The sequence below is a fragment of the Hyperoodon ampullatus genome (genome assembly GCF_949752795.1).
Source record: "Hyperoodon ampullatus genome assembly, chromosome: 10".
Taxonomy (NCBI): Eukaryota; Metazoa; Chordata; class Mammalia; order Artiodactyla; family Ziphiidae; genus Hyperoodon; species Hyperoodon ampullatus.
In genome coordinates, this window is record NC_136923.1 from 41,960,211 (window position 1) to 42,031,615 (window position 71,405).

The 71,405-nt window shown below is 47.3% G+C and overlaps 2 protein-coding genes across 2 annotated transcripts; one reads left to right on the top strand and one right to left on the bottom strand.

Annotated features, from left to right (window-relative positions):
- Window positions 1-23,645: 23,645 nt before the first annotated feature.
- On the top strand, window positions 23,646-53,292 carry LTF (lactotransferrin; the record flags this gene model as incomplete). Its single annotated transcript, XM_079713475.1, has 17 exons — window positions 23,646-23,688; window positions 27,350-27,513; window positions 29,887-29,995; window positions 30,295-30,477; window positions 30,816-30,963; window positions 31,893-31,948; window positions 35,203-35,381; window positions 35,837-36,011; window positions 36,969-37,123; window positions 38,240-38,330; window positions 40,475-40,522; window positions 41,710-41,865; window positions 43,593-43,734; window positions 47,869-47,936; window positions 50,193-50,377; window positions 51,496-51,685; window positions 53,081-53,292. The coding sequence occupies 17 exons, from the start codon at window positions 23,646-23,648 to the stop codon at window positions 53,113-53,115; spliced, it is 2,127 nt and encodes a 708-aa protein (XP_079569601.1). The 3' UTR covers window positions 53,116-53,292.
- A 10,482-nt stretch (window positions 53,293-63,774) lies between these two features.
- Window positions 63,775-65,533, bottom strand: CCRL2 (C-C motif chemokine receptor like 2; the record flags this gene model as incomplete). Its single annotated transcript, XM_079712604.1, has 2 exons — window positions 65,260-65,533; window positions 63,775-64,833 (listed from the first exon to the last, which is right to left on the bottom strand). Exons 1-2 carry the CDS (start codon window positions 65,365-65,367, stop codon window positions 63,775-63,777), a joined length of 1,167 nt encoding a protein of 388 aa, XP_079568730.1. The 5' UTR covers window positions 65,368-65,533.
- Window positions 65,534-71,405: the final 5,872 nt, after the last annotated feature.

The following is a 71,405-nucleotide window of genomic DNA, read 5'->3' on the forward strand; positions in this document are numbered from 1 at the left end:
CCCTGCCCTCGGCGAGTCCTCCAGCCTGGCAGCTCCTACCTCAGCTCAGGCCCGCAGAACAGCCTCTGTCCTGGCCTGCCGGCGCCTCCAGGGCTGCTTGAGCCACTTTCCACACTGCAGCTGCGGGTCTTTCCAGAGGCGGAAACCCCCACCTACATGGGGCTATAGCATGGCATTCAGACCCCTCACAGGCCAGCCCTGCCTTTCCACCAGCCTTAGCCCTGCCAGGCTCATGCTCCCCCAAGGCCATATCCGCGCCTCCACCCTAAACCCCAGCCCCGCACTCCGGGCCATCCTCTGAACACTCCTGCCCTCCCTGCCCTCCTGCCTTGTGTGCAGATCCACCCCACCCAGAGCACCCACCTTCCCTCCCTCCTAGGGCTCCTGCTCACCTTCAGGTTGTAGGGCCCGCTCAGTACATGTTCCACTGTCCACTCCCTGGTCCTGCCTGGTGTTAACTAAAGAAATTCCTGTGCCCGCCTCCTAACTGCTGCTGAAGAAAGAGATCTCCTGAAGGGGAGAATGGCCTCCTCCGTTTCCCCTGCAGTTGAACAAATGCAAATACCCTTCTGCAGCGTAAAGCTCATTCAGATAACAAGGGGGTGACCAGAGAATATTTCAACAAAAGATCCATCTGACTTTGTAGCTGGTGTGAAATATTGTGTGAAAATGTCATATCCTGGGCTTCCCTGGTGGCGCAGTGGTTGAGAGTCCGCCTGCCGATGCAGGGGACAAGGGTTTGTGCCCCGGTCTGGGAAGATCCCACATGCCGCGGAGCGGCTGGGCCCGTGAGCCATGGCCGCTGAGCCTGCGCACCCGGAGCCTGTGCTCCGCAACGGGAGAGGCCACAACAGTGAGAGGCCTGCGTACTGCAAAAAAAAAAAAAAAAAAAAAGTCATATCCTGCTCTGTTTCATTAAAACCACCTTTGAAAATAATTATGTTAAAGAGATCTTGAAAGATACCCAGAGAGTGTTTCTGGGTCACGTAAAGATTACCTTTAGCCGCTTGCTCTGGTGAGAATATTCTAATTTGAAAACTGTGTGCTTAAATGATATAAATATTTGAACACAAGTATTAAAGAGTGTGAGAGTGTTTGTCGCAATTAAATTAACATAGGCTGAATGGCTTCTTCTCTCTAACTACCATGAGTAACATCACTTACCTGTTTTTCCAGAGAATTCTGGGTTTCTGGGGTAGGGGTGGGGTATGCCTAGGCCTGGGAAAGCTCCGTGGGGCTGAAGAGAAGATAGCGGGATATTCATATTCGTGTCTCACAGGGACACTACTAGTCCCAGCCCCAGAAGTTCTCATTGAGTTGATCTGGGCATCAGCGTTTCTAAACAGCTCCCCAAGTGCTTCTGATGCTCGGTTACGGTGGAGACCACACGAGGAAGCGGAAGGGAAGGGAAACCTGGAGAGATCCTGGTAGCAATCACACGAGAGGGAGACGGAGGTGTCCCTCCTTCCCGCAAGGTTTACAGAGCCTGCTTTTGGGGGAACCAGTCCTAGGACTGCGTGATGGCATCTACCAGCTGGGTCAGGCACTGGCAGTCTGAGCAGTGGGCTGTAGACGGAAAAGGAAGGTACAGAAGCGGGAGGGAGGGAGGCAGTGGGAGTGGGTGAGGAGGAAAAGGAAGATGGGGGAGGAGGAGGGGGAGGGGCTGGCCATGGCAGCATTTGGCAACCTCACGGGCACCTCTTTCCCGCCCTCTGCTGCCGCACCAGAGTTCAGGTCCTTCAACAGCAGGCCCACCCTGGGCCATCTGAGTCTGCCCTCCTCACCCTCCAGTTTCGTTTCTCTATATTACTTGGCTCGGGTCACAAATTAACCAGATTTGGGGAGCCCGCTTAATCAATTTCTCTCTTTCAAATTCTTTTTCTGTACTCCTCCCACGTACTCTCAACCTCAGGGCAGATTAGGAGAAGATTTAGGAAGAGGGTGAGGGTACAGGGGAGAGTCTGGACTGGAAGTCAGGGGTCTTTGGTCTGTGTGGCAGTGAACAAGTGGCTTCAGGCTTTTGGAGGATGAAATGTGCCTTTTATGTGGAAGGATTCTAGGTGTGCCTGGTACAGAGAAGAGCCCTTAGATGCTGGTCTCATTTAAAAAAAATTTTTTTTTGCGGTACGCGGGCCTCTCACTGTTGTGGCCTCTCCTGTTGCGGAGCACAGGCTCCGGACGCGCAGGCTCACCATTCTGTATTTATCTTTTTGGGGATTTGTTTTTAAATCACGTCCTGACATAGCCTTAGTTTCTAGGAAACAACCAATTTGAAATAGGAGAGCAGGGAATTTTTATCCACCCAGACAGTGCTTGGGTGCTCAAGAATTACTTGAATAAATGTTAAATGAATTCTGTCCAAATTCTGTTGCTGCTCTGTAGAACAATCCCAATCCGGGGCCTGGGGGTGAGGTGAGGGAGGAATGGGCATGGTCCTGCAATTGCTCCTGTCGGTTTTTCCAGGGCAACGGTCCACAGCTTCCCAATCTGCGGCATCATTTCCATTTTCTCTCTAATAATTTGCCTCTTTTTCTGTTGGGTCTTGCTGGGACGTTTAATCATCCCTGATCTATCCATTCCAAAATAATGCCCTCTTTCAGAGTCCCAGCTTTAAGAGCCTTTGGGACAGGACAGGACTCTTTTTCAAATCTGGCCACCTTAGCCTCTAGGATCTTATTCCCCAAGGAAATTGCTCTTTAAGTCAACTTTAACACGAATGTCTTCCACGGTTTTTCTTTCATTTTGCTCCGTCCCTGTCCTGTGCTGAGTGCAAGAAGAAGAAGAAGAAGAAGAAGAAGAAAAAAAGCTTTGTAAACCAATTTAGTTCCTCCTTCAGACTGATAAAACCCTAACCAGTCTCCTAATCAGTAATTAATTCCTAAGAACAGAATTTTCCATCTTTGGGACTTTTAAAAGTTCCATTTGAACTTCCGTTTTTATTATCATTCAACTGAGAATTTTTTTACTTCCCATTAAGACAACTTGCTCTCTATATTATAAAAGTTCTCATTACTGATTGTCTGTTTATTGACTGAAATTCACCATCCCTGTGAGTTAAAATTCAGAGCCTGGGCCAGGGCTAATGTAATGAACAATCCAGAATGAATGTGAGACCAAGTGACTGGCCACACGAATGCCTTCCTGAGCACAGCAGTTGAGGCAGCTCAGTGGGACCTACTGACATCTGGATGAGATGTACAGACCAGTGCGGTACTCAGGAGTGCTCTGAGCCCCGAGGTACCTGACTGCAGAGCTCCCAGCCTGCTCTGGCCGTGAAAATGGAGACCCCCGTAGTGGGCAGGGACCCTCACTGCTCAGCCCCTTTGTCTTCTCTTGGAGCATCTTTATTTGTGTTTTGAGTTTTAGTTTTTCATAATTCTGTTGTTAATGGTGCAAAAAAAAGTGAAAACTTAAATGACCATTTTTAAAAAAATAAAAATTATTATTAAAATGTTTAACACAGCCCTCTGTTTCTGTTAAGGTAATTAAACAAGGAGTCCGTTAGACTGAGGTGGTTTTTCTGCCTTGGTAGTCTTTGTAAGCAAACTGAAACCTCAGCCAGAATCAATGCACTGGAATCTGAGAAAACGAAACTTAAGAACAACCTATCACAAGTAGCCAACTAGGCTTTCCCAAATTAGGCAACCACGTAAGCTATAGCCAATCAAATAGTCTCCTTGTTTAGCTTCTGTGTCTTCTCTAAAAAAGCCTCCCCCAGCCCCTGTCGGTGGAGCATAGCCAGCCAACCTTCAGTTTGGTGCTGCCTGATTCCAGTTGATATATGCTCAATCTCTTGAAAATTTTAATGTGCCTCAGTTTATCTTTTAACATTTCTTTTCCCCAATAGTATGTATGTGAGATTTATCCATGTTGTGCCATGCCGCCATAATTTATTGATTCCTAATCGTGTATATTCCATTGAATGAAAATCGCAATGTATTTATCCACACCAATGTTTGCTTATTACAAATAACGGGACTATGCATATTCTTAAGACATGTCTTCTTATGCACCTTTATATGCCTTTTTTTTGGTGTATGGTCAGGCCACTCAAGATGGCTCTCTGTACCTCCTCTGCCCTACCAGTGTCTGCTTCACCTATATCTTACACACAACTGACCTTCCTAAACTCCTGCCCCCGCCCCAGCTGGTGACTGTTCTTATCAAAGCGGCGGTGAGGGGCGTGCCCCTCTGCTGGTTTCCCTGGTAACTAATGAGCCCACCTGACATCAATTCCCCTGTAACTGGTAATCTCCCCTTCCCCTCCGCCCCCGGAGCGAAGACTGCCACCATGTTCCTTTCCCCCCAGTCCACCGCACACAGTGGGGTGTCGCTCCAGGACCTTGCTTCAGATGTGTAAGCTCCCCCATCCATGACACCACTGACGTCTCTGTTGCTGACTCCGGGCTCTTTCTTTGGTCTTGAAGTGGGGCAGGCACAGGCCTTGTAGGTCTGTGGGGTGCAGTCCAACAGTTGGGTAGATAAGCCAGTTTTTTAAAAGTTTATGAGTGTTTCAATTGCTCTAATCCTCACCAGCACTTGGAATTGTCCTGCCACTAGCCCAGAGGTAGGGCCACCAACCTGAGTCTGCATTTCTCATCCCACTGACCTTGGTCCCAAGGTGTCATAATTGGGCTGCTTTATTAATTTAGGACACATTCCTCTGGGGCCGAGGCTAACCTTCTCTCCCAGAGGGAGTGCTCCTAGGGCAGCAGAAGAGTCAATAAAAAACTAAAATAATCTAAGAGTAACTCTAAGGTATAAGGAAACTTAGGGCTGAGGGAGAATCCTTGAGGGAGGACAAACTTGGAAGGGCTTCGGGTCTCCTTGGAGAAGGTGCGGTCAGCCCAGGGATAGCAGAGACGTTCACTGGGGGCCATGGGGCCAGGAGGCCTTCTGAGTGCCTGAGCCACGTGGAGGCTTGCACAGGGCCTGCAGCTCAACGTGTGTCCCTGGGCTTGGAGAGGAAGTCCGGGTGCCAGCGCACAGGATGCCACGCAGGCTGCGCGGGGCTCCCGGCTCTGTATGGAGAAGGCTCTGGAAAAGGTCATCACCAGACCCAGGCTGCAAATGGGCAGCCCAGACTGCCTGTCCTTACGCCCACCCTGCCCTCCCCTGGCCCTCACTGGAACTGGCAGGAGGACGCCTTTCTCCTGCAATGTCCTTCCGGCGCCCTCTACTGAGAAAGCTCACCATCACGCTCACTCTGGAATTCCAGCTCAGTGCACATGCTGAAGGGTGCATTCAGAGCTGGGAGGTGGTAAGTTGATGATTGACACAAACTTTATACAAATGCATGATATGACCTCATTGAAGCGGCTGGCGGGAAAAGGGGCTGATCTGAGTCACTTTAGAAAACAGTGTTTTGCCTGGAAATTGTAAGGCTAAAGATGAAAGGAGCTGTAAAGAGCATACTCTAATTGGTAAATTTGTTTTCCAGAGGGCTGCAATTCCGAAATTGCTTCACAGGTGTGCTGGGGTAGAACAAAGAAGTAAATGGATGATAGAAGGTTGTGTATACCGCAGGGGAGGGAAGTTACAGACACACAAGGAAGGAAGGCTGGAGTGAATCCTGAGGACGGGATAGACTGGAGACATCAGTATGCAGCTCAGTACGTGCACAGCTGGCTAGATACAGAAAAAATGTGAGTACATCTGTGTACTTTACATGTATGACTTTTACTTATATTACCTCACTCTGCTGAGACAGCCCAGTAGCAACAAGTATACCCGGTGTTAAGGCTTTGATTTCTGACTATCATTGTCCAGTAAAAGGAAGGAAGGCAGGCTTGGTAAAATGGCTGATTCTAGGCCAGGGTCGGGGAACATATAAGATGAGCCTGTAGCATCTTGTGGTGTCAGAAAATAAGGAGGTTCTCAAAAAAACAAAAGGATGGGAGCATGCCAAAAGGTTGCGGGAACCAACCTGAAACAGATCCCAACAGCCAAAGCTGTAACCAACATTTTCCTAATGGGCCAGGCACAGTGCCAAGGTTTTTAAAAAATATAAATATTGAATCCTTGCTACAGCCCTGTGAGATTTTTACTCCCATTTTAGAGATGAGAAAACTGAGGTTCGAAGAGGTGAATTAGAAATGCCTCTCCTGTAGCCCAGGTGCACTGTTGGAAGCTGAAGGCTGCCATTCATCTTGTGGCTGGTCTATGTCGTCCCCACGTTCCAGGTGCCTGGCCTGTCTGAGGCCATCCCTTTCCAACCTTGGCATCATTTCTCCCTCGGGCCTTTCCTCCCCCCACAGCGTGAAAGGGCACTGCTGTGGGTAAGAAAGCAGGAAACCAGGCTGCTTCCTCGTTCCTGCCCAGCCTGAGAGTGGGGATGGGGGTCTGTCAGAGGGGCCACAGGAGGGTGGGCTTTCCCTGCAGAGGACCTCCCCCGAGGTGGAGCACAGCTGCTCCTTGTAGCAGCAGGCTCTCTTCACTTCACAGAACCCAAACACCTGTGCTCACTCCTTCTCTCACTTCTAGAGGACAGGCCAGCCCTCTTCCTTGGCTGTGACAGGCCTTAAAAGATTCCGAGGAAGGTTCCCCAGGACATTTTCTCTTCTAAGTTCCTTCCTGAGCCCTTTGCATGGCGGGTGGCAGTTCTGGTTGTATCTCACTGAAGTCCTCCCAGCTTCAATTCAGACCGCTGCCTCAGCCCCAACCTCCCTGGGGAAGAGAGCCCGGGATACCTTGGTTCCCACCTAGCCAATGGTAGCGACAATTAATGCACCACAAATGGCCAGCATCACAGCAATGAACCCTGACCCAAAAGTTTGAGGGAGATGACGTAGGAAGAACCACTTCACAGGTGTGACGGCCAACACCCATGGGAGCAAAGGAGCCAGTCGGCATAAGTGGGTTCTCTAAAGAAGGAGGCGCTGGGCACAGAAAGGGTGTGGCTTGAGGGCTTCCTAGGGGGCAGGTACCTCCTGCAGTCTCTTTCCTCTGAGGAGGACCCCTACTCTCCTTAGGAGCCGCATGGGTCCTCAGAACCCCACCCCACTCCCACCAGCCTCAGCCTGTGACCTTGGCATCCCTGCTTGGTGATTGACATTAAGCAAGTGGGTGGTCCTCCATTGCCACCAGCAGCTGTCACAGGAACTGTGGGGACATTCTGCCCTGCAGGGCTCCCTGCTTGCCACCAGTTCTCCTTCTTTGCCCCACACCCCATTCCCGCTCTCTCTTTTTCCCCAGCAGAAAGCTCTACTTCCCGCCCCAGTGGACAGTGTCTTGCAGGCCTCATGGCTGGTCTGGGCCCAGAGCACAACCGGAACCCAGGAGAACAAAGCCTGGAGCCCAGCCAGCAGACCTGTCATCACCTTCCAGGCTGCCTGCCTCTGGCTCAGCCAGCTTGCACCCCTGAGCTTTCTTTTCCCAGCTTCCCTGGTCCCCGATCCAGCTGAGCGCTGGACTGAGGTCTGACTTGATCCAGAATTTAATCCACAAAAGGAAAGGAAGAAGGCTTGCTCCTCCTGGGGCTGGCAGGGGCTTGGGAGAGCAGGAGGCTGGCTAGGGAGGAAGCACGGCCTTGGAGCCAGACCCAGAGGTCATGGACACTCTTTCCAGTCTGGAGCTAGCTCAGCAGCCCCCAAGGGCATGGAAAAGTTGGCCTCTCTGCCCCAAGGCGGCAGGTTCTTGCCCTGCTTGACTCGAGGTGGGTGGGGCTGGGGGCGAGAGATGAGACAGATTGTGGAACTCGAGGTGTCAGCATTTGCTGGGAACATTTGACTCGATTTTTCATTTGTTTCCTTATTCCTCCTGTGGGCCCCTTTGATGTCCCTGCTTCATCAGCCACAGCTAATTTTGATTAACAGCAATATGCTGGGGGCCCCAGATTACGAAGGCTCAGTGCCAGTGTGGGAGGGAGGTGAACATTGGCAGAACATTCAGGCCCTTCTTGCCACTGCCTTCGCAGCAGAGACACAAAGTTTCCTAGGGGAGTAATGGGGGTGGGGCGGGGTGAGGAGAGCACAGCTCCTGGTGCCTGAGGCTGCCTAGAGGGCGCTTTGGTGTCACCTCGCCCCTGAGCCTTGGTGTCCTCATCTGTGAGATGGGCAGAGTGATGGCAGGACCTACCTTGCAGGGGTGGCTCAGGATCCAATGTGTTGTGCACACACAGCGTCCAGAGCAGCACCTGTCACTGTGCTCAGGTGTTGGGCAGAGTCTGCCAGACCTGCTCGTTTCTTTTCCTCTCCCTCCCTCCCTCCTTCTCTCCCTTCCGTCCTTCTCCTGAGCCCAGGCCCAGCTCAAACACCATCCCACTGTGACTTGGGTAACCACAACTTTTGTCCATTTACAAATATCCATCCCCTTCCTCTCCCCTCCCCTTTCTCTCTTCAGCCACCGTCAAGGGTTGACTTTTGAGGGAGGAGGTTGTTTATCAAGGAAAGATTTGCCCTGCAGGTTCCAGAGGGCCTCCCAGTGCAGCATTTTTGACACATCCCCTCTGGGAGATGCAGTTGTTTGCCTTCATGCTGGTGGCATTTAAAAATAAACATTTAATTGATGTACAACCTACGTGTAGAAAAGTGCATGGTTAATACATGTACAGCTAGGTGAGTTATCACAAGATGAACACCCTCATGTAATCACCACTCAAATCAAGAAAAAACCCTAGGGGGCTTCCCTGGTGGCGCAGTGGTTGAGAGTCCGCCTGCCGATGCAGGGGACACGGGTTCGTGCCCCGGTCCGGGAAGATCCCACATGCCGCGGAGCGGCTGGGCCCGTGCACCATGGCCGCTGAGCCTGCGCGTCCGGAGCCTGTGCTCCGCAACAGGAGAGGCCACAACAGTGAGAGGCCCGCGTATCGCAAAAAAAAAAAGAAAAAAAAAGAAAAAACCCTATATTACCAGCACCCTGAAGCCCCACTCCTGCCCCACCGATCACTTTCCCACCCCTTCTGCCTGAAGTTTCCACTCTCCTATCTTGTGACATCATAGGCTCATCTGACCTGTTCTTGAGCTTTATATAAACACAGTCAGAGCTATGCACAAAGGTAGACACAACTTTGTGTCCGAACTCTTTCACTCAGCATTGTATTTTTGAGATTCAGCCCTGTTATAGTGGGTAGCAGCCATTCTTGTTGCTTTATAGTTTATTTTTCCTGTCTACCACTAAGAGACATTTTGAATGTTAGGGGTAATGCTCCTGTGAACATTCCTGTTTGTGCTTTTGGTGCCCGCGTGCACACAGTTCTATTAGGTGTACACTTAGGCAGTGCTGCACAGGAGCTGGCTCATCTGGGTTCATGAAAACCAGCTGTTAGATTGCCAGGAGCTTGCAGAATTCTGCCCCACTCTGACCTTCTTCCCTTGCATTCCTGTCGTTCTCGATGTTATTTATGTCTATTGTTACCTGTTTGGCAGGAACACTGTATAACATGATATTACTCATCTCTTCCCGACTCCAGATTCAGTGATGTCCATTCACGTTGGCAATACGAAATCAGTCACCTTGGAAATTGGCAAATGCTACAAATCAGGGCTTGTTGTTTTTTATTGATTGTCTAGAGTTAGACTTAAGAAAGTGATAGAGAAAATGTCCACAATGCAGATTAAACTAATAAGTGTGTCATCTCTGTAGCTATAATATCATAAATAGCACAAACAATTGAGAAAATATTTTTCAATTATATAGTGCTGGAAAACGATTATGTATCTGATTCAGGAAAGACATTGCTCACATCACCGACAAATAAGTGAAGTTCTGACATGCATCTAGTCGTTTCTCTCTCATCTTGCTCTTTAACATGAAAAAATACATCAAACAATAGTCATGCTGGAATTACACTCCCAGAACCAGTTATTAAGCACTTAGCGGCCCAGCCCTGGTCATGGGGCTTATTATGCTTTAGCTGATACTGCCAAATGGTTCTCCAAATGGGTTGTACCCATTCATATGTCTGTTTGTGGGGTTTTAAACAAAATTCAGTTGTACTTTGTAGTCTCTCTCTGGACCAGCAGTTTCCTAGAAACTGAGGCCATGGCAGAGCAAACTAGCTGACACAGGCTGGGCGATAATTATCCGCAAAAGATTCCATAAGCAAACGCTACTTCCATAGGGCCACTTGCTGCCGTGTGATCTGGGCAGGGAGGTGGGCTGCAGGAAGGAAGAGTTCACACAGGTGCAGCTACTCGGCTTCCTGGAGGGGGCTGCCCTTTGCTGGCTCTGAGAATTTGAGTGAGGAGTGGAGGCACCAGGCGTCAGGGCAGGAACAGCCTGTGAGCACTGCAGGGCAAGGAGTATGGCTGGAGTATCTTCCCATAAACAATGGCAGAGGGCACAGAGCTGGGGACAACTCCACTGGTAGCTGTATCCCTACTGTCCGGGTCTCCTGTCCTTTATGTATCAGCCCCATGGCCCACCTGGAAGGAAGCCTGAACTAGGCTGTCCCTAGGGCAGAAGCCCAGCGTGAGAAAGGTCTGCTCCTTCTCAAGGCTTCTCTCATGGGTTTAATTCTCACATCATGGATCACTGCTCAGCTCTGATCTCAGTAAATTCTTTAGTGCACTGAAATCTGTGGCCAACACAAAGTGGCCCATAAAATGATGAATAAACATTGTCCAAAAATGCACACAAGCCCTTCTGAAGCTTGTGAATGCACCCATTGTTCTCCCTGAAGCCAGGGTAGATGTTTCCTTCTCTTTCGCTCAGGGATAAGCCAACAATCAATCACAAAGCTGTGGTCAACAATCAATCACAAAGCAGTGTTAGTCATGAAATTCGCAGAGGCAGGCTCTGTGCTAGATGTGGACCATACAGAGAAACACTTCAGCCCTTCTGGGTCCCCGTGCAAGGAAGGAACCGACATGCATGGAACAGTGCTGATAAGCTGAAGGCTTGAATGGGAGATTGTCTGCACGCCACTGCTGCAGGCATGGGTAGGACAGAGGCAGAAGGGTCAGAGTGGGACTTGAGGGGGCCATTAGGAAAGTTGTCCCAGGCTCCTAACACGTAAGAATGATCCATCAACATGATACAGAGTGTTTCATGAGGCCCTGGAGTTGGACAGTGTTTTGGGTAATTAGACATCAGCATTATCCTGGGGAGAAAATGGATCCATGGCCCCCAAAATAATTTTAAATAAAGCTCCAGACCTCTGCATTTGACTCCTGCAGTACCAGTGCATTCTGAGTGGTGGTGAGTCAGGGAGCTTCCTCTCTCACAAGTCCATCTGGAGGTCCAGGGGTCTGTCAATCTGATGGTGTCCAGAATGGAACTTCTGGTCCACCCCTCCCAATCTGTTCCATCCACAGTCTTCCAAATCTCAGTTAATGGAAGTCCATCCTTTAGCTTCTCAGGCCAAGCACCTTGGAGTCATCTTCCACTCCTGACCTTCACACTCCATATCCCCTGGTAATGTAAGCAAATCCCATGGTGTCCACCTATCAAATGTGCCTAGAATTCAACCTGTCTTTCCACTTCCCTGCTGCTGCACCCCAGGCGAAGCTGTCTCATCTCTGTCCCTGATTATCGCTGAGCCTTGGCAATTGCCTCTCTGCTCCCTCTCAGTCTATTTTTAGCCCCCCACCCCGCAGTGGCTCCTACCTTCCCAGAGTAAAAGAGGGAGTTCCTCCAGTTACCCACAAGGCCCACAATTCCTGGTCCCTATACTCTCTCTCTCAGTCACTTGGTTGCAGCAAGGCCACCTTGTGGAGGTTGTTGGAAGATGCCAGAGTGAGGGTGTGTGGGGACTTTCCCTGCCCCTTTCAGAGCTGCCACAGGTGGGAGGCAGACTCCCTCTCCCATTTATAGGGCACTGAGCACAGGCATGGTCTTCCATGCCTTTTCCTGGACATTCTCATCTCCCATCATGGTAACTGCCTGCTCACTTGTTTGTTGCCGTTGGGGGCAGGGACCAGGTCTGGTTCATTTTGGTGACACAGCCCTTGACAAGTGCCTGGACCAGAATAAATGCTCAATGAGGATGTTTTTAACTGAAAGGAACCCCACTCCTCCCCTAGTGCAAGGAGTCAGGAAGCCAGATTCTACCTAGCCCTCCCTGGGCGAGTCTGGGCAGGCCACATGCCCCCTCTGGGCTTAGAGACCCTACTTGTAAAATAGCATCAAAGGAAACATTCAACTGTGAGAGTGTCTGATTTTTTTGGTTCAAGTTATTTCATAGGAACAACCTCAAGCCAGAATATTTCCAAATATCCTGGAAATTGCTCACTTCTCTGACTCTTTCCTCCATTTGCAAATAGCCATCGTGCTCTGCTTCATCTAGCACGTCCCCAGGCTTTGCTACCAGTTCCTCATTCTATGAATCATCTTCTGCCTTTAAACCCTCATCTTGGCCATCTGGCATCCATGTTGCATCCTGCTGCTGCTTTCTCAACAAGGTGAACCATTCCCGATGACTAGGGAATGACGATTCAGAACAAGCTAGTCCTGGACTCACCCCTCAGTCCGTGGCACTCTCTGCAGCCCCTGCAAAGCACATCACCTGTCCTTAGTCACCAACATAGTGACCCTCAGCTCTTGAGAAAGTGGCCAAGTGACCACATGGGCTCTGGGAAATCGTTCCTTGTAGCCCAGAGAATTTTGGAGGTAGGAGCAGAGGTAGGACCTAAGAGTCAGGAGACAGCTGACTGGAAGACGGATTAGAAAATGCCAAGAGGAGCCACTGAGGCTGCTAGGAGGGGCCTTAGAATTAATAAATGAATTTAATGAGGTTGCCAGATATAAGGATAATATCCAAAAATAGATTGTATTTGTAATACTAGCAAGTATTATGAAACAAAATAAAAATCAGAAAATGAAGAAAAAGGATGATCTCACTAACATAATGTTCAATGAAAGGAACCACATACAAGAAAATGCATATTGTATGATTCAATTTACATAAAGTTCAAACAGAGGCAAAAGTAAACTATAGTGTTAAAAATTAGAATAGTAGTTAACTTTGGGGACAGAGAGAGGGTGTTGGTTTGAGTAGAGGTATAAAGAGGCTTCTGAAAATTGGCAATGTTTTCTTTTTAGACCTGAGTGGTGGTTACATAAGTGTTCTTTTTGGGATAATCTATTGAGCTGTACACTTACAGTTTTACACTTTTCTGTATGACAGTCATTTTTTAAAAAGTTAAAAAAAGACTCCTTGGCCAGCTTGAGTAGGTGATCCACAATTTAAGTCAGTTGGCTATAGCCAGATCAAAAGAGCCATGAGATTCAAGAATAGCCCTTTGCAGGACAGTATGGGAGGGGAAAAGGGAGATGTGGGGGAGGAGAGAGCCAGAAGAAAGTGATCTCATTTCACAGGGGGCTTCTGCAAAGAATAATGGGTTCTCATTCTCTCTCTCCGTCTCTGTCTCTGTGTGTGTGTCTCCCCTATATCTGAACATTCACACCTGCGTTTCTCAAATGTTGGCTTGGCTGCTTGTTTTAAAACTACTTAGGTTCTTATTCAAAGTTATGACTTCGTTGTCTTTTGGGAGGAACTCAAGCTCCCCATTTCTGACTCTTTGACCCATTGATTATTTGGAAGTGTGAAGCTTAGTTTCTGAGTGTTTGGAGGTGTTCCTATCTCTGTTCTTGATTTCTAGTTTGATTTAATTGTGATCAAACACATTTTGTACGATTTAAATTCTTTTAAATTTGTTGAAGTTTGTTTTAGGTCCCAGGATGTGGTCTATCTTGGTAAATGTTCTATGGACACTTGAGGAGAATGTGTATTCTGCTGTTGTTGGGCAGTGTTCCATAAATGTTGATTAGATCTCTGTTGGTGGTGTTGTTGGATTGGTCCTTACCCTTGCTGATTTGCTGTCTCCCTGTTCTATCAGTTGTTGAGAGAGGAGTTTGATGCTTCCAACTATAATTATAAATTTATCTATTTCTCCTTTTAGTTCTATCAGCTCTGTTTTTTGGTGCATACCCATTTAGGATTGTTATGATCTCTTGGTGGGTTGACTCTTACCATTATGTAATATTCCAAGCTGCCCCTAATAATTTTCTTTGCTCTGAATTTGACTTTATCTGATATTAATACAGTCACTCCTACTTTCTTTTTTATTAACATTTACATGGTATTTATATTTCCATTCTTTTATTTTCAACCTAGATATGTTTTTATATATTTTAGTGAGTTTCTTGTAGACAGCCAATGCAAGGTTGTTTTTTTAAAACACTCTGCCAATCTCAGTCTTTTAATTGGAATAGTTAGACTATTTATAGTTGATATAATTATTGATATATTAGGGTTAAGTCTGTCATTTTATTTTAATTTTTGTTTGTTTTCCCTACTTTTACATTTTCACTGTTTTCTTTTACCTACTGTCTTGTGGGTTACTTAAACATTTTTTAGAATTCCATTTTGATTTATCTATAGTGTTTTTTTTTTTGATGTGGACCATTTTTAAAGTCTTTATTGAATTTGTTACATTATTGCTTCTGTTTCATGTTTTGGTTTTTTGGCTGCGAGGATGCGTGATCTTAGCTCCCCAGCTGGAGATCAAACCCGCACCCCCTGCATTGGAAAGTAAAGTTTTAACCACTGGACCACCAGGGTAGTCCCTATCTATAGTGTTTTTGAGTGTATCTCTTTGTATAGTTTATGTAGTGGTTGCTCTAGGTATTACTTCACACACACAATTTATCACAATATACTGGCCTGTTAGGTTGAATATGGACCCCAGAGATATACATGTCCTGATTCCTGGAACCTATAAGTATGTTACCTCACGTGGCAAAAGGGACTTTGCAGATATGATTGAATTACAGATCTTGAGATGGGGAGATTATCCTGGTGGGCCCAATGTAACCACAAGGGTTTTTATAAGAAGGAGGCAGGAGAGTCAGTGTGAGAGACTGAGATACGATGATGGAAACAGAAGTGGGAGTGAGGTGGGGCCAAGATGCGAGGAATATGGTGGGCCTCTAGAAGATGGAAAAGGCCAGGAAGTGGGCTCCTCTGGAGTCTCCAGAAGGAGCACAGCCTGGTGTTCTTTAGCCCACTGAGGATAACTTGAACCTCTACCTTTACAACTTTAAGATGATTCATTCATATTGTTTAAACCACTATATCTATCATCTCCAGGGTTTAAGCTGTACTTAGCAGGAGGAACAGGGAGATATGTGCCTATTCAATCTTTGTCCGGCACTGGAAGTTGGGTGTGCTGCTTTGGGGTGCTGGTGGGATTTCAGGCTGAGTTGTCTGGTTCATGGCTGAGCACACCTCCAAGTAGGCGTGAGATCTGGGTGGGCAATACAGTTCTGGGGATTTTCACACAGAGTGGGTTGTTTAATCCAAAGGGTGAAAGGGATGAGATTCCTTAGGGACAGAGTGTAGTGGCGGGGGGGAGCAGGGGAGATGACTTGGAACCATTGTTAGCTCTGTGGTTCTGAAAGATTCCCTCGGGGATGGACCGCAGTGGGGGAGCCGTGAGGCAAGGGAGTGGTCAGGAGCCCAGGCAGGAGCCCAGGGCCATCTTGTGGCCATGGAAGAGAAAGGAACGTGTGGACATAAGGGCAGAATGAAGAAAGAATGGGTGCATTTGGGCCCTGGATCACACATAGTGGGTGAAGGAGAAAGGGAGTCAGAAAGACACACAAGTATCAACCCGGAGAGACTGAGAACATGGGCCCAGCCCTACCAGACTGGAGTGAAGAGAAGACCACAAGGAAGGGCAGGGGTTCCGGGGCACGGGGTGTGGGCACAAGGAGAAAGGGCAGGAAGGACAAGCAGAGAAGCTCTTGATTGCTGAGTTTCCTTTACAAATGGGGCAACATTGGGCAACAGCGCTATTGGTTCAGAGCCCTTGCTCTCCTGTCCCCCACCCCCCTCCCCTCAGAGTCCCCCACAAACACCACAGCTCCAGGGGGTCAGCTCTCTTTTCAAGAGGGCCAACCAGGTGGCTGAACTTTAAGAGTCTTTTCCTGAATGGATTTTTGGAAATTAATTCTCGCTGGAGGAAGATTTTGCTCAGGGTCAAGATCGGCTTGGTAGATCAAGAAAAGGAGGCATCCTGCTACCCCCATACCCCTCCTCTCACTCTCAATATGAACACACAGGAGGTTAAGGATGAGTGGACAGGATGCCCGGAGGGAACCCTGGGCTAGTGCCCGCTGAGCAACCCTGGGAGAGTGTCATTTCCAGGATAAGACACACTTGTAGGATAAATGCCACAGCTCACGGTCAAGCACCTCCTGAAGGGCCCTGGGTTTGTGCTATTTTTACTCTGGTTGCAGCTGAATAGAAGATGCATAGGAATAGAAGGAGGACCAAGTTGGCTAGAATCTAGAGCTGGAAGGGAAGGGAAGGGAATGGAAAGGGCGTGTCCCCGCGGAAGACCCACCTGGCAGGTGCTAGTGAGGAGCCCTAGGCTGCCAAGGACCCCTCTGGAGATTCCAACAAGCCTTTGACTGCAAACTAACCCACTAAGTTGAAAGCACCTCTGGCCTTGAAAGGGAGGCACATGAGGGTTTGGGGGTGTCTGGAACCCTGCCTCCACGGTTCTCCCAGCTCATCACTGGCATTTCCCTGGTGCTCTCCTGCTGCCCTCTCATTTTGTCTTTGGAAGCTGATGTGGGGAGGAAAGAGGCCTTTTGGTAGAAGTAGGTCCTAGCTTCCCTGTAGGAGAGTGCTGGGTGCCGGGGTTGATGGAGGAATCTCCTCTTCAGCCTTTCCCATCCACTCCCTGCTGCCATGCTCTTACCGACCCTCCTCAGGACACCAGGCAGTCAGGTGCTGCACAGCACAGGGTGGGGGCACTTCTCAACTCTCCTGCGCTTTTGTTCAGGGCCCCTCCTCCTCTGTTCCATTAAATGAGGTCTTGGGTTCTACTCAGCTCTGATGTTCCTGCTCCCTCCTAAGGTCCGAGGCAGGACCAGAATGTCCCCCCTGCTGGGAGGCCCCTGCAGGGCACAGGGTAGGGAGGAGGAAGGATGGATGCAGCCACCCCCCACCACCCTGTGCTGGGGCTTCTTCCCATCTCCTGGGGGATGAGAAGGGTGCCATCAATTAGAATTGTAACCAAAGGATTTGGTGCCGGGGGGTTTCTTGGCTTCTCACCCCAGCTTTCTCCACACTCACTCAGTCAACAAGCCCTCAGTGAGGCTCTTCCTGGGCCAGAGATGGGTCAGCCACAGACCCTTCCCCCTGGAGCTCAGCACTGGGGGCTGTGGGTGCCGGAGATGGGCCAGTAATTGCAATGACTGTGGTAGGAGGAGGCTGAGTCAGGCTCAGTGCAGACTCCCAGAGAAGGGGCACCCAGGACAACTGCAGACACATGTTTAAGAAGGAGGGAGGGAGAGACAGAGGAGAGATGGAAAAAGAAGCCAAGGAGAGAGAGACAGAAAGTGAGAAGGAGAGGGGAGGAGGCCGGGATTAGAGACAGAGATACGGAGAAGGGGTCGGAGAGCAGGACGGGGTAAGACTGAACACTTTAGAACATGGGGGCACCTGGGGCAACCATGTGTTCTGTGATAAGGAGGGGCACGTGGGAAAACTACCTCTGCCATTGTCTCCACCCCAGGTGTGCTGTTCCCTTCGCTGTCAAAGCTCCCTGCGACACCTCTGTCTGTAAATCTGCACACTGGAAGGCAGCTCTCAGCACACACAGCCCTTCCCGCTGGACCAGGTGCCCCCGGAGGCCATTTCTGCTCCCCTTGTACCCTTGTGCCCAGCTGAGCCCCACACGGCGAGGACTCATGAGTGTCTGCAAATATGGACAATAGCTAGCCTGTACTGAGCCTGTGTATGCATCTCAAACATCAGGTTTGAACTCTGCCCACTTCACAAGGTGGGTATTATTTGTGCCCCTTTTCTACACCTGGGGAAACTGAGGCTTAGAAAGGTTGAGAGACTGGCCCAGGTCCAGGTGGCTGTTTAGGGCAGAGCAGGTTGAAGCCCAGTTGTCCAAACCCACCTCCTGAGCTTCTAACCACATCTCCCCTGGGCCCTCCAGCCTGCCAGACTGTCCAGGGAAGAAGTGAATGGAGGGATGAGGAAGGGAAGCCCACCTGGAGCAGTGGTCTGGGGGCTGAGCACTCCTGGCCCAGAGGAGCTGGAGAGATGGAGCACCAGCCTCACCCAGGGAAATGGTGGTTCTGTGTTCCTCTAAGTACCCATCTCAAGCTGCTTCTCAGCAAAAGCCCATCTGACCTTCCCTCGTGGGATGCAGGCAGCAGACATGGAGGCCTCCGGCCAGCTGAGCTGAGATGCTGAAGGCCACTGGGCAGGACCCCTCCCTCCCAGAATGTGGCCCCAGGAGAGGGGCAGCAAAAGGGCCCCCAGGGCTCAGGTGCTTCCCGCCTGGGCATTTCCCTGGGCAAGGGGCCTCATTCCTTCTGGGAAGAAATTTGCATGGTTGGCCCTGGGCCAGCCTCCACCATGGTCCAGGCTGCCCTTCGCTGACACCTTCCTGGAAAACTCTCCCTGGGCCTGGCCTGCTGCCCATTCTCATCTCAGTGATGTGATGATTAGGTGCTCATGGAATCTGATTTCTGCCAGGGACATGGGGTGCCACCCTGACCAGCAAGACTGAAATCTTGCAATTGGGCCAACCTGGGGTGTTATCACTGCCCCTTCGACTGCTGGGGAGAGTGTCCCTCAGCAGGTCTGCGGGTGCTGGCCCCGGGAGGGCCCGGCCCCGGGAGGAGAGGGTCCCTGCGGGACAAGGGTCCTGACTATGAGGAGGGGTAGTTGAGGAGGAGGAAGAGGAAGAAGTCTGTGCATGGAGATGGAAACTCTTGGTCTCTGTGGGCTCTTTGTAAATTGGGCAACAATTGGCAATAAGACCTACTAGTTCACAAAAGCACGGTTTTCCTGCCACTGCGCTTCAGCTGAGCTCCCTCCTGGTGGCACCCCAAACCCCACAGACGTGTCCGAAGACTCTCGGGGACCTTCGGCTCTACGCAAGGGCCCAGCTCCAGCGAAGGCCTTGCTCCAGAAATCACGGTCATCACACTGGCTGGAAAGCAGGGAGCTCTCCATCCATCTCTTGCTCATTCTTGCTTACTTCCTGATCTCTCTTCAAGGTGGTCAGCACAGGATTGACCAAACCAATAAGAGATCATGGGATAGGAGTAAGGGGTCAGTGACAGATTTCTAGCTGCATGATGGTGGATGAGCTACTTTGCCTGAATCCCCTCGTCTGGAATGCGGTCTACTGAGGCCATCACGGTGCTTCTGTGAAGCCATGGCTGATGTGTGAAGGGGCTGGACAGTGCCTGATCCACAGGACGGTCCAATACTGCCGCTGAGATCAAGAGCGGAGACCATCCCTGGGCCCCAGTCTCTGTATCCGGCGCTCTCAGAGAGTTCTGGGCCCAGTGGAAAAGAGCGTGCCTGGCTGCGGGCCTAACGGGAGACTCGGGGTTAGTCATTTGGTCTCCATATCTCACTCACTGTGTGACCACAGGCAATCCTCAGTTTCCCTCTTTTTAGAGCGGAAACAGCGACTTTCTTACCTCAGAGAGCTGTTGTTAGAGTCACAGGAGACAAAGTGACTGACAGCTCTGTTCGGAGTTGAAAGTACCATCTAAACGCTAAGGATTATTATCTTCTCTCTCCTGGGATGCCCCCCACCCCCTCACACACACACACACACACACACACACACACACACACACACACACACACACACACACACACACACACACGGGCACTGCATGCCTCCAAATAATGACAAACATAGGCAGAGGTGTGCTGTAAACTGGCTTTCTTGGAGGGAAAAATGACATGATTTATAAAATTTGCTAATTTCCATGGTGTAAATATTCCCACCATGACTGATTCCAAGCTACCAATGGTTTAACAAACCACCACGACATCGCTAAATATTTAACAAGTGGCTCTCTACCAAGCCAGTAACCTCACACCACTGGCAGGGGCAGGAAACAAGGCCTTCGTCTCCTGTCAGCCAGCCTGGAAGCCCCCATGTGAGTGGATGTCTTGGGAACTCCTTTTTTTTTTGCGGTATGCGGGCCTCTCACTGTTGTGGCCTCTCCCGTTGCAGAGCACAGGCTCCGGACACGCAGGCTCAGTGGCCATGGCTCATGGGCCCAGCCGCTCCACAGCATGTGGGATCTTCCCGGACCGGGGCACAAACCCATGTCCCCTGCATCGGCAGGCGGACTCTCAACCACTGCACCACCAGGGAAGCCCATTGGGAACTCCTTTTTTCCATTACTCCATCTGGAGCCGATTCTGCCCAGATCCCTCATTTCCTTCCAACACTTCTCTTGGGGGTTGAGGCTGGAGGACTCCAGAGAGGGCAGGGTGTGGGGTTTGCTGCCCATTTGTCGGGAGGGCTTAGCTTAGGACCGGCAAAGGGTCACTGTGTGAATCTCGGGAGTGGAGAGAGGGTGGGGTCCTTGGGGAAGAGCCTCCCTCACCTGCCTGTGAAACACCAGCTCCTGCCATTACACTCGGGTTTGTACCACATCCACCTTCTTTGTATTCCTTATATTCATGCCATGCTACTGTCTCAGCATCTAGAAACCTGCGTCCTACTTCCCTGCAGGCTTTTCAAGATCTGGCATATCAGAGGTGCCCCATAGACGGATGTTGAATTAACGGGTAAATTGATGACTCCAGGCACACAGGCTCTGGGGCGACCTGCATAGCCAGACCAGGCTCTTACTGTCTTTCAGATTTGACACACAGCAAGCAGGATCTTTTGCCCTGCTCTGTCCTTCCTCCTCACTCATTCACTCATCCATTCAACCAATATTAACCATTAAGTGCCCGGCACACATGTAGGGCTACCTGGCCAGAGGATTTGAGGATGACTCCGAGGCTCTTTGTCTGGTGGGTTTGGTGGAAAATGGTAGGAAATATGAGAGGAGATGCAGGGCTGGAGGGAGCAGAGGGAGTTCCGTTTTAGATACACTGACTGTCGTGCTTGCAGGACCTGCAGGAAGAGCTGTCCAGGGACACAGAGACACCCGTGTGGGGCTGAGGAGGGAGGAGGTGACTTTGTTAATCCTTCTTCAATAAGCGTTCCAGGCCACAAAGCCCAGAGCGACTTTTTGTTGTTCTTCCAGGTCACCGAATCCACGCTCCGGAGACTTTACTTGGCTATTTCCTCTACCTGAAATTCTCTTTGTAGAAACCCTACCTTTCCTTCAGGTACCCAGATCAAATGCTCTTCTTCAAAGTCTTCTGGGACCCTCATGATGGGAACAGGTCAGTCAGCCCTCCTTTGGCTTCCACCCTCACTCTGTTTATGCTGCCTTGCCTCTTTCCAGGTGGCCTGTGCCTACCCCTGTCCCCCATTGTGCCATGAGCTCCTGAGGGCAAGGACGGACCCCTCTTCTCTGTGTCCCTCATGGCACCCACCAGTTCTGGCATGAAAGAGTGAATGAATGAACGTTGATAACAGATCAGTTGAACTTTGTCTTCTGGGCAGGCCCACCCCCTTCATCAGCTTCCCCTGCAGATGGCCTGGGGGCTGCTCTGCACGTGTTCAGCTGAGCACATCCCTGGCCTGAGGCTGGGCCGTCCCCGAAGACACAGCATGCAAACAGTCTGCCCTGTTGCCTGCCTCTGCCCTGTTGCCTGCCGCTGCCCTGTTGCCTGCCGCTGTCCTGCCTCCAGGGCGGCCCTTAAGCTCAGTCTCTCGGTTTTGGCCCCCCCAAAAAACTGGCAGGTTCTCTGTGTTCCTGCCAGCAGACATAAGAGGATCTGGAGGCCTCTGACCTCCCAACACATCCCTTTTCTAATTTGCACTTGGAGATACAGACATGGGTTGTGACATTTCTTAATTCTTTTATAATCATGGAAAGGCAAAGCTAAATTGCTAATTTACGTAAAAAGATGTTTCAGTGCTCCTGAGAACTAGCCAGTTTTGTATTACTTCATTATTTTTGAAACCGCGTATTGCAATTATTGATGAAAGCAACTTTTAATGTTGCGACACTATATTTCCAAACGATGAGAGACCCTGGATCTGTCACCCCAAAGCCTGGCTGGTGATTCTAGTGCTGAACCTTGGACCGCACTCTTGTGCCCATCAAGCAGGATCCCTGGTCAGACAACACTCTCGTGCCTCGGCAGGATCCACACCCAAGACAGAAGGGCCCCACAGCCTCCTTGAGGGCCTCAAAGACTTGGGCTGGCTCTGCTTCTCCATGGCCAAGGGCTGCTCACCACATGCCCACTCTCAACAGTGCTGTCTCCCTAGGTCTTGCCCCTCTGCTCCAAGAAATGCTTTTTGTACCAAGTAGTCTAAGCAAAGAATCAAGACCAGCTTTTCAGGACAAGCAGATTTCAGAATAACATATTGTCCAGACTAAACAGTAGAGGGAATGTTTAGATGACCTGCGATTTCCCTCATTGTTAGTACCTGACTTCTTCACTTAGCATCTCCTGGAGCTAAGTTCACATCAATACATGCAGGGTGGCCTGCTCTTTCTAGGGCCTCCAGTGTGTCCCCCTGTAGGCACAGCACTATGCTCTATGTCAGAGGTCCCCAACCTTTTTGGCACCAGGGACCAGTTTCGTGGAAGACAATTTTTTCATGGAACGGGGCGGGGGGAGGGGGCTGGTGAAGGGATGTTGTTCAGGCGGTAACGCGAGCACTGGGGAGCGATGGGGAGCGGCAGGTGAAGCTTCGCTCGCTCATCGCCGCTCACCTCCTGCCATGCGGACCAGTACTTGTCCGCGGCCCGGGGGGTCAGGGAGCCCTGCTCTGTGTGACACCGCGCCCCCCCCCACCGTGATGGACATTTAGTTTGCTTGCAATCAGTGAATGATAAGCAGGGTGCACTGGAGACCCCTGTGTGTGAGCCGTTGTGCATCAAGGGAGTGTATTTAAAAGATGTAGAAGCAGAATTCTAGTTTTAGAATTTAAAACCAGCTTCCTGAGATAGGGTCGGCTTCTGTACTGAGGACAAAGTAGGACATTTATCAAAATGAGACCCCATCTCCCATCTCATGCTGCCAAAAAACAAAACAAAACAAAACAAGTGGTAGGCTATCCTTTACATTGGTAAATGAGGGAACCGGGGAGACAGCTGTTGGTTACTGAGGCCTCTGGCTCTGTTTTCTGGGAGTTGTGTTGTGGTTTCAATAGGGCCAGGAGGGCCCCATGGGCAGCCTGGCTCAGACAACGGGCAGCCTCTGTTACCTCTGCTAGCTGTGCCAGCCTGCTGCGGCCCTCGGGCCAGGCAGCAGGTCCTCTTTCGAACGCTGGGCTGGCTGCTGCGTGCAAACAAAGGAGGGGCATCCTTCTGTCCTAACTGGCTCCCAAGCACTTTAGGTACCATCTGTACCGTCAAGATGATCCACAAAGATTCACCTTAGGACCGCTTCTCTGTGTCCCACTCTCTAGGAAGCACTGAGACCAGAGGGAGGGCAAAACGTAGCGGCTGCCACTCCCCAGGGGCTGCAGACTAGTGGGGGAGGAAAAACATCCCAAATCCAGGCAGCACCAGGGCAGACTTGAGAGGTGGGTGTGGGCTGGGTATCCTCTCGGGTGTGCCAAGCCCAGCCCAGGCACCATTCCCGCTTCCTCTGTCCTCTTCCCGCTGCTGCTTCCCTTCAAGGAACTAGCGGACCTGGGGAGGGGGGAGGGGGAGGCAGGGGGCGCTTATTGGGCCACAGGGCGTGGCTAACCTCGTGAGATCACCAAGAGCTGGATAAACGGGTTCAGAGCGAGCGCAGGTGGCAGAGCCTTCGTTCCCGGAGTCGCCTCAAGAGCCCAGACATGAAGCTCTTCTTCCCCGCCCTGCTGTCCCTTGGGGCCCTTGGTGAGTGCGGGTACCTGGGGGCACGCCCCTCGGGGTGGGCGTCCGGGTCCCCTGGCCCCTCAGTGCGGGCATCCCGGTCCCGCGCACCGCCAGGTTGGCCCCAGCGCCTGCAGCGGGGGAGGAGCCCGGGAGTGGGCCGGCTACCGCCCACTCGCCTGGGGAGGGGCCCGAGCAGGGCTCCGCGAAGCAGGTTGGGTCTTTTCCCTAGAGCTGGCAGAGCTCCCCGAAGGGTCTTCCGGGTCCCTGTCCCATTTTGTCCTACCCATAGTACTGTTACATGCGTATACATGGGGGGAAAATGAGACTCAGAGAGGGTGAGTGACTTGCCCAAGATACACAGGAGACTGGAGATGGAATCCCAGCTCCTGCAAGGACTATGTAACTTGGGCAAGAGAGAGTCTTTCTGAACCTTAGTTTCATTTAAAAATGGTCCAATCCTCTTCCCACACAGCTGTGAGGAGGGGGCAGGGGCCACCTGCTCTGTGGTAGGCAAAGGTGTACACAAGCCTCCCACTGCAGAAGGTCAGGGGTGCTGGCACAGACCCTGCTGATGGGACCCTTCTGCCAGAGGGTGTGAGAGAAGTGATTGGTTTCTGGTTTTTAGTGTGCCAGGACTAGAAGGGGACCAAATAGAAGGGACTAAACAATTGTTAGTTCTGTACCCAAGTATCTGAAATAATTTCTGGGGTGCTCCGAGGACACTCACCTATGATGGACATTAGTGATGTAAATGTGAGGGCAGGGCTTCCTGCAGTGGAGGGGGAGGGTCCAGGGCAGCAGCGGTAAGGGCTCGAGGGCGTCAGCACCTAGGCAGTGTGTGTGCATGGGGCTCAGAGTGAAAGCCCAGGTGTCATCCCCTCCTCCCAGCGGCAGCCCAGTGCAGCCTCCTCCTGTCCTAGGGCATCTACTCCGGGCTGGGAGCTTCCTGGATGAAAAGGGGTGGCTAAAGGATAGCAATGAGCTTATGCCCCCAAACCTGTCCCTGTCTTTTCTGGTCCCCTTCTCCAAATTCCTTCCCATGGGTATTGGTTATTTCTCTCTTCTCTAAGGCAGGATTGGCCTAGCCAGGACCAACTGCTCAGGACCAACTTCCCTTCTGCTCCCTGACACGTGGCCTGCTTGGGCCCACAGCACAGGGTCAGGGCTACCTGGGAGAGGCCTGAGGGGTAGGAAGCCTTGCTTTCCTAGAGGTGGTTACGGGCGGTGATCTGGATTCTGGCTCAGAGTTGCACCACTGGGTTCCATTTTCACTTGAATCTTTGGTTGTCTTGGCCCCCACAGAGGTCTGCAGTTTAAATCCTGCAGTCCATGGGATGGTGGCCAATGTCCCAAAGTGTCACGGAATCCCTTGTCCTACCCAGTGGAAGGAGTGGCAGCTGCCCTAGGGGATTCCTGCCCTGCTCCACATGGGTGTCCTGGCTGGCAAAGGCTGGGTGGGGTGGGAAGAGTAACTCCATCCCAGCCCCTGCCTTTGAGACAGGGGCACTACATGTCTGCACAGAAGGAATCTGAGGATTTGTACTTTCAGGAAGATTCCCTCGAGGCTCAGGTGGGCAGCATCTGAGTGGCTGAGACAGATCAGGAGCAGGGCTAGGGATACAGGAGGGGCCAGGCCCAGACCTGCTTCAGGGAGCATTTTGTCTTGAGAGGGGCACATAGCTTCAGAGCTGGCTGGTGGGAGCTGTGGAGGGGATGAACAGAATGCTGTGTTCTGCACCCAGCCCTGGTGTTTGGGGGGGCTGGGGACTGTGGATCTCAGAAAACCTCTCAGTGGTGCTTTAGTTTCTTGGTTCATCCCCTCCCAGGGGAGCAAACGAGCTCTTCTCCATGTTCCCATTCCTGCCCCTGCTCACGCCCTCCCCACAGCTTGAGACATGGTGCTCGTTGTGCTCTCTCCCTTCAGGTCCCATCTATTACTAAGCTAACTTTTCACACCAGCTCCTTATTTCTGCCCTGTTCTCCATTCTCGATGCCTTTCTGCCTGGTTCCCAGGTTTCAGTCCACCTGTCCCTGCCCTCCCAATGAGTCACTGCTCCACTGCTTCCCAATAAGACCCTCTTGGGCCAGCATTGGAGGCTCTCCATTATCTGACCCCAAACACTTTACCAGCCCCATCTCCATGGCAGCCCATCTCTAACACAGTTAGCCTAAATAGGCAGGGGGTTTGGTGTCTGACTGCCTAGGTTCAAATCCTAGATCCTAACTTATTAGTTGTGAAACCTTGGGCAAGCCACATAACTAGTTCAAGCCACAGTTTCATCACCTGGAAATTGCGGATATCGGCAAAACCCACAATAAAGAGGGGCTGGGAGGGTTGAAGGAGACAGAACACATGAAGGGCTGAGTAAAGACCTGCGTAGAATGTGCTTGCAACCATCGTTGTGCACGTGACCCATTGTTCCCACTTCTTGGAATGTCCCCCCCCCGCCCCATTATTGGCTGAGGTCATGGGGACATCACTCCTGGCTTGGTATTTGTTCTCTTCTAGAGCATTCATCATACTTAGCGTCCTCTTTTTGGGCTTTTGCCTCTCCAGATGGGAGGTGAGAGCTGGTGCTGTCTGCTTGCACGTTCCTCTGCACATCACTCAGTGCTGTGTGTACAGAGGGCATCCGGGAAATGCTATTGGGTCACAAATGGCTGAATCTGATAAGGCTAATTCTCACTTCAGGACGGTTCCAGGAAGGTTTCCAAGGATAGATTACACCCCCAGAGATTTCCCTGGGATGATGGCTGGTGCAGGAAGGGTGTGGCAGCCACACCCTTGGCGGGTGTCTCAATACCCTGGTGGATCTGACTGCGCAGGGTCTGACTGCTCATGAATAGGAGGTGGCAGAGGGCTGAATGGTCCACCCAAAGCACATCCTAAAGGGGAGGTGGCTTTTGAAACCAAGAGTTTTTTGTTTTTTGTTTTTGGTACCGACTTTACTGAGGTATATTTTACATATCATAAAATTCACCTATTTAAAGTGTACAATTTAACGATTTTTAGGAATTTACCAAGTGGTGCAACCATCACGGTAAATCGGTTTTAGAACATTTCCATCCCCCCATAAGAGTCCTCTCTCTGATACGCTGGTGAATGGTGATAACTCAGGCAAACTGACCCAAACTGACAACACCTACTGCAGCTACTGACAAGGGGTGCGGTGTATTTTCCTTTGTTCCTTTGGCATCCTCTGGGAGATGCTCGTAGCCACAACAATCTAGAGAGACCCAGATTCCAGGTGGGACGTTGCCACTGCTGAGCAGCCATCACTCAGTGTCCTCAAGAGTCAGATTCCACACCAGAAACACAGGAGTAATAATCCCTTCCCTGCCTGCCTCCCAGGTTCCAGGGGGAGAAAGCAGGTGGAAGAACTCCATAAACTGATAGAAGCCAGCATCATTGTTTTTCTCAGGAAATAGGAAGTATGGCAGTCATAGGAGGGCAAAGAATCCAGAGAGACAATCCAGATTGTCTCCTCTGATTCGTTGAGAATTACAGCCCTCTGGCCAGCATGGTGTTGTCATTAGGCTAGCAAGACACCTCCATTTGAGGAGAGTGGCCTGACTTAGCCACAGAATGGAGAGGGAAGGGGAGGACAACTCCATGAGAGGGTGAGGCGGTCTCTTCCATGGGCAGTGGTGGAGCCCTCACTCCTCGGCCTCTTTCTCCCAGGACTGTGTCTGGCTGTCCCTACGAAAAATGTTCGATGGTGCGCCATATCACAACCAGAGTGGTTAAAATGCTACCGATGGCAATGGATGATGAAAAGACTGGGTACTCCCTCTGTCACCTGTGTGAGGAGGACCTCTCGCTTTGAATGTATCCAGGCCATTGCAGTAAGTCCATGTCATAGGTTGGGTGGGACCAGACTGAAAGGGACAGGATCCGAGCGCAATAGAATATGTGTTCTCCCTGCTCCCTCTGTTCTTCTTCCTGGACACCTGTAAGCTGGGAGCTGTCCTCTCTCATAGGACACAATGCTATTTTGAAAGCAGAAATTAACATTCTGAAGTGGAGAACCACGTGTAGGGAAACTGGGATTGCCACAGAAATTGTGACTAAGCAAAAAATTTGAAAACACCAGAGTGAATATGCAACAGCTCTGACAAGTGACTGCCATTTACACTCTATAAAGAACTAAGTCAATTGGTAAGAAACGTAGGATCATATAAGAAAAACAATATGAGGAGATGGAGTTCATAATGAATAAAAATACTTATGAAAATGTTCCCCTTAATAGTCAAGAGAAATACAAATCTAAGCAATTTGTTAGCACTTGCATTTCCTAAATAATAACCCTTAATAAAATGAAACCCTGTCCCACTGGTGATTCTATAGTGAAATTGATCCTCATAGTGAGTGGCATTCCAAATTAGAAATGAATCAGCTGGAAAGCAGAATGGCAATGACAGCCAAGGCCTTGAAGATAAAATGCCTATTGTCTGGGTGATCCCACCCTCAGATGCCTATCCGAAGGCAACAGGTCATCAGAAGGAAAAACAAGCTATGAGGACAAAGCTGTCCATAAAAGTAGAGTTTTAACAGCAAAGAGTTAAAAGGAACCCAATTGGTGAACATTGAAGGGAATTTTTAAAATTTAGCTTAATAAATTATGGAACAGCCACATTTATAATAAAATATCATGAAGTCAATAAAATCAGTAAAGGCACTACAGAAGTAAGAAAATGTAGTGAGTTTTAGATGAAGAAAACAGTCCGCAAAATATTATCTATACCAGGTTACAAATATGAGAAATAGGTAAGCATATGAGGAGTAATGTGCCAAAGAGAATGAACATGGTTTATTATTATGATAAGTTTAAGATATATTAAGAGTTAAAATTTCTATTCAATAAACAAGAACTTAAAAGAAATATAGAGCAAAAAGAGGGGACAAAGCATCTAGAACAACTTTTTTTTTTTTTTACATCTTTATTGGAGTATAATTGCTTTACAATGGTGTGTTAGTTTCTGCTGTATAACAAAGTGAATCAGTTATACATATACATATGTTCCCATATCTCTTCCCTCTTGCGTCTCCCTCCCTCCCACCCTCCCTATCCTACCCCTCCAGGTGGTCACAAAGCACCTATCTGATCTCCCTGTGCTATGCGGCTGCTTCCCACTAGCTATCTATTTTACGTTTGGTAGTGTATATATGTCCATGCCTCTCTCTCGCTTTGTCACAGCTTACCCTTCCCCCTCCCCATGTCCTCAAGTCCATTCTCTAGTAGGTCTGTGTCTTTATTCCTGTCTTACCCCTAGGTTCTTCATGACATTTTTTTTTATTCTTAAATTCCATATATATGTGTTAGCATATGGTATTTGTCCTTCTCTCTCCGACTCACTTCACTCTGCATGACAGACTCTAGGTCCATCCACCTCATTACAAATAGCTCAATTTCATTTCTTTTTACGGCTGAGTAATATTCCATTGTATATATGTGCCACATCTTCTTTATCCATTCATCCGATGATGGACCCTTAGGTTTTTTCCATCTCCGGGCTATTGTAAATAGAGCTGCAGTGAACATTTTGGTACATGACTCTTTTTGAATTATGGTTTTCTCAGGGTATATGCCCAGTAGTGGGATTGCTGGGTCATATGGTAGTTCTATTTGTAGCTTTTTAAGGAACCTCCATACTGTTCTCCATAGTGGCTGTACCAATTCACATTCTCATCAACAGTGCAAGAGGATTCCCTTTTCTCCACACCCTCTCCAGCATTTATTGTTTCTAGATTTTTTGATGATGGCCATTCTGACTGGTAGGAGATGATATCTCATTGTAGTTTTGATTTGCATTTCTCTAATGATTAATGATGTTGAGCATTCTTTCATGTGTTTGTTGGCAGTCTGTATATCTTCTTTGGAGAAATGTCTATTTAGGTCTTCTGCCCATTTTTGGATTGGGTTGTAGAACAACTTTTAATATAAATGACCGCGAAGGTTGCGATCCGCGGAGAGATCTAAGCCACGTGAAAAAGCGGCCACCCGCCAGCCTCAGGAGTTAAAGCAGTTCCGCTGGGGCGCATTACCCAAAAAGAGGGGCCTTGGGCTTGTGCCACCTCTCATGGCACCTGCGAGGACATGACTGAAAGCTGACCCTTTGGAAGATCCTTCCAGCCATGGAGCCTTCTGACCTTCTGAAATTCGCTTGCGTGGCTTAGGGCGGGTTTTCTCCTGAAGCCGGTCTGGCCTCTGCTTTCAGGCAAAAAAGGCAGATGCTGTGACCCTGGATGGTGGTTTGGTGTTTGAGGCAGGCCTGGACCCCTACAAACTGCGGCCGGTAGTGGCGGAGGTCTACAGGACGGAAAAGCGTGAGCTGTCCCTGGGGACCCAGAAGTTGGGGTGGCCTGGGCCCTGGGCTCCGTGGAGTCAGAGTGGATGAGCCACAGAGGTGGTGTCTCGGGCAGCATCACACTTACAGGGAACGGAGTCCCTGGGCTCTTTGGGCCGGTCGCTGACCCACCGGGGAAACAGAGCAGGCTCTGGGCTGCAGTGACCAGATGAAATGGCAGCTCACATTCCCCTTCCCATTGGGGGCTTGGTCAGGGTGGGCTGTTTCTCTCCCTCTGGTCCAGGCTAAGAGCTCTCGATTCTTTCTGCCCTTTTTCAGAGCCCCAAACCCAGTATTATGCCGTGGCTGTAGTGAAGAAGGGCAGCAACTTTCAGCTGAACCAGCTACAAGGCCGGAAGTCCTGCCACACGGGCCTTGGCAGGTCCGCCGGGTGGAACATCCCTATGGGGATACTTCGCCCGTTCTTGAACTGGACAGGGCCACCTGAGCCCCTCCAGAAAGGTAAGATGGCTGGGGGAGGGGTGTTGGGGGTGATCTCAGGCTGGGGTCTCTACTCCAGTGGCACATACACAAGCCACTTCGGGATGGCCCAGGTGGACATGTGGGATGACTCTAAGGCAGGGGTGAAGTTAACTGATGTGAAACCTGCAGGGGCAGGGTCTACCCGCATCAGCAGCCCTGGAAGGTGGCAGCTGAGTCTGTTCTCAGCCACAGTACATCTCTCTGAGCTGCTAGCTTTGCAAAGGCTGACAGGCAGGGGTGGAGGGAGAGCACACTGGGGGGTGCCACTGGCTGTGGCCCGGTGCTCACACTCTGGTTCATTTCTCTCTGTTCAACAGCTGTGGCCAAATTCTTCTGTGCCAGCTGTGTTCCCTGCGTGGATGGAAAAGACTACCCCAACCTCTGTCAACTGTGCACAGGGACAGGGGGAAATAAATGTGCCTGCTCCTCCCAGGAACCATATTTTGGCTATTCTGGTGCCTTCAAGTGAGTGAGACTGTCCTCTTCTCCCCAGTGGCCCACATGTCCTCCGGCTAGGAAGCGCTTTCTCTGGTCCCAAATAGAGCTCAGTCAGCTAGTGGGGACCATCGAGGGGGTCCAGTCCTACTGCTGTGCAGACAGAGAAACTGAGTCCGAAGAGAGTGCCCAGTGCACTTTCCCCTCTAACCCCCCAGGCCCGACATGTGCCCTCTTACCTCTGCACCAGCCCCATGAGCAGCCACCTGGCCGGCGGCCCCTTCTGTCCCCCCAGAGAACCCTGAATCGGGCTTTGTCCCTCTGTTGTCCTGGGTTCCTCCTGCTGACTCTGTCCCCTCCATAACCACAGAGGGACTGAAGGAGTCTTGTCATGAGAAGACCAGTCCCAGGCTCCTGGCCAGGCGGGGCAGCCTGGCCTGTCCCGGAGCCAGGAGGCGGTGGGCTCCGCTTGACTTGCTGGCCCCATCCCCTCTCTGCAAACCCCCCACCCAACTGATGCTGCTCCTGTTCCACCATCTGCCTCTCGGACTCAGGCATTTTGTGCAGGGAGGCCTCCTTGCTTCTCCGCTGGCCAGGGCACATCTGCCACTTAGTCCTGGGAGAAAAAAGCTACATGGCCAAGGACACTACTTTTACCCTCTGGTGTAGAGGCTTCGAAACTCTTTTACATAGAAGGACAAAGTTTGGCCCTCTCAGCCCTTAAAGCAGAAAGCAGGGGTCTCCGGCCAGCACCTGAGCCCTTCCTCCTCAGAATTCACCTGGAGGTGACCCTTGAAGCTTTCCCAGTGGGGATGCCCCAAAGCCTGAGGGCCCTGCTCTCCACAGTTCAGGAGCCCACAGAAGACAAGCCCCAGGACCCTGTTTCACAGGGAGGCACAAGGAAGAAGTCGGGGAGGACCGCTCTGTGCTAACCCTTCTGGTGCTTTCTCATCCCACAGGTGTCTGCAAGACGGGGCTGGAGATGTGGCTTTCGTGAAAGACAGTACAGTGTTTGGTAAGAGAGGAAGAGCCACGGGTACTGCCTCCTTTCCTTTTCTTTCCTTATTTTATTTCATTTCATTTTATTGTAATTCCAAGTAGTGAGCTAATTTGACTCCTCATTCCTGGCCCACGATCATCAAGGTTCCCTACAGAGCATAGCTCTTATTTTATGTTATTTTATATTTTAAACGATCAGTTTTCTTCAACTCTCCCATGCCCGCTGTCTTTCTCTTCCCCCTCAAAGATGCCCATGCCAACGTATTTGACACGTGTCCTCCGAAATATATGTGGTCTTGCAAAATGTGTAGTGCTGGTTTGTGTTTCTGGATTCTAAGCTCACAGAAGCTTTACTGATCATTATCGATCATGATGTGATCAAGGTTTTCCACTCAGCATTTTGTTTTGGAGATTTATCCATGTTGTTGTACTTGTCTGGTTCAGTGGTTCTAACAGACGAGAAATGCTCCATGGAAAGCACACGTCACTTTTTTTTTTTTTTTGGCTGCATTGGGTCTTGGTTGCTGCGTGCGGGATTTCTCTAGTTGCAGCAAGCGGGAGCTACTCTTCGTTGCGTTGCCCGGGCTTCTCATTGTGGTGGCTTCTCTTGTTGTGGTACACGGGCTCTACGCGCGTGGGCTTCAGTAGTTGCAGTGTGCGGGCTGTGTAGTTGTGGCTCGCGGGCTCTAGAGCACAGGCTCAGTAGTTGTTGCAGCTAAGTGCATGGGCTTAGTTGCTCTGCAGCATATGGGATCTTCCCGGACCAGGGATCAAACCCGTGTCCCCTGCACTGGCAAGCGGTTTCTTACCCACTGCGCCACCAGGGAAGTCCACACACATCACATTTTATTATCTATGGTTGTAAAGCAATAGATATATCATTGTTGGTTTATTTTGCATTTCTCTGACGTCTAGTGAGTTTGATCATCTCAATATACTTGCTAGTAGTTTGGGCTTCCCTTTCTTCTTTTATGATCTTTGACTATTTTCCTCTTCATTTTCATGTCTGTTTCTTCATGATTTTGATTCAAGGCTAGGCATCCCTTCTCTCTAGATATCCAGCCATTGTTGGTTCTAGACTTTAGGAAAGTCTTTTCTCAGTCAAAAAATCTGTCAGTAGCACCTTTGTTGAACAGAAGCCTTTGATATTGATAAGGTCAAATTGGTCACTTTTGCCCTGCTGGTTTGTGTTTTGGGGACTTTTAAAGATGCCCTTCTCCCTCCAAATCATAAAGATTTTCTACAATAAGATTTATAGACTCCCCTCCCTAACACACACTTGTTTGTTCATACGTTCTCTACCTAGGAAATCAGGTATGGATTTAGCTTCAGCATTTTCCCCCTTTAGAGTGAGACCATTTTCCTTACATTAACGACTGTAAAAAATTCCACCCTTTTCCTACTGATATGTGGAGCCTCCTATACATCAAGCTTGTTTATAATCATGGATCAGTTTCTGAGCTATTTTGTTTCATTGGTCTATTTGTATTTTTCTGCTTTTATTACTCTGGCTTGTAGTGGTTCTTAATAGCTTGTGGGGGTCTGGGGAGAGAGAGCGTGCACGCAAGCGCCTTCCCCCAACACTTTGCTATTTATTTTCTAACTAAAATTTTAGAATTATTTTGTTGAATTTCTAAAAACATCATACTTTAAGTAGAATTGTATTGAATTTAAATTGATTCATGAAAAATTGACATATTTATGTCAAACTGTCCAATCCCTTATCATGATAAATCTCTCCCTTTTGATCACACCTCTTTTTATGTTCCTTAACAGAACTTATAGAACTTAACATTTTTCTCTTGGTCTCCTGCATTGTTTGTTTTTGTTTTATTTTGGCTGCGCAGCATGGCTTGCGTGATCTCAGTTCTCCAACCAGGGATTGAACCCAGGCCATGGCAGTGAAAGCACCGAATCCTAACCCCTAGGCCCCTAGGGAACTCCTTCCTGCATTGTTTAATGAGGCTAATTACCAGCTATTTAATGGTTTTAGTTGCTATTATAGTATCATATTCTGTATTAGTTTCTGTTTTATTATTGCTAATGAGAGTAACACTTGATTTTTGTAGTATTGCCTTGCTGGACTCTCTTGTTAGTTTTATTAGTTTTTTCTTGGTTTCATTGGCTTTTCTATGTAGGTGAGTACCTCATCTTTAAAAAATTAGAGTTTGTCTTTTTCCCAGTGTTTATATCTCTTATTTCTTTAGTAAATTGTGAAATCCAGGTTGTCTGATATTGTGTTGGCAACGTGACAGCTTACATCTTTGCCTTGTTCCTGATTTTGAAGTGACCGTTTACATTTTCTTCTTTTAATATGATTTTGCTGTAGATATTTTGATAAGTGGCATTTATCAAGTTTAATACCTTTGCCAAGTTCTCTATGTTACTAGTTTTCCAAAACTAAAAAAAAAAACACATATAAATGCTTTTTCTGCACCTATTAGGATTAAGATGATCTCATGGTTTTCCTTTAACCCATTCTTGTCATGAATTACTTTAGCTTCTTTGACATTCAGCCATTCTTTTGTAAATGGAATAAACTGATAAACCTTAATCCTGATCTATTAGTTTTAAAATACTCTGTTATATTGAGTTTGCTAATTACTTTAGATTTTTGTGTTTATGTTCATAAGTAAAATAGGTCTGTAATTTTTCCCTCCTGTACTTCTTTCTCTGATTTTGTGATCAAGATTATACTAAGCTCATAAAACAACTTGGGTCAGTTTCCGTCACTTTATGTATTCTGAAGCAATTTACATGTGATATAGATTAACAGTTTCATATTGGGATGAACTCACTCATAAAAATAATCTTTTCTCTTCTTTTGATACACCCAAGTGTTGAGAAGTGGCTCAACTGTATTTCTTGCTTTAAAATTTTTCTTGTTTTTATTCTTGCTAGAGATGTGGGTAAGGCAGCAGCCCCTGGCTGGCCCCCTGGCCTTGTCTCCATCACGTGACCCTTTTCTAGGTGGAGTTGCCGTGGAAACAGATGGGTCTGGTTCAGCCTCCTTGGCTTGCCAGGCAGGAGTTGCAGCAACCCCAGGGCCTGTATGATCCAATCAGAGGAACATGGGCTTGCCCCTAAGGCTTTTTGGGCACTGTCTTTACCTTTCTGGATATTCTGGAGCAATCCACTGACCCCCAGTTTTGTCAACTGTGTAAGATGTCTCCTCCAGCTCAAATTCTATGGGGGAAGGGGGACTACAGCTCATGGCTACTGTCTGGGGTTGCCTCATCTGGGCTCCCCTCCGCCTCCCTCTTTCCCTAGAGAACCTGCCAGAGAAGGCTGACAGGGACCAGTATGAGCTGCTCTGCCCAAACAATACCCGGAAGCCAGTGGATGCATTCAAGGAGTGCCACCTAGCCCAGGTCCCTTCTCACGCTGTTGTGGCCCGAAGTGTGGATGGCAAGGAGGACTTGATCTGGAAGCTTCTCCACAAGGCACAGGTATCCCCACCCAGAGTACCCCTAACCTGCTTGGATTTGGTGGTGGGGAGGTTTCCTTCCTTCCTTCCCTAACTTCCCGCCACTGTAGAAGTCCTCTGTAGCCTCACTGCACAGATGCAGTGGCTTGCCTGTCTCTAGGCCATACTCCACACAGCAGGAACAATGAAGCCCCTTCTAGCATTACGGACTGGCAGTGTCTCATGGGCTGGAGTAGAAGCAGGGGGAGGACAATGCAATATTCTCAGGACTCTGAGGTGCTTGGAACCCAGCAGCTCTTTAAAGATGAAGCCATAACTGAGCTATGTCACAGGGATGGCATGAGTCCCTCTATGGGAGGAAGTCAACCAAGGTTCCTCCTCTCAGAATCATCCCTAAGTTCCAGATATTCTTTTTCAACATCGTGTTTTTGTTTCCTATTTACCACTGACATCATAATTCTCTTTTCCCTTAATTAGGAGAAGTTTGGAAAAAGCACTCTACAGCGGTTCCAGCTCTTTGGCTCTCCTCGTGGGCAGAAGGACCTGCTGTTCAAAGACTCTGCCCTTGGGTTTTTGAGGATCCCCTCAAGGATAGATTCTGGGCTGTACCTGGGCTTCCACTACCTCACCGCATTGCAGGGCCTGAGGGAAAGTGAGTGAGGACCAGGCAGGCCGCAAGGGCAGGCTGGTGTGGGTGGTGAGCCATGGGTGAGGCCTTCGGGGAGCACCTCACCCCCACCCCATGGGCAGCTTGGCCCTGCTCTGTCGTGGTCACTTGGCCATCTCCCAGCCACTGGAGGCCTTCACCGTGGTAGGTTTGATGTGAGTGTGAGCATCTTCTGTGGACCAAGTCAGGTGAAAAGTGTCTCCAAAGGAATGTGTCACCTTCTGATAATACTGCCACAGGTCCCTGTGTGTGTCAGGCTCCCCAGCCCTGACGGAACAGTCGGTTTGCCTCCCAGGAAGTGGGAAGTATGAACATGAACCAAGAGGGCCAGGGCTTCTCCTGGGATAAATCCAGAGGCCTGGTGGGACACGGCCCAGTGCCTGGGCCCTGAACTTGGCTGGGATACCACATTGGGCCAGCTCAGCCATGGCTCCTTCTCTACTGGAGGCTTCAGATGGAGTCTGGGTGAACTGGGAAGCTGCGCTGTTGTCAGTGGTGGTGACTGCCTGCCTTAGGGGAAGTCAGGACAGGACTCAAGGTCCCCTAGGCCATCTCTTGGGGCTGCCACTGTTTCTGTGTCCTGGAGCTTTTATCCCGTAGGACAGATATTAGGCAGTATCTCGGTATCTCTTTCATTACACTAAAGCTTGAAGGGTGGATTAGAAGCCGGGGAAGCCTCCAAAGGAACAGAAACGAGACACAAGGAGTGCTATGCCTGAAGAAGGGTTTGGGAAGCTGAGAGTGGAGGGGGGAGAGGAGCACGTGGAAGGGAAGAGGCGCAGGTGTCTGATTCCACTCTTCCCTGGAGGAAGTAGCTCCCGCCCAGCGAGCGTCGGGGCAGGAAGGGCGCTCTGAGTGGAGCCCGCACTCCAGGGAGGTCGGCGGGCCTGGGTGTCCCTCGCTGGGCTCAGGGCACCTGCCGACCGCCATGTCCCCGGGCAGCTGCAGCGGAGGTGGAGGCGCGGCGCGCGCGGGTCGTGTGGTGCGCGGTGGGACCCGAGGAGCAGCACAAGTGCCAGCAGTGGAGCCTCCAGAGCAACCAGAGCGTGGCCTGCGCCACGGCCTCTACCACTGAGGACTGCATCGCCCTGGTGCTGGTAGGTGGCCAGCAGCGGGCCTGCGGGCGGTGCGCGCGGGGCAGCGCTCCTAGGAGACCGAGGTCGCAGGCATCTGGTCTGAGGCGAGGCGGACCTTAGAGGCGCTCCAGCCCCGGGGGTGGGGTCTGCTCGCGCCTGCGCAGTGTGGGAACAGGTACAGCTTTTCGTCTGCAATGTGTTTACTGTGGGCTTTCCAATCTGATTTTAAGAACAGGTTGCGATGAATGCAGGTAATTTGGAAAACATAGAAAGATGTGATGTAAAAACAAACAAAACACTGGGACCTCACGCAGAGATACCACAGTTATAGTTTTGCTAACTTCCCACTCCAAGATTTCTCGGTTCATCACAGTTTAGGCTCGGAACAGTACTGGGTCGTTCCAGTTATGTAAATTGAGTCCTTTTCACTTAACAGTGTATCATGGCCATTTTCCCACGTGACATATTCTTTGAAAACACTTTAAAAAGTGATTTCAGGATATCTTTTATATGGTGTGGCACAGTTTAGTCATGACCCTGTTCTTCTTTGTCTCCTTATTTTGTTGTTAACAATAACCCTGTGCTGTGCAGCCTTGAATAGAAATCCTTATCCACATCTCCTATTAGCTTTAATAATGTTGTAAAAAAATTATTACTTAGTCAAAGAGAGAGTTTTACAATCTTGATGAATCCATGTTCCAGTTCTGGAGCGTGGGCTCGTTCATTCTGATGGTGAGCGAATTTAATTGTTTCTGCTCACTTGTTGAATAGCTTCTGTGTAGCACTTTGAGTGTAGTGCTAATGAGCAGAGACTAGACAAGACCAGCTCTTCCCATCTGTCTCCTCAGTGAGGGAGGCTGGCCCAGGAGGGCATCCCAACAGTGCTCCATGTGCAGAAAGGGATTTTGTTCAGAGGACCGGGCTACCTGTACCCGGTCTTTCCAATGGAAGCGACAGCATGAAAGGCATGTAGGACTGGTAGAGAATTAATAGTGCACATGGAGTTTCCTTGGGGTCCTCAGTTCAACTCTTGCTGCTTTACTGGGGCACCTGACAGCCATTCTCTTAGAGCTGTAAAGGCAGGCGGGACAGGAAACAGCCTCACTGTGGTGCTGGAGATATGCTTTGTCTTGGCAGAAAGGAGAAGCTGATGCCCTGAGCTTAGATGGAGGATATGTCTACACTGCGGGCAAGTGTGGTTTGGTGCCTGTCCTGGCAGAGAACCAAAGTAAGTGGAGAAGAGTCGTCTCTGGTTTATTCCCTCAGGGCTTCGGGGGTGGGTTAGAGAGGAGTAACCCCACTCGGTGGGTCCAAGTGGAGACATTAAAATGGACAGATACGTTCAAACAGGAGAATCAGGGGAAAGAATAGATGAAAGGGGCTGTGTTACCCACACAGCCTATTGTAGTGAGAACTGAAACTGACAAAGCCCAGATTGGTTTCCTCTTTTTAATTTTTAAAAAGATTTTAGTAAAGTATAATGTATATGCAGAAAAGTGCGCACAAGTGTACAACTCAAGGACATTTCACAAAGTGGTACATCCCCAAGCGCTAGGGCCCAGAGCAGGACACAGCAGGTTCCACAAGTCTCCTTGTGTCCTCCTGTCACCAGCCCCCTTACTCCAGCAAGGGTAATGACTCCTGACTTCAAATGGCACAGATCAGTTGTGCCCGTTTTTCAACTCTATGTAAAAGGAGTTGCACAGCATGTGCTTTTAAAAATGTCTTTTGCTCAGCATTATACCTCATTTTGTAGTATTCTATTGTGTGACTCCACTGCAGTTATTTATTCTACTATGGATGAGCATTTGGGTAATTTCCAGTTGGCTGCTGTGGATAGCGTTGCTATGAACATCTGTGTCCGTGTCGTTTGGTGAGCACATATATGCATTTCTGCTGCATGGAACTGCTGGGACAGTCTCTTTGGATTTGATCCTGCAAAGACAAATACCTTCTGATTTCACTCCTATGTGGAATATTAAAAAAAAAAAGTGAACAAACCAAACCAAGTCAAACAAACACACAGATTCAGGGAATAGAGTAGTGGATACCAGAGGGAAAGGGGGAGTGAGGGGAGAGGGAAACGGGTAAAGGGCGTCAGCTGTAGGTGATGGATGGAAACTAAACTTTTGGTAGGTATATAGAAGTCAAAATATAATGCTGTATGCATGAAACTTACATAATGTTATAAACCAATTAAAAATACTTTTCCAATAAAACAACACCTACAGATTCACATTATCCATCCCATGAAACGGGAGTGATGCGACTTTTTCCCAAGGAGAAGCCAGTTACTGAGTCTGAAAGCATGGATCTCCCCATGCTGAAGGGACATAAGAAATGCTACTTTATCCTTAGCCTCTCCAGAAGGAACTAGAGGAGGTCAGGCAGGTGAGACAAGGTGCCCCCTCACCTCCAACGGGGGAAGATTAGGTAGGAGTACTTTGGTTGCAAATGACACAATCCCATTGCCAAGTGGCTTAAACAAAAAAAGATAGTTGATTGGTTTATGTGGTGATTGAACTGTCCAGATGTTAGTTTCAGCAGTTCCACCCCTGGGTACATCCCCAGACGTGTATGAAGATGTCAGTGACAACACTGGAAGCAGTGAACTTAGGAGCCCTAACTCAGCTCAATGAGTTACAGACAGTAAGGCCGTTTGAACTTAAAAACACAGTATTGGGACAAATACCATATGATATCACTTATATGTGGAATCTAAAATATGGCACAAATAAACCTATCTACAAAACAGACTCACAGACATAGAGATCAAACGTGGTTGCCAAGGGGGAGAGGGAGAGGGAGGGACTGGGAGTTTGGGGTTGGTAGATGCAAACTATTACATTTAGAATGGATAAACAACAAGGCCCTACTGTATAGCGCAGGGAACTATATCCAGTCTCCTGGGATAAACGATAATGGAAAAGAATATAAAAAAATAGAATGTAGGTATGTGTATAACTGAGTCACTTTGCTGTACAGCAGAGACTGGCACAACATTGTAAATCATCTATACTTCAATTAGGGAATTCCCTGGCAGTCCAGTGGGGTTAGGACTCGGTGCTTTCACTGTCGGGGCCCAGGTTCGATCCCTGGTCGGGGAACTAAGATCCTGCAAGCCACATGGCACGGCCAAAAAAAAAAAAAAAAAAAAAAAAAAAAGAACTTAAAAGCACAGTATTGGGTTGAAAATAAAAAAAGGAGGAAACTTAGTGAAGTCTATAATACAATGCCATTTATTTATATTAAAAACACATATACACAAAACCATGCCAGTATATGTTCTTTGATATGTGTGTACCTTTGAAAAATATATGAACACAATAAAACATGTGTTTAATGACGTTTTGCTTGTCTTTATTCTTTCAGAATCCTCCGAAAGCAGCAGCTCAGGTTGTGTGCACAGCCCAACGGAAGGTGAGTTGGAATCGATCACTTTCAGAGTCAAGGGTAAGTTTTTGTATCTGCAGGAGGAGGTGGTGGGAACTTAAAAAAACCTCACAGAGATGCAGCCATAGAAGCTGTAAGTTCTTTTGCAGATGCAAATCATTCAGAGATGAGTAACTATAATTATGTTTCTATGGACCTTCATACATGGCAGAGAAATATCAGAGTTCCTCATTTTGTCCTGACCACGGTGAAGGTGGGGTGTTACACCCCCATCTCATATGGATGTGGAAACAGTGTCCCGGATCTCACTCACAGCCATTGATAATACTGTGGCAGATCCTGGCCTGGAACCAGGTCCCTTGTGCTAAATCCCTCGCCCTGTGCACCAGCCCACCTGCCTGCCAGAGCTGGTGCTTCCGCAACTTCGGCAGAGCTCTGCACTTGCCGGCAGTGGAGTCTGCCAGGTGCGTGCTCTCAGGAGGAGGACTGCACCCCATTGACCCTCTCTCAGCACAGGGAGGTCCTTGGGGACACACCCCCTGCATCCACACAGCACTTATTCTGGCGGCCATCATTGCTCTGGCCTGATGCAGTTGGTATATTGCATGTTGCAGTTGGCGATTTATGCACTCTTGGGGTCATGCTTCTTGGTCAGTGTTTGTGGCTTTAGTAGCCCACATCTAAAATAGAATGAATTGCCAGTTGTGTTTTTTTTTTTTTTTTTTTTTTTTGCGGTACGCGGGCCTCTCACTGTTGTGGCCTCTCCCGTTGCGGAGCACAGGCTCCGGACGCGCAGGCTCAGCGGCCATGGCTCACGGGCCCAGCCGCTCTGCGGCATGTGGGATCTTCCCAGACCGGGGCACGAACCCGTGTCCCCTGCATCGGCAGGCGGACTCTCAACCACTGTGCCACCAGGGAAGCCCCCGAATTGCCAGTTTATAACTCAGGGACAGTATATGGCTGGTCAAGGACTTCAAGGATCAGCTTACTATTTCATTTCTTAATTGATCTTAATTGATCAAATCAGATCAATCTCATCTTAACATAGAGCAGCGGCTTAAACTTTGTTGGTCTATCGGACAGTGGCCAGTCATCTGGGGGAATCATTGCCTGGTGATGCTTCTTGACCTTTGTTGGCTTGGGTTGCACACAGCTGCAGTAGAGTCCATGGACTGGGCCGTGGGAGGCTAAGACTTGCTCTTCTCTTGTCCAAGGGTATCTTGCCGTGGCAGTTGTCAAGAAGGCAAATGATGAGCTCACATGGAATTCTCTGAAAGGCAAGAAGTCCTGCCACACTGCCGTGGACAGGACTGCAGGCTGGAACATCCCCATGGGCCTGATCGCCAACCAGGCAGGCTCCTGCAAATTTGGTAGGAGTCCCGAGGGAGTCGTGGGTCGGCCATCCTGAGGGGCAGGCTGGGGTCCTCTGTAGAACTCAGGGAGGGGAGGTGTGGGGACTTGTAGGCTGACCGTGGCTTACAGGCCTTTTCTGGTGTAAGCAAGATCCCCCTGCGGCTGCCTTCTGCAGCTTCTTCACACAGCACCTCCCACACCCCCTCCACCCTACACAAAGGCACAAAACTGGAGGATCAGTCTGTTTCTCTGCACCCTAAGAATGGATGCAGGTCCTGAGAAGTACAAAAGTCATTTTTTGCTTCCTGGAGCTCCGGATCTAAATTCCTCCCAGGCACTGGCTTCTCAATTTGGGAAAAGCCATCTGCCTTCCTCATGAAAGGCGACTTCTGTTACTAAACAGAACTGACTTCTTACTCCACGCTGTAGAGGAAACTGAGTAAGACCTCCAGGCTTCTGGCTCAGCCTCGCCTCCTGGCTGCACGCCGTGCTCACACCCCACACGTGAGCCATGCCCTACCTGCCGTGGGCCTGGTGACGTGGAGCTGTGTGCCACGGTCTTGTCATGGCCCACCTCCCGGGCAGGCGTCTGCTCAAGTGGGACCCTGTTGCATTTTGAATGGGTCTGTGATCCTGGCTTGGCGGGCTCTCATGTGGCTCTGTTCCTCACTAGCAGTGCACACTGGTGTCGCTCTCTGTGACCCCATGGCAGCCTCCAGGTTGTGGGCAAGCTGCCAGGACCAAAGTGGGACCCTGCCAGCCCTAGCCCGAGTTTGGCACGTGGCGTGGCTCTTCCAGTGGCAGGGGCTGCACGAGTTGGATAATGGGTGCTACTTGCTCGTCGGGGTAGGGCTTTCTTGTCACCTTTATTTCCTCTCTCTTTAATCCGTATTAATCCATGTTAACTCCTTAATGTGGGTTAAATCACATGGTGGGTTGGTTCGTATTAGGTTCAGCTGCAAGGACAGAAAACCCCCAGTAGAAGTGAATAGAAGTTTATTTCTCTCCCACGTGAGTGAAGTCCAGAGGTGGATTGTCCAGAGCTGGCAGGACAACTACATGGTGTCAGGGGCCCAGGTTTCAAACATCTGGCTCTTCTGAAACATATGTGGCTTCTGTGCTCAAGGTCGCTCATGGCCCATGTCACATCTGGGGGTCCAGTCCCCACTTCTGCATTCCATGTGCAGAATGAAGGAAGGGAAGGAGAAGGGGCAAAACACATGTGCCAACTGTCTTTTAAGGATGTCAGGACACTGGCACCCAACACTCCTGCTCATATTTCACTGGCGATTCTTAGCCATGGGGCTCACTAGCCACAGAGTAAGGCTTTTCTCTGTTCTAAGGGACCAGGTGCCCAGGTAAAAAGCAGGGTTCCCATTACTGAGGAAAAGGGGAAATCAGATCCTGGACTGGACATTTTGCAGCTTCTGCTGAGATGGCCATCAGGTTCGTCAAGCTGAGTCCCCAGCTCGAGGCTGTGATGATGGGACCCTTTGAACAATTACACACTCTCTTCCCCAGCCCCAGTCAGGTTTCCTGTCTCAAGTACCTACAGCCTCAAGTTTTTCTGAACCTTGGTGGGGCCCGGGTTGGTGGTAACATGTTACTGTGTGTTATAATGACTGTGTTCTATCTGCCGTGGTCAATATGATGAATGGAAACCAAGCCACATCACCTGTTAGGTAAAGACTGCTTATCTTGACTCAGGTAGGAAGAGCTGACTCCTCGTGCTTCTTCTCTGCAGATGAATTCTTTGATCAAAGCTGTGCCCCTGGGGCTGACCCGAGCTCCAGTCTCTGTGCACTGTGTGTTGGCGATGACTGGAACATGGACAAGTGTGTGCCCAACAGTAAGGAGAGGTACTATGGCTACAACGGGGCTTTCAGGTGAGTGCTGGGGGCAGGCTTCACCAGGACGGGGCCTTGCTCCTCATCCTCCAGCATCTTGGCACTGCATTTCTAAGGGGCCCAACGTGGCCCATTACAGCAGAGCCAAGGGGCAGCCTGGGGATCAGCTGATGGGCGGGCTGGGAAGGACTCCTCCCATTGCACCCACCACCCCAAGAGTGGGGACTGGCCCCGGGGCTGTCTGACCTCAGCTCTGCTGGTCTCCCCCTTGTGGCCTGGAGCCAAGGTCAACCTCAGTGGGCCTCAATGTCCTCATCCTCAGCGTCAAATGGGGAGAGGTTGTGGTATCAGTCCTTTCTGCAATTCAGTTTATGGGGAAGAATTCTCTTTCTCACAGGCACTACCCTCTACCCCTACCTAGGTCATTGTTATGTTTCACGTTTTACTTTTCTCTTTGATTTTGGCCTTAGAAATGGCAAAATAGCGCAGTGTTATTCTCCACTAGTGAAAAATAAACCAAAAAATAAGTTTTCAGAATTCACCAATTATAAACACTTAGTAAATCACAGTATCTTTCCACAGTCTTCATTTTATAATCCAGATGTTACTTCTCAGTGGTACAATTAGGGGTTTGAAGGGCAGAGTTCTCCCCCATCCGTTTTTCTGTATTCTCCAAGAATATATTTCACCACCAGGTGGTGTCATGTATCTGAGAATGACTGCCCAAACTGGTCTTTGAATTTTTTAATGTAAATTCAGTAGCCTTCTCTCCAGTGATGGCATGATATAAAAGTAGCTTTTGCTATACTCTGAGTGACTTATAAAAAAAAATTACGTGAATGTACAAAAATATCTTTAAGGGGCTAAAGTTTTGCAAATGGAAGAGTTGTGATGTGATTCTACTCAGAAATATTGAATAGACAACATGTCTGATAAAAAACCATGTGGTTTTCTTTTTCAAACCTATGGTAAGGTATTATTTCACTGGAATCACCTACACTTTAGTATTCCTGTTTATACTAGAAGGAAATGCTTTGTCTTTTGCTCAAATCGAAAGCTGGAACCAGAACCATATTTATCTCTATGTTTCTAACTAACATCCTTATATACTGCTGGTTCTTGATTTTTAAATGTCAGCTATTTTCTGCTGACTTTCCATTATGAAAGAAGAAGATCTAGCCTCTCATACTGCTCCTGTGCTTCTTCCACCCATAACCACAAACTTCACCTCCTTTTAGTATCCAACAAGAGTATGACATATTTAGTGCTTGCTTTATTATGAATATGTAAATATTAGTCTCATATTAAATATGTGACATAGTAAAATTATATTTCCCTTATTGAACAGAGTTTTTGTTTACTCTGGAGTTGATAGGTGTCTTTTTAAAATTTGCTTAATTTTCTGTACTTCTTTTAAAAAATCACTCATTCATCCCCAAACCTTCTACTAGTAGCACAAATCTAGCAATCCATGCACAAACACACTGGATGTTGTCCCAGATTCATCATTTACCTGGGAATGTTGCACCTGAAGATCTCCACCCTCCTCCCCAGTCTGGATTGGTCCTCTCGAGGCCCCCTACATATCTATGGTCTGGGGATTCCCCTTAAGCATCATTCTGGGATTTTTCATTGTCTTACTTCCTCTTAAATGACCTCTTTCCTGGATCTCACATTTTTAGTTTTCTTGGTTTTGTTGCAACAGAACACATGTTCTTGAGAAAGGGTGAATAGGAGTTCTGTTTTTTGAGTATTTACGTGTCTAAAAACATCTTTAGTCTACTCTTGAAGTGATTTATAGTTTGGCTGGATAACTAAGTGCAGGCTGGAAAACAATTTCCCTAGGAATTTTGACAGGATTTCCATATCTGGGAAATGGGAGCATTAACTGTTTTGACCAACTGTCCCACTACAAACAAGCAAAAATGTTGGGTTAAGTACACACACACACACACACACACACGTGTGCGCACACACCCGTGTTCTTAAGAGCACTGAATAACTGATAAAGTAACAAGGGATTATTAGACTAAAATCTAAGGGAAATAGGAATTCAGAGACCTAGGTGGAGACACTTTGTCCTGACAGTAGCTATTCTGACAAACTTGAACTCAGAGGTTACATACACCTTTAAGGTAGGAGTGAACCAGAAGTAACTTCCACCCCACTCCTAGGAGGCTTCAGGTTGCCTGGATGCTGAGGAAAACAGGGAGGAAAATACATGCCATCCCTGAAAAATTGAAACCATGGGCCAGCTCTTGCATGGATTTGCAGCTCCAACTTGTGTCCCCTAGGATGGTCCAGAAATTCTCAACTCATAATTTTTAAAAAAATGGACCCAGAGTAGAGGTCCCTTTAGGAATCTCTCTGGAAGACAGCATCTTCAGTTTAAGCCTCAAAGACTGCTCAGAAATACTCTATCAGTAACAATGAGCAGGACACAGTAAAAAGTAATTATAACAATGTGAAACAAACACACAGGGGAAAAGTTGCCAGAAGCAAAAAACAGAAGAATAAACAGGTTAGTATTTTTAAATAGGAATAAATAGAACTTCTAGAAAGGAAAAAAATTACAGCAATTGAAGTTTGCTATATAATTGACCAGTTTAACAGATTAAACATAGCTAAAAAGAGAAGTAGCGATGTGGAAAATATGTGAAAAAAAATTATGCAGAATGTAACATAGACAGAAAATCGAGGAAATACAGAAATTTAAAAGCATTAATACATTGTCTTCTAAAGCTAGAATTTCTGTTGAGAAATCTGGTACTATTTTTCAATCCCTGATTCTTTGTATATGACATTTTTTCTTCTTGAAAAGAATTTTTTTTTTTTTTGAGTTTTCAGCAATTTATTTTTGGCTTCCTAATTCTGAGAGAGAAGCTTTAGGAAGCTCATGAGGTGTCTTAGACAAACAGGTCTACACAAAGAATATTTTTTTGGGCTTCCCTGGTGGCGCAGTGGTTGAGAGTCCGCCTGCCAATGCAGGGGACATGGGTTCGTGCCCCGGTCCGGGAAGATCCCACATGCCGTGAAGCGGCTAGGCCCGTGAGCCATGGCCGCTGAGCCCTTGCGTCCAGAGCCTGTGCTCTGCAACGGGAGAGGCCACAACAGTGAGAGGCCCGCGTATCACAAAAAAAAAAAAAAAAAAAGAATATTTTGTGAAGAGTAAATAAATCAGACACATATGTTTTATATTTCTCTCTAAATTTAGAGAGATTTAACTATGAATGAAAAATACTCTTTAGGAAAAAATGAGTTTTGTGTTTCATCCAATGTAAAATGCTTTGAAAACTATTTTTGTGAAAAGTTTTTGATTTAAAAAATAAAATAAAAAATAGTTCTAAAAATTATTTTTAAATCTCCCTCCAGTGTTCTGAAACTTCACAATGGTATTTCTTTAGTGGGTCTTCTTTTAATTCATCGATTGGGCATATATATTTACACTGCATGTATATAGGCCCTATCTAGTCCTGCTCTTCTCAGCTACTTTCAGTGGTGCCTAGTACTTATAATTGTTGAGTCTTTCTGGAGTTCTGCCATGCACATCAGCTTTCTCCTGGGCGCCCCCCACTTCCAACTTATGTCACAACTTTCTTTGCTCTTTTGGGTCAATTACTGCTCACCCATTTGATCTCTACCTCCAAACGTTGTCATTATTATCTTCTCTCTTTCCCTCTTGCCTTCCTCTGGCTCATAGATTTATGGCTTTAAAAAAAATCTCATTCATGTCATTTTATTGGAATTTTAGAAGGAGGGAAGGTACCCATATATCTTCAATCTACCATTTTAAACTCTAAGTTCCTGGAAATATTTGTCTTTATGTTTTCTATGTTTAGTTCCATGTTTCAGTTTTTAGAATGTGTATTATGAATATTTATGAAAACTCTAATAGTTTTTCTTCTCTGGCAATTTTTTTTTTTTTTTTTTTTTTTTTGGCTGTGCTGGGTCTTTGTTGCGGTGCACGGGCTTCTCATTGCAGTGGCTTCTCTTGCTGCGGAGCACGGGCTTTAGGCTCAGTAGTTGTGGCTCACGGGCCTAGTTGCTCCACGTCACATGGGATCTTCCCAGACCAGGGCTCGAACCCGTGTCCCCTGCATTGGCAGGCAGATTCTCAACCACTGCGCCACCAGGGAAGCCCTGGCAATGTTTTTATTCTCTGAAACGTTTTAGGTGCCTGGCTGAGGACGCTGGGGATGTTGCATTTGTGAAACATGTCACTGTCTTGGAGAATACTAACGGTAGGTAAAGATGTTTCCCTTTCCCCTTCAAAGAAGAATCTTTGCCATCATGACACAGATTACTATTCAAATTTACAATTGGGAAATATTATAACCTTTTCCAGACTTGGATCAAATTAATTCTAAAATACTTTACCTCAGTATGCAACATAGTAACATCTATAGGTGTCACGTTGATTTTGAAACCAAATTTCCTCTCTCTCTCTCTCTCTCTCTCTCTCTCTCTCTCTCACACACACACACACACACACACACACACACACACACACACACACACACACACACACACACACACCAGCCATACTCAGGGGCAACTATCTCCCTGGCTTTGTCTAGTCAGCCACAGAAGCACACCATCTTCCTGTCTCAGCCTATCGGAAACTGAATGTGGATGATACATGAAAAAAAAAATTTGGACATATGCAGGTTAAATTTCCCCTTTTAAACAAGGAAGTAGGAGCCTTCATTCAGCCCATGTGAGCCCTCAGTGTGGAAACTCCTTGGGGAGTTAATGAGGACAAAATCATAGGCAGATGCGGATGACAGAAGGTAAAATCCCCTAGCCAATAGAGGAATAGTCACTCTCTCTTCTGACCTCTGGTGAAAATACTAATTACCAAGTTTAAGATTCCCAGCGGTGTGCTGCTTTCCAAACCGCACCTCTCTCCTTACCCGCTGCACTTAGCCTTCCACCCCCCCGCAGAGGACTTGCCACTTCCCCCCTCAAAGGGGCTGCTTCCACTTTCTGCCTCTTCCCTTCAGTGACAGCCACGGCCAGAGCCACTCCTCCAAGTCCCCGGGGAGAGCGATTGAGGCCAGACATGTAAATCTGGGGTGATCTCAGTATCGAATGGACAAAGCCAAGAGAATGCAGGAAGTCTTTTCTTGAGGGGACAGGGCAAAAGGAGAGAAGCAGCCACCTGACCACGAAAGCTACATTTGCACACACACAGGCATACCTGTGTACAATTACATTTCGAATTCAGGAACCATGAATCTAAGTGATCTCCAGGGATCAGATGGGTGTCAAATTTAGTTTTAAGCTTCTCTGGGATTTCACAACTGTATTTTATCGGAATTGACTGAAAGCATGTTTGATAAACCCATAGACATTCCTATCCTTCCTCTGGTTACACTAAGAGCATTGGAATATGAAAGGAAACAATTTCTTCTTCTTCTTCTTCTTCTTTTTTTAAAAATACTTATTTATTTAATTTATTTATTTGGCTGAGCCAGTTCTTAGTTGCAGCACATGGGATATTCGTTGCAGCATGCAGGATCTAGCTCCCCGACCAGGGATCGAACCCGGGCCCCCTGCCTTGGGAGCTGATAGTCTTACCCACTGGACCACCAGGGAAGTCCCAACAATTTCTTCTTCTTTTTTTTTTTTTTTTTGCGGTACGCGGGCCTCTCACTGCCGTGGCCTCTCCCGTTGCGGAGCACAGGCTCCGGACGCGCAGGCTCAGCGGCCATGGCTCACGGGCCCAGCCGCTCCGCGGCATGTGGGATCCTCCCAGACCGGGGCACGAACCCGCGTCCCCTGCATCGGCAGGCAGACTCGCAACCACTGCGCCACCAGGGAAGCCCCCAACAATTTCTTCTTGAACACAAACCAGCACTTCTTTTTCTGGAACTCACTGGAAAATATGGCATACATGGAGGGTTTCCTTTTAAAGAAATGTAACAGCTTTATGGAGATACAATTTACATACTCCAAAATCCACCCATTCAGAGTGTAGATTCAATGGGATTCAGTGATCTCCAGCACATTCAAAGTTGTGCAGCTGCCAACAGAATCCAATTCTAGAACATTCACAAAACCCCTTAAAGAAACCCTGCACCTATTATCAGTCCCTTCCCCACTCCCCCAGAGCTGGCAACCATCAATTCACTTTCTGTCTCCATAGATTTGCGTATTCAGGACATTTCACATAAATGGAATGCTACGATATGTGATCTTTTGTGACTGGCTTCTTTTACTTAGCGTAATGTTTTCAAGGTTCATCCACGTCGTAGCGTGTGTCAGAACTTGACTCCTTTTTATTGCTGAGTAATACTCCATCATGAGGATATAGCACTAATGCTTGATATGTTTGAAGTTTGTGTATCTTGTGGAGCTTTATTTGCTCTCCTTCACCTCACTGCAACACCAGTGTGTGCATTTCAAGAGGCCGGTGGATGGTCACAGCTACCTGGAAAGGATGCTTTAACTCAGAGTGGCAGCCGTGGTTGATGCTGCCTTCTTTATATCTCCAGGAGAGAACACTGCAGACTGGGCTAGGAAATTGAATCGGGAGGACTTTAGGTTGCTGTGTCTTGATGGCACCAGGAAGCCTGTGACAGAGGCTAAGAGCTGCTACCTGGCTGTGGCCCCAAATCATGCCGTGGTGTCTCGGAGCGATAAGGCAGCACACGTGGAACAGGTGCTGCTCCTCCAACAGGTATGGGTCACCAGGGCCTCCTGCAGGGGCTCCTGTTAGGTGGGGCAATCACAGAGCTCAGGGAATCCACCCATCCCCAGCCTTTCTGTCCCGTCCCTCTGCTTGAAGCTGGTGATGAGAGTATTTGCTCCACGCTGGGGGGCTGCCCTGAGTCTCATAGCCCTGGACGTGTGCTCACTGCCTGGCTGGGAGATGCTTTCTCTCCTTGAGCCTCCTGTTGTTCTTCAGGCAAATGAGGGAGGCGACTGAGCCTTCCTCCCATAGCCAGGTAGAGAGTGATTTACTCTGCTGATGTTTCCAGAGCCTGGGCCGACTGGGGATGTTCTAGACAGGGCCCCTGCATTTGTAATCTCTAAAAACAACAAACCCAGAACTTGTATAGATTTAAGGCTATCTACGTGAAGTGGTTTGAGGGAAATCCTATAATTTCCTTGAAGTCTGGGATTCTCTATTAGGACATCTAGCTCTGTATTAAAATGGCATGTTTCTAGATGTGCGTTAAAGAAAGCGGCCCTAAAATGTAAAAATAGGCACAATAACTAGCATTTATGGACCCCCCCCCACTGTGCACACTCACGGGTGCTGGTAAGAGGTCTGCTGCCATGCAGGTGCTTGGTTCTTGCAGCTCACCTCCGTGGGAGGCCTGGGCATGGAGGAGGGACCATGGCCAAGGGAGGCTAAGTGACCTGCCCAAGGCAATGACTGGGTCCGTGGCAGAGAGGATTTCCAATGCAGTCTGCCTCTCTGGGAGAGCTGGCCTATTAGAATGCTAGAGGTGATTACTTTGGGGGTGGATCTCAAAATCCTCAGCTGTCACCTAGTCACACATAAGAAGTTCTAAGGAAAGAGGCCACAGATTAAAAAGAAAGGCAAGATGGAGGGAGGTGAGATCAGAAGTGGTGAGGGGCCTGGGCACTGGGCTGGGATGTGGAGCAGGGGGACATGGGGCAGGGGAAGACTTAGCCAGGACAGTGGAGTGATTCCAGAACTTAGCTCCTTTTGCCCCACGGTTTTCCTGTGGCTGATCCTGTGCAGAAGACATGCCCTTGGCCTCCCCGAATCCATAACCTCTCCTGTTTTCCTCCGCTGCTCTCTTACTGTCTGCCCTTTTGACACAGGCTCGGTTTGGGAAAAATGGAAAAGACTGCCCGGACAAGTTTTGCTTGTTCCAGTCTGAAACCAAAAACCTTCTGTTCAATGACAACACTGAGTGTCTGGCCAAACTTGGAGGCAAAACAACATATGAAAAATATTTGGGACCAGAGTATGTCACGGCCATTGCTAACCTGAAAAAATGCTCAACCTCCCGTAAGTGGAACATAGGTGCATCACTGGGAAACCACCGCAGGTGAAGGTCAATGTTGGAGGGCCAAACATTCTAGGGATGAAGCGGTATAAAAACGCTAAGGCAATACAATGTCTCTATACTTTGGGAAATTACACTCTCATTGATGAGGTGAAAGAGTTAGAGAATAAAATAAAGCCGTAGAAATATGCTAAATTTTTATAATGCTGATAGCGATTGTAAATATATGTATGTATGTATATACATACACACAAAGGTATACATATATATACATATATATTGACAAATGACAAATTCTGGTCTCTAGGCAGTTACCGTAACTACTAACCATAGAGAACACAAATTCTCAAAAAACCTTTTAGCCAGGAAAATGTATTGACAATAATTTAACCCTTTAAAAACATTTAGAAGACATAGCAGAGTGTTGTAAGCCTCCAGGCAATGATTCTCGAGTTTTGGCAAGTTTTGCCTCCTCTGTGCACTGATGTCATCTGGGTTCCTATTCCTGGTCCCTCACCAGGGGAGTTGGAGGCATTGGTGGGTGTTGTGTGGTGGTCCAGGGGTTGGGGAAGGGCTGAGAATCTCTATATCAGTGGTTCTCAACCGGGGATGATTTTGCCCCTGAGGCATTTGGCAATGCCAGGAGGTATTTTTAATTCTCATGATATAGGGGGTGCTGCTGGCATCTGTGGGTAGAAGCAGGGATGCTACTAAACAGAACACACACAGAACAGCCTTCGCAACAAAGAGTTCCCCAGCCCCAAATGTCAAGAGTGCCAAGGTTGAGAAACCCTGCTATTTCCACGGACATCTCAGGGAATTGTGATGCAGGTGGATCTAGGGCTACACTTAGAAATTGCGCTGCAGGTCTACTCTTGTGAGCAGCCCGCTCAGATGGTACACCCCTTGAGGGCAGGGCTTATCTGTCTGTGTTGAATCCCCAGCACATAACACAGAGGCTCACACAAAGCCAGTGCTCAGGAGGGATTCATGGATGAATGAGTGAATGAGTAGGTGGATATTACTGCAAGCAGATTTGCATGAAGATGATCAATTGCTCACATTCCAGAACAAATTCGAGGACCATCAATACCTTGTGAACTTGAGAGTGTGACAGCTGATTCACCTGGAGACAAGTGGGTGGCAGCTGTGTCACTCAGGCCAGAGCAGGGAATCTCACAGCTTGATAAGGACCAGAGTTTTTGTGTGCTCCCTTGGGTCCTGTAGCTCTTAGCAGGACAGACAGTGGGGAAATGTGGGGATGGCAAGCCTTGACCTACAGTGGTGGGAGAAGGGCAGAGGAAAGTCTGTTTTAGTGTCCTCTTTGATTGATGTATTGATGCAAAAAAAAAAAAAGGAATCAGTTTCTGAATCTCCTGCTTTGCTGTGTCCCACAGCGCTTCTGGAAGCCTGCGCCTTCCTGACCAGATGAAACCAGAAAAGAAGCTGCCCCGCCTCCCCGGGGGCCTCAGCCTCTCCCTGCTTCCAGCCCTGATCCTTCTCCCTTCCTCTCCCTTCCTGAGGGCAGATTTTGCCAAGCCCATCAGTTTTCACAGATCCCTGCTATCATCTTAACAAGAAATAAAATTAGAAATGATGTTGACTTTCATTCCCTATAAAGTGCCATTCATCTTTTCTAGAATTTCATACTGAAATCATGTGTCTGACCAAACACCTGCCCAGTGGAACCTTTCCTTCCCTGTATTCCTGGTCCCACTCCCACTCTTTCTGGCAGTTTTGGGCTTAGTGCCTGATGGTCTGGAGTCTAAGGTCAGGCCAAGCAACTCTTTTCCTCAAGGGCACCTGTTGGTCCCTCATATAGTTTGTGTGTGTGTATGTGCATGTGTCTGTGTGTTTCTAAGGCGGGGGAAGGAATAGAGAGTAGGAATCAGGGATTAGTGGAAGAAGCTGGGTATTAAGAAGATTTATGAGTATTTGCTATTTTAAGTAAATAGCATCAGGTATAGTAAATGTACAAATATAGACATAGGAAAATGTGGAACACAGTGGGCCCTCCATGTCCATGGGTTACACATCCTTGAATTCAACCAACTGAGGATTGAAAATATTTGAAAACAAATCACAGAAAGTTCCAGACAGCAAAACTTGAATTTGCAATTTACATTGTATTAGGTATTATAAGTAGTCCAGAGATGATTTAAAATATATGGGACGACATGCATAGGTTATATGCAAATACTACACCATTTTATGTAAGGGACTTGAGCATCCTCGGATTTTGGCATCCACAGGGTGTCCTGGAACCAATCCCTGCAAATACCGAGGTACAGGGGACAACTGTACATCTATCCCTTGGCCTTATTGGCCCTCAACCTCCGGTTAACCTCTGGTCACCAGTTTATTCCCACTTTTCTCAGCCAAGCTCTTTAAAGCGTGGTCTAAGAGGGCTGCCTTCACTTCAGCAAGTCAGGTGGGTGTTTGGGTCATTCTCTCTTCACCCCACTGTAGTTTGATTCTAACCTGTTCCCTCCCTTGAAGCGGTTCTGGAATAGGACAGCCCCACCTTCCCAAATGGCCAAGCTTAGTAGGGTTCACATCTCTTTTCCCTGAGCCCCTTACTGTCTCTGATCCTGTGGACATGTGCTCCTTGAAGTTCTGTTTCCTCAGGTTCCATGCTGCTGCTCCTCCTTCCTTTTTCTGCCTTTTTGAAGGTCCATGCTTTGTCCTTTAAGTGTGTTCCCCATAGTTTTCTTCTCCAGAGTTTCTGACCCACTATCTTGATGCCAGGGAAGGGAATTAAGAGAGAACCAAATGGCTGGGTTTTAGCTGCTAATGCACAGACTCTCCCCACCAGTAAACAGGGCCCACTGGGGTCCTACCTTAGATTAGTAACTCTTCCCTGAGAAAGGATCATCTTCCTGTTTTTAGTATTTCCAATGGCTCATTGGACTCAACAGACAAACCTGTGTCAATCAGGGTGAATCTTCCCTTTCAAAGGCAGAGAGCAGACAAGAATGGCCAGCATTGACCAGTATCAATGAGATAGGCAGGCATAGCACAGGGAGATCACCTCAGTGCTTTGTGACCACCTAGAGGATGCAAGAGGGAGGGGATATGGGGATATATGTATACGTATAGCTGATTCACTTTGTTATACAGCAGAAACTAACACAACACTGTAAAGCAGTTATACTCCAATAAAGATGTTAAAAAAAAATGAGATAGGCAGTTCTGCTGCTGCCTGCAGAAGCCTCTGAAATCTGTCAGGAAAGAAAGATCGGGACGTTAATTATGGTCCCATAATCCTAGAATGAAAACTCCCTTTTTTGCTACTTTGAATTATGGCCCAGATATGTAGTCCAGCCTCACTAGTAAACTAGAAGTTTACTGAGGGAGCATTTGATGGTGTAGCCATATTAGTCAAAATACCAGCAAGATAAAACATAATATTTGAACCATATAAACCTTCTTGTATAAATAAGATACTTAGGTGAAATTAAAGGCCCATGAAATCCCCTTTTCTGGCTGAAATAAAAATTTCAAAATCTAACATCACTGTATCCATTAACTCATGCTAAGTTATGTCAATGTCTTACACAACAAAGGTTTGTTTCTGTCTCACATTCATACCTGTCATGGGTCATCAGTGACTCTGTTTTTCATCTCTTTATTCTGAGACCCAGGCTGAACCAGCAGCCCCTGCCTGGGGCACGCTGGCCTGTAGACAGAGGGGGAAATAAAAGATATATGGAGGTAACACAAAAAAAACTCTTAAAGCTTCCTTCTAGGAGAGGCCATATCATTTCCATCATTTCATGGCCCAAAGCAAGTCAGGCGGCCGTAGCATCAATGAGGGGGGTCTTTGGTCCCACATTCTTTCACCCTGACACTGAATTGAGTGTGGGGCTGTGTTTGGTGTCCCTGCTTTTACTTCCTCAGACCTCAAGTTCCTTACAGTATTCAAGGAAAGCTTGCATTCTGCGCGGTCCCTACTCTAAGCTTTTTTTCTGCCCAACACAGATTTTAACAACCGTCAATTGTAATACATTTCAGCAGATTCCACTTCAGATTGTACTGAATTAGTGTTTCCTCAATTTTCTGGAAAATATTCTTGCCTGTAGTTATCCCATGTGGACTATTCCTGGAGGCTAATTCTTTACTCACTTCAAACTCACCACTGATTCCTCAAATAGACAATAGTTAACAGCATCTGTAACCTGTTTACTCATCAAAAGCCAAGGAAAGCCACTCCAAATCATTTGTCTTATTTCTTAGTTGACTATTGATATTGTCCCAATGTTTTCAGCTCTTTAAGCAAGAGTTGTCAGTGAAAGGCTAAAGTCTTAAGTTAATTTTCTCTGGGCACATTTGTTTACAGCTGCAATCAAACGATTTCATTAACTCAACATAGTTAAATGGCTTTTCTTGCTTGGCTAACAAATGAGCTATTTAGAAAGTTACTTTGCTTGCAGCCTCATTTCATTTTTTGTTTTGAAGATTTTTTTTTGTGTGTGTGCCGTGCTGCACAACTTGTGGGATCTCAGTTCCCCCACCAAAGATTGAACCCAGGCCCACGACAGTGAAAGTGCCAAGTTCTAACCACCGGACCTCCAGGGAAGTCCCTTGAAGAAATTCTGTTGTGATGAGATATTTCACTTTAAAATTTGTAATTTTCCTGACCATTTTTCCCCTATGAGTTTGGAATAGTGCAATGAATGCTTAGCCTGGAAATGTCAACACATATTGTATTCTTTTAGCACAACTATAGTTTCATTGCATAATACAGTGCTTTGGCATCTAATTTGATAACAAAATAATCCACAATCCATAGTGTCTTATTAGTGTGACATTCAAAATTCACTTTTCTCTTCTTTGCTTGTTTTAATATGATGAATATGCACTGGTAATAAAAATGAAAAAAAAGGTGGTTTGGCTCTATGTGTATAAAGATAAACTGTTCTCTCTACTTACAACCTTATATTTTTTATATTGAAGTAGAGTTGATTTATAATGTTGTGTTAGTTTCTGCTGTACAGCAAAGTGATTCAGTTATATAGATATTCTTTTTCATATTCTTTTCCATTATGGTTTGTCACAGGATACTGAATATAGTTCCCTGTGCTATACAGTAGGACCTTGTTGTTTATCCATTCTATAGATAATAGTTTGTATCTGCTGATCCCAAACTCCCAATTCATCCCTCTCCCATTCCCCTCCCCCTTGGCAACCACAAGTCTGTTCTCTATGTCTATCTACTCACAACACTTATGACACCAAATATGTGTGGGTTTTCTACACCAAACAATTCTCTAATTCTCTGTGGACACCAACTGGGTTTCCTGCAAGTCAGTTCGATTCTGACACTAACCACTTGGAGTTAACACAGACCCACAAGGTTAAGGGCTCAGGCCCACAGACTGCCCTCTTTCTTCAGACACCGATCACAAGTAGTGGGTTCCCAGGTTACCTATACTTTTGTCCAACTTGGCTGTAAACTGGGGAATCCCACGACCCCCTCCTCAGGTTTGATAACTTGCTATAATGGCTCACAGAACCCAGGGAAACACTTGTTTTTGTTGTTGTTATTGTTACCTATTTATATTAAAGGATCGTATAAAAGATAGAAAAAGAATAGCCGGATGAAGAGGTACATAGGCTAAGGGTCTGGACGGGTCTAGAGTGTAGGAGCTTCTGTCCCCGTGGAGTTGGGGTGTGCAACTCTTCCAGTACATGAATGTGTTCACTAACCAAGAAGCTCTCTGATTCCTGTAGTTTAGGGTTTGTATGGAAGTTTCGTAACACAGACACAATTGACTAAGTCACTGACCATTGGTGATTATCCAGCCACTCCCCCATCTCTGGAAGTCAGGAAGCAGAGCTGAAAGTTCCAATCCTCTCATCACAAGGTTGGTTCTGGGAACCAGCTCCCATCCTGAAGCTATCTAGGGAAGCACCAAGAGTCACCTCATCAGCATACACTCATGTCTGACTGAAACTCAGGAAGAGGGTTTATTATGAATAACAAAGGACACTCCTATCACCCCATCAATCAGGGCTGAAGACCGGAGGTATATGTCTTATTGTATCACAACATCACAGTCTGGTACTTGAAATGCTATTGAATTATAACTGCCTGTAATTTACAATGCACCAAGCAGTAGTGGGAAGCCATGAGAGTGCCACAGACCATCTCTGTCACAACCACTGGACTCAGCCATTGCAGTGCAAAAGCAACCACTGGCAATACATATATAAATGAGTGTGGTCGTGTTCCAATAAAACTTTATTTTATTGAAAATAAAGTTTCTGAAATTCGACACTGAAGTTCGAATTTCATATAATTTTCACATGTCATGAAATATTCTTCTTTTGATTTTTTCCAACTATTAAAAAAAAGTAAACGCTACTCTTTGCGCATGCGTCCATCCTTTGGCTGCTGCTCTTTGTCCTGGCGTAGGAACATCGCTGGCTCCTTTCATCCATTCTTGCAAGGTGGGCTCTGCCTCTGTCGGAAGTGCAGGACCAGTTCCTGGAAGTGCTCTAGAAGTACAACGGGGACGACTCTTCCTTCCAACGCACCAGGTCTTGTGAGGCCTGGAGCTGCTCCGGCGCAGCGATACATCTGCCGCAGTTCCCCGGCCGCTCGGGCCCTGGTGCCGGGACTATTGGTGCAGCGGAGGAGTCCAAGCTGCTGTCTGCGCCTGCGCGGTGCTTCTGCGGAGTGGGGCGTTGCACGAGGGCAGGAAGGTACGCCCGCCGGCAGCTTCCCTAGCAGAGCGCGTTTAGTTTTGAGGGAAAAGCCAGTACCTTGTGGTGCTGGGAGCTTCCTATCACATCACGTCAGGAGGAACGTCGTGTGTACTTAGGTCGTTGGGAAACGGACTGAGTCTGCATACTTTTTTCTCAGCTGTTAGCCTTAGCGTATTCGGAATCATTTAGCCCGCCATTGTCTCCAGAAATAATTACAGGTCAGTCCTGAGTGGGAAAGAAGTGGCATGTGCTGCAGGACGTCTAGAGCAAAGTCGCAGCTCTGCTGCTGTGTGGCTGTGTGGCTGTATGACCTCGGATAAGTCCTTTACCTTCTCTGCGCTCAGCTTTGTAAGTAAAATGAGGGGTTGGGGCTTGTTCTCTCTACGACTCTCCTACAGATTGAGTCTGACCCCAGTCATGAGGGACCAGAAGGGAGGAAACTTTTAAAATTTGTACTTGGGGTCAATCTTTCTTCTTTGTTTTTATCCAGATAAAATCATAGTCAGTTTTGCCCGTCAACTTGGTCTTATGAACATTTCCGTTTGTGCAGTGGGGGTCAGAGAGGGTTCAGTGGACATTCATATACCCTCCATGTAGAGTTGACAGGTGTTAACATTTTGATGTGTTTTCCTCCTTGCTTCTTTTGTATGCACCTGGTGTGTGTATGTGTGTGATTAAATTATTTGAATGTGAGTTGTGACTACGACATTTCACTCCTAAATTCTTGAATAGGGACATTCTCCCACATAATCGCAATTTTATTGTCACCCTTGAAAATGGTAAGTCTTTGTCATCTGACATTTTGTTTATAGTCATATTTTTCCGATTTTCTCTGGAATGTCTTTAAGCCTCGTTTTTAAGGAAGTGCTCCCACTACCCATTGGCAGTCAACCCCTCCTTGCCTTCCCTCACAGGCATGAGTGTCACCTCTCTGGGGGAATAACAGCACCTGTGTTGGCTGGAGTCTCTCTCTTGGCCACCTCCTCATCCATCACCACGTCGCATCTCCTCTAGTCCATTTGGAGATGAATCCCACAGACTCTGCCTTGGAGTCCTTCAGAGACAAAAGAGTGGAGACAGTGAGTATGCATGCAGATAGTCATATGCTGGAACCGGCGTGCGCTTGGGGACATGGGTTGTGTGCTTTGCCGAGGAAGGAGCGTCTGTTTGCACGGGGCAGCTGGGGACGGCCCTGAGCCATGGTGAGCAAGCTGGGTGCACCCCCAGGAAGTGTGTGGCAGGTGTTCTGCAGAGATGGACGCCTGAAAGAGCGTGTGGGCAGGGGCTCTGGTGGGATGGCTGTCCACAGACTCATAGCAAGACTGTTGAGCTGATATATGTATATGTATAGATGATTCACTTTGTTATAAAGCAGAAACTAACACACCATTGTAAAGCAATTATATTCCAATACAGATGTTAAAAAAACAAGAAAAAATTGTTGAGCTGACCACGTGGTTGAGGGCAGAGGAAAACACATTTTGTCATAGGTGATATAAGTGAGATGGTCTGATCCTCCCCACCACACTTTCAAACAAAGAAGCTGGGGCTGAGCCACATGTCCCCAGATCCTTTTGTCAACATAGTCATTTACCTGGAGCAGCAGCAGGAGGCTGACGTGGGGACGAGGAGGCCCATCAGAACTGAAATTCAAGCACCATTAGGGTGCAGGCAGCATCTGTGGAGGGTGTGAGGAAAAGTGTGTGAGCAGCGTCCTGTGGGCCAGTCAGTGTGCTGCTCACTAAGCCCTCATCCTGGCCAGCAGCCCTGTGTGTGGGGGGTGTGTGTGTCTTATTCCCAGTTGTCTGAGGCACAGGGAGGCTAGATGGCCTGTGTTGGGTCCCACAGGAAGAGAGAGACACCCTTTCCTACCTTCTCCCAGAGCAGGCATGGCAGGGGACTCCAGGGAGGTGACTCATGGCCCCGCTCATAGCTAAAGGCCACACCACAGGGAAAAATCAAACGATTCAGAGTCTGAAATTTAGATCAAAGATTTTCTTCTGTTAGATGTGCCAGAGATGGTTCTTTGGCGAGCTTTGCTTTTCACAGGGTCTGTAAATGGGTGGCTTAGGGGAGCAGCAATCCTTGGATCTGCCTTCCCCCAGTCCTTTGGACTGTTGTGAAAAATCTGGTGCAATAATATACAGGAATTCACTCTATAAACCAAGTTCTGTAGACAAGCCAGGAAGTACTGGGTGGAGGAGAGGAAAGAGCATGGGATTTGATAGCAGAAAATGTCAAGCCCAGATTCTGACCCCTGAGAGCTGTGAGATTTAAGCCTCAGTTTCCACACTTGTAAAATGAGGCTGATGATAATCAGTTTTCTTTGAAGGACTGTTATGTGGTGCAAATACGTCTGTGAAGGCAGTTGGTAAAGGATAAAGTCCTATTGAAATTCAGGCTTGGTGTGGGAGCCTAAGACCAGGGAAGGGTGAGCAGCTCTTAGGAGGGAGGATAACTTGGGCTGATGTGGCCACAGCACATTTGTAAAAAACAAAAAGAACAAGATTATTTGTTGCTTAACTGAAATTCAAAATTAACTGGGCATCCTGTATTTTTTTTTTCAATTTCAGGTTTTATTGCTTTCTCATTTACTAAATCAGTCACGTTTACCATTTTAAAATTTGTTCCATTTGTACCCTCAAATACATAAATTGAGATGAATCAGAGATTTCTCATGAGATTTCAGTCATTCTCTCAAATGTCCCAAGTCAGAATTATCTTGACCTAATAGGAAAATTTTTTTTGCATTAGAAAATAATTTACAGGCAAAAACAGAAACAATTTTCTTAAATATGCTAGCTACCTTCTCTTTGGCTTTTTACTGGTTGTTAGTTTTCTAATGCAGTAGTTTGTAGAAAAGTGAAAAGCATGTGTTATTTTTTAAATTGAAATATTGTTCGCAATATTATTAGTTTCAAGTGTATAGCATAGTGATTCAGTATTTTTTTTTAATAAATTTATTTGTTTTATTTATTTTTGGCTGTTCTGGGGCTTCGTTGCTGTGCGTGGGCTTTCTCTAGTTCTGGTGAGCAGGGGCTATTCTTCGTTGCGGTGTGCGGGCTTCTCATTGCGGTGGCTTCTCTTGTCGCAGAGCATGGGCTCTAGGCACGCAGGCTTCAGTAGTTGTGGCTCGCGGGCTCTAGAGCGCAGGTTCAGTAGTTGTGGCACACGGGCTTTGTTGCTCTGCAGCATGTGGGATCTTCCCAGACCAGGGAATGAACCCGTGTCCCCTGCATTGGCAGGCGGATTCTTAACCACTGCGCCACCAGGGAAACCCACACAAGTTTATTTTCTATATCCGTGAGTCTTTTTCTATTTTGCATGTACATTCATTTGTGTTATTTTCTCGATTCCACATATAAGTGATATCATACAGTATGTCTTTCTCTGTCTGACTTACTTCACGTAGTATAATATTCTGTAGACCACCCACGTTTCTGCAAATGTCAGAATTTCATTCTTCTTTATGGCTGAGTATTATTCCATTGTGTGTGTGTATCCATTCATCCGATTTGCACTTGATAGGCACTTGGGCTGCTTTTATTGTAAATAGTGCAAGCATGAATCATTTTTATCTTTAGGACAACTGTCTTCTTCTTCTGACAGGGGAAGAAGACCTTGCTGGATATACTACTTATGTGTGTGGGCTATTGTAGCTGGATCAGCCATCACAAACTTTTGATTTTCAATAACTATTTCACTCTCAGTCACTGTAAGAGTTTATTCTCTATATGCTCCATGTTTTCATTCTGAAAATTCTGAAAGGGTTTGTTCTGTGAATTCATCACTGTGTCTATAAACATCCAAAAACGATGTCATTTTGCCTGAGGTTTCTGTCCCGTATGTGGTAGAAGTGAATGGAGAGTCTATACCTACTCATATCTGGTGAGTATGAGTGTGAAGAAGATATCTCTGTCCCTTCTTCTCTTCTTTTCATGTCTGCTGGGGTACTTTCAGCTGAAGTCTTGCTCTTGACTTGTCATGGTGCTTTTATTTGCTATTTAATGTCATTCAGGGTGAGCCCCGTCTTACTCAGCTAAGGCTGTCACAACAAAATACCATAGACTGGGTGGCTTAAATAGCAGAAATTTATTTCTCACAGTACTCGAGGCTGGAAAGTCCAAGATCAAGGTGCCGGCATGGTGGGGTTTCTGGTGCAGGCTCTCTTCCTGGCTTGCAGATGGCTGCCTTCTTGCTGTGTCCTCACATGGTGCAGAGAATGCGCAAGTTTTCTGGTGTCTCTTCTTATAAGGCACTAATCCCATCCTGAGGACTCTGCCTCATCTAAACCTAATTACCCCCCAAAGGTCCCATTTCCACATACCATCTCACTGGGGCTTGGGCTTCAACATATGAATGTTTTGCGGGACACAGTTCATCCATAGCACCCGGTGAGGACACAGAAGAGCCAGTGACTGGTATAGACTGTGCTCCCTACAGGGTCTCCCCCAGGTGTCACCTCCTCCTCCTCCCTCCTCAGTGATGAAGGTGAGAGATTGTGGTCCACAGGCATCCTGTATTTCATCTGTCACCTCTCCTTCGGATATGTAACAGAAAATGGGCACTGGATCGCCCCAGGCAAACTCTTATTGTGATGTTTTGTAGTCACAGGCAGTGAGGCCTGAGGTGTACGTTACACTGAAAAGGACAAAACATGCCTTGTGTTAAACATTTCTAGACAGAATCATACATATGCTATTGTTAAATAGCAGAAAGTGCTAGAAACCTTGGGAGGCTCAGAGGTTGGGGGTATCTGGGGGCCTTAGGGGTATCTGGGGACTTTGGGGGGTGTGGCGAATAGCCAAGAAAACCCAGAGAACTTTCCACAGAGCAAGTCCCTTTTTCTCTTTTTATCCAGAGCCTCCAGCTAGCCATCTCTTTCAATTACCTGAAAGAAAATGTGCCTGATAAATTAGTTTTGTGTGAATGGGTTGCTTCTAATTTGAATGTGGTCCAGTTGGTTTTAAAAGTGCATATTTGCTTTATGTGTCTTCTTGCCTGAATTTTAGAAGTTTGGAATGCTGGACAAAGCATAGGTTCTGGAGTGAATGGCACCGGGTTTGTGTCCCAGCCTTGCCACTCTCTAGCTGTGTGATCTTAGACAAATTTCTGAGCCTCAATTTCCTCCCTCAGAGAAATGAGACTAATTCCACCTACACCATGAGCAGTCAGTGAGGCACGGAGGAGCTCATGTTTGTCAAGAACCTAGCACAGCACCTGAGACAAATTCAGCGCTTGGTGAATGTTTGTTCACCTCCCCCTTTTCTTCCTGGAGCCTATTTTATGTACAAATGTGTAAAAACTATTGCACAAAACAATGCAATGAGGGAGAAATTATTGTTTATTTATCCCGCCTTTGGTAGGAGCTAGTTTACATTTAAGTGGAAAGGTGATATTCTTCCCTTGATGTGCCTTGGGCAGGTTCCTCAGTGGGTTGAGGTGCAGTGTCACTGCACAGATGGCAAAGTTGGCAGAGGTGTTTCCTAAATGCCTTGTTGAGAAACACGTAGAGGAGAGGGTTGATGCAGCAGTGGGTGGTGGCGATGATTTTCATGATATGGACACTTCTCTTCAGGTTGTAACTACTCTCACAGCCATGCAGGGAGAAATGTTCGTTGAAAGCAGACAGGAAAAGCGCAATATTGTAGGGTCCCCACATCAGAAGGAAAACAACCATTATGGTGAAAACAAGCTTGAAAAGGTCACAGTTCCTCGCCCCACACTTTAGTGTTTTCCTCATTCGCACGTAGCAAAATACAAAAAAAAACAGTGGCAAAAGAAATCCCAAAATGTTCATCTTTAAGGTCAGAAAATGCTTCCAGAATGTCTCATCAGCTGGTAGGAAGTGAGGTCTGGTAAAGAAGCACTTGTATTTCTGGCTTTCCATCTGAGGTTTGTAAAAAGCAAGTTCAGGCAAAGTGACCAGAATGGCTGTGACCCACGCCAGAGCACTTGTGAAGATACTGCCAGCCACCATCCTGCAGGCTGAGAAAAGCCTTCTCATGCGGAAAAACTCCTGGTACCTTTGCACAGTCAGAAGGACGTTGAAAAATGCCTCACTGTACAGGCCTATGGAGTAGAGTGCCACGAGAATTTTACACAGGGGGTCACCAAGAACCCCCTCACGTGAGGCCGTGTGAGCCCAGAACGGCAGGGTGGGCAAGAAACACAAGTTAGAAATTGCCAAGTTGAGGAAATAGATATTTTCCACTTGCTTGAGTCCTTTGTATTTTACCAGGATAAGCACAACCAAGACATTGTCCAGGAGGCCAGCCGTGAACACCATGGAGTAGAGGTAAGGCACCAGCTGGGCTGAGAGAATCTTGGGCTCATATGGGGTGCATGGTTCTATTTCGTTGTTACTCAGATTGTCTTCTATGAGGACATCATAATCATCCTCTGGTGCTGACGTGTAATTAGCCATCTTTAGGCTGCCCTGTGGAGAAATGAAAGATGATGTTCCCTTCATACAGCTGTGTGGTCCTGGAGGAAACGGCACACAGAGCTAGAGCCCAGGCAGCCATACTTGCCCTTTTCTGGTGTCTGATTTTAGCCAGAGCAGGTCTACAACTCAGAAGACTGAAAATAAACATTTCTTTAACACGCCCTATATCCTGAGAGCAGCTGCTATGATTCATCCCTTCATTAAGCACTTAGGTGTTTAGTAGTATGCGAGCTACCACAGGCAGACAAAAGTAAGCATTACCCTTCTTCATATAACTTCATTCTCTTGGTAGAAACAAGACTTGCCTACCTGAAGCCATGTAGGAAAAAACACAATTAAAGAGAACCAAGTACCGGGGTTTAGTTTCACAAAATTGGTGTCAGTCGCAATTTCTGTGCATTTAGAAAGTTTGCTCACCCTCCATAACAGCTTCCTGTGACAGGCGGAGAGGTCTGAGTTCTTCCCTTGAAGGATACAAACAAATGTTTGCAAAAGCGAAACCACCCTAAGCATCAACATGGACATAACTGGTTAAATACATCGAAGACTTACCACTGGCCGAGTTCCTAGGCGGGGAGGGTATGGCCTCCTGACCTACCATCCGAGTTGCTGTGGGAACCGTTTGGGCCAGTTGAAAGGCTGGCTTCCTTTGGAACAGCTGGGCCCTGACCCTTAGGGGCAAGGGAAACCACTGTTTATCCCCTTGGTGGCTGTGTTCCACCAGTCACACATCTCAGGGACTAACCAAAATAAAGCAACTTGAAAGCTCCCCCAGACCCCCCAGAGAGTTTCTTAAGCTGCAAAGAGAAACTGGGAAGTTGTTTTCTCCTGCTGCTTCCACCCCCACCCCGTACCCCGCCTTTGATTTCCCTGTGGCCGTCCTGCTGGCTGCCCTAGATAAGGGAACTAAGTTACTGCTGCTTCTCAGTGATACTGAGGGAGGGGTAGGAAAGTGCTCTGATGTGTAACTCAGCAGGTGGTGGCTAGCAGCAGAGGAGAGAAGTGTCACATACGATGACTGTGCGTCCAGGCCCAGGAGCCTGACGCTCCCATGTAGCATTTCATCAGCATTAGCATATGGGGCTTCAGGAACTTGCAGTGAGAACCACTGCTTGGGTTTTCATTGTCCCTTTTGAGAGACGCTGTGTGCTTTGGCTGAGGAATGGGGCCCCAGTAGAGTCCGCTCTGGGGACAGTGAAAGCTACAGAGTGATGTCAGTTGGGAAGGGGGTGGTGCAGAGACGGAGCCTCAGTACCAGTGCCTGGGGGAAATAGATGTGAGGGAACCAAGGAGTTAGGCAAGATGTTAGGAGCTGACCCTGCTGCTAGAAGGAGGGCCCAGCACAGGAAAATTCCACGGTGAGGATGCAGAGGCTCCATCAAGTCACGTGCAGAGAATGTGAGGGGAACAAGTTCAACCCCTGTTTGAGGCTGGGGTGGGGTGACGTTTAAGGCCAGAGAGAAAGGAAGCTGAGAGTCCAGATTTGGAGTGGTGGGAGGAGGGCGTGGGGAGGAGGAAGGGGATGGGGGCGGTTTGGAAGAAAGATGAACTGAGAAAAAGAACTTGAAATAACTGGAAAATCTGTATGAACTTCTCCTGGATCAACTCTTTGTACCTGTGATGGACCTAATTTGAGGACCAGTCTTGCATGTTGGCTTAGCGTTCATTTCGCTGGGTAAACGACATCTGTTAATGCCAAAGATATGTTTGAGGTGGTAGTTGGTGCAGAGTGTGGACCTGCCAAAATAGAAGTAGAACTGAGGAAACTATTAAGGGAAAGGAAAAATAAACATTAAAAGGGCCTGGACAAATACGTGATCGAGCATTAAATTTAACTCAGAGGGAAACTCATGATGTTCCTCCGTATGGAGGGGTTGGGAGGGGTTGGTGCTGGTGGGAACCTGGCTGTGAATGTTTCCCAGCAAGTCTTCCCCCACCGCCCCGCAGTATGGCTTCTGTGAGTGAGTGAGGGCCACTGTGCCCTGCTCCTTCCTCCTGGGGCTTAGCCCCCTGCGGCTGGGCTATGTATCTGTAGCCACGCCAGTACCCCCAGAACTTTGACAGAGGAAGTGATGGTGGCTCGTGGTGCTTTATTGCTGATATTGCCTGATAACTCACTGGTCAGTCCCAGGCAGGGGACTGAGGGTCAAGTCAAACTTTGAAACTTGAAAAACCCCATGAACATACACACTGCATTATATGGTTTAGTGGAGGAAAATGGCAGCAAGCAGGCGCCTCACCTGTGTCACAGAATCATGTGAAATTTGAAGTTTCCTAAAGAAGGCACTGTTTGGTAAATTCAGGATCACCCTAACTTCCTGATATTTGTATGGCCTTCACTTTCTGAATTATTTTATTTTGGCTTGATTCCCAGCATTCTGCTTATACACACCCAGACCATGGGATTCTTTTTTTTTTTAATTGAGATATAATTGACAAATAACATTGTGTAAGTTTAAGGTGTACCGTATTGATTTGATACATTTATATTGCAATATGATTGCCATGATAGTGTTAGCTAACAAAATTATCAACTTTTCTGGTGGTGGGAACAATTAAGGTCTATTCTCTTAGCAATTTTAATGTTTATAATACAGTTTTGTTGTCTATAATCACTGTACTGTGTATTAGATCTCTAAGACTGTGGGATTCTTGGAAATTCTAAATTGGTAGGAAGGAATGGTTTAAAGGTCTGAAGTTGAGGCAAGAGGAAAGTTTTATTTACCATTCTAATATCTGGAACTGTAATAGGGTCATCATTATTGGTGAAACTTTACCACATGCTGTGGCTTTGGCATGTAGCTCACAAACCTTACCTTTGAGGGTCTGAGTTCCTCTTTATTACTATAATTAAATCCCAGTTTTAAAAAAAATTATAGTTGATTTACAATATTATATTAGTTTCAGGTATATAACATAGTGATTCAGTATTTTTATAGATTACACTCCATTTAAAGTTATTATAATGGCTATATTTCCCTGTGCTGTACAATATGTCCTTGTTGCTTGTTTATTTTATATGTAATAGTTTGTATCTTTTAATCCTTTACCCCTATCTTGCCCTTTCTCCCCTTTCCTCTCTTCACTGGTAACCACTAGTTTGTTCTCTACATCCGTGAGTACCTTTCTATTATATTCGTTAGTTTGTTTTATTTTTTAGATTCCACATATAAGTGATATAGTATTTGTAATAAGATATAGTATTTGTCTTTCTCTGACTTATTTCACCAAGCATAATACTCTCTAGGTCTATCCATGTTGTTGCAAATTGCAAAATTTCATTCATTTTTATGGCTAATACTCCGTTGTATGCGTACACACCACATCTTCTTTATCCATTCATCTGTTTATGGACACTTAGGTTGCTTCCACATCTTAGCTAATGTAAATAATGCTGCTATGAACATTGGAGGGCATATATCTTTTCATATTAGTGGTTTCATATTGTTCTACCCAGGAGTGTAATTGCTGGGTCATATGAAGTTTTATTTTTAGCTTTTTGAAGAACCTCCATACTCTTTTCCACAGTGGTTGTACCAATTTACATTCCCACCAACAGTGTAGGAGGGTTCCCTTTTCTCCACATCCTCACCAACTTTAGTTTCTTGTGGCCTTTTTGATGATAGCCATTCTGACAGGTGTGAGGTGATGATAATTTTATTGTGGTTTTGATTTGCATTTCTCTGATGATTAATGATGTTGAGCAGCTTTTCATGTGCCTGTTGGCCATCTGTATGTCTTCTTTGGAAAAATGTCTATTCAAGTTCAATCTCAGTTTGATTCTAGGAAACTGTCATGTTATAACTCTCATTCCCCCATACGTGTAGATCACGCATTTATTCAATTCATTTATTCAACAAATGTTTGTAAAGTGCCTAGCATGTGCCCAGCACTGTTCCAGGTGTTGGGGACACATCAGTAGGCAAACATCCTGACCTTCATGGGACTTACATTACAGACAAAAAGAAAATAAGTAAGTAAATTGTAGGGTAGTAGGAGCGAAGTTCTGTGGGGAAAAGCAAAGCAGGGAAGGAGACTAGGAAGGACCAGGGTGGTTTGGGGGTTCACATTTTACGTAGGATAGTCAGAGAAAGCTGTGCTGACAAGATGAGCTCTGACAAGATGAAGCAGCAAATGATTAGGCCCAATCATTTATACTCCATTATCTCATTTTTTTCTTGTTACTAAGTTCTTATATTAGGGAGGTTGGAAAACACACTGGGTGATGACTTTATTAATAATTTTACAGGAGGTGCAGAAATATTCTTCGTGTTACATTGGCCCTCAGTAAAAAAAACAAGCAAAGGATGCGGTGCACCTGTTAGTAATTTATTGCCTTTCAGCTCCTAACCCATCCTTCCTTGCCTTGCTTTGTGATCCTTGAGCTGAACCCTATAAACATTTATCCTTTGGCAGCTGATGTAGAAGACTCTGAGAATCACAGGAAGAGGCAGGGGCTTCTCATTCTGGTTACAGAATTTTGTTATTGTTTGTTTGTTTGTTTTTGCTCCTTGGGATGACCTGACAGTGCTGTGTGGAGACCGAGTGGTGCCCACCCTCCTGTGGGTCTCACTGGTACCCCTGCAGGCAGTTTCCTGCTCACCAGCCCCCAAGGGCCTCACCTTGACAGACTCCCTGACCATCCAGTGGGTTGCGGTCACCCTCTGTAACAGGTGTGAATCGCAGCCCTGGGAGGGAGGGCCTCTCCTATGTGTGCCTTCTCGGGTGCCCTGCCTCAGTCTAGAGGCCTCTTCCTGCCTCTGCTTCCTACTCCCTTAGACAGTTAATCCCCTTTGACTAGTTAATAATTCTTTGTAGTAAATGCTCTTTGGTCAAATTACTGGTATGATTCCTGTCTTTTGACTGGATGCTGATTGGTGGATACAACATTAAATTAGTTGAGCGAAGGGATGGGAGGGTGCTAGAATGCTGAATGCTAGTGTGATGACATTTTCAGAGGTCTAACTTGTTATTGAGAAATGGGTATTCAGAACTTTAGAATTACAATAATTTATCTATCCCTTAAAATGGCGTCATCAAATATCAGTGTTCTCAGATTATCTATCTAACTAATTTTTATTAGCAAATATTACATTACAGAAAATTTGGTAAGTATAGGAAAAAAATCTATGATAATGATATTCCCACATAGCAGCTATTATAATTTTTAAATAGCACTACTTTTTTTTTTAACATCTTTATTGAAGTATCATTGCTTTACAATGGTGTGTTAGTTTCTGCTGTGTAACAAAGTGAATCAGCTATAGGTATACATACATCCCCATATCTCCTCCCTCTTGCCTGTCCCTCCCACCCTCCCCATCCCACCCCTCCACGTGGTCACAAAGCACTGAGCTGATCTCCCTGAATAGCACTACTTCTTAATGGAAAGTGTGTAAAACCTACTCTTAGAAAACAATTTTCCTCTGGATTTGTTGTTTGGTACTGAGCAGTAGATTGAAGGGGCCTATACCTACATGTTATCATTTTAGGGATTCTGAGAATGTCTCATCCTGCCCCCACATTTTCTCCCACATCTTGGCTAAGCCTAAAATGTCACCTTAGTGCTTAGTCCTCTCAATACCTGGGCTACCTGGGAGGGCAGCGAGGGGGAAATGATACTTCCAAAAAACAATTGTATTGATGACCAACCCTGAAATACAGATTTTATATGTACTTGCTGGAAGAAAAATAGTTAACTGTATCCTTAAAAAACCTTTCTGAATTCATGTCTGGTTTATTCTGCTTTGTGCTGAAAGGTGTAAAAAAAAAGTGGGGGTGGACTTCACTCAAGTAGGTTTGAAAAATAGGTGGACTGAAAATATAAAGCAAGTTTCTTTACTGCAGTGCTTCTCAGAACTCTGCAAGTGCTAATAAGCATTAGGATCCTAGAGAAAGTATGCAGCATTTCCCAGTATTGTTTGATCATGGAATCCCCTTTTAATTCTTATGCAGTTACTTATGGACCAAGGACTCTGCAGGCTGTATTTCGAGAAATGTTGCCTCAGACATACAAATATTGCTGTGTTGTGTGGTGGCCATGGGAATGAGCATAACTGACTGAGGATCCCAACTTCCTCACTCTGAAATACGTCCTTGCATCCATGCTGAGGCCATGCCGGCCATGGGCTGCTCCCAGTCAGTGGCTGTATTAGAGGCACTGGGACAGGCCCATTCCTGGGAGATGGACTGGTGCTTCTCCCTAACCTCACTTCCTCCTTCTCTCCTTCCCTTGTGGTCAGACCTGCATTGTGATCTGGCAGCTTTCCCAGCTTCTCCCACCTCCCTTTGCAATCTCTCTCAGAGACGTTTCCTCTAATACATTTCTTTTATGCCACGTCCCATCTTAGCGTCTATATTTTGAAGAACTTGGGCTAACGCAGCCTTGGAAGGGAGACATCAGTCTCTAGAGAGTCTTGAGTCCTTTGCTTACTGGAGAATGATACGTTCGGCAGCATCTTAATACTTCTCTCATCTTCTTAACCACCGTCTGTCTACCTGTGGTCTGCCGGGGTCAATCTTTTTGGAACACATAAGACCACTTGATGTCGTCGTGCCCCCAT